The sequence below is a fragment of the Aquarana catesbeiana genome, linkage group LG02 (assembly GCF_042186555.1).
Source record: "Aquarana catesbeiana isolate 2022-GZ linkage group LG02, ASM4218655v1, whole genome shotgun sequence".
NCBI lineage: Eukaryota > Metazoa > Chordata > Amphibia > Anura > Ranidae > Aquarana > Aquarana catesbeiana.
In genome coordinates, this window is record NC_133325.1 from 290,255,293 (window position 1) to 290,327,381 (window position 72,089).

A 72,089-nucleotide genomic window follows, 5' to 3' on the forward strand; every position below is an offset into this window, starting at 1 on the left:
GTCAGTACTCAGAGCCGGTTCACACGGGGGCGACTTGTCAGGCAACCTAGCCGCCTGACAAGTCGCCTCCCGTTCTGTACAATGGAACCGTTCTAATCGGAGCGACGCAAGTCGCTCCGACTTAGAAGAAAGGTTCCTGTACTACTTTGGGGGCGACTTGCATAGACTTCTATACAGAAGTCGTCTTGCAAGTCGCCGCGGCAGTCGTGTGCAGGTCGCCTCGGTGAGGCGACCTGCAAGTCGTGCCGCTTCTAATGTGAACCGTCTCTAAGGCTAGGTTCACATTTTGTGTGGGTGGTTGCAGGTGCGGGGCAGCAGGTAAATTGTTACTGTTCCAACACCCGCAGTCATCCACAGCCAAACCGCGCTGCTCCCTTGCAGATATGTGGGGATGCCATTCATTCTTAATGGCACGCCTACACATCTAAAACTGCAGCGCATTTTCAGTTGTGGAAAATGCTTTTGCACCATGAGATTTCCCTCCAGCTACATTTTAAAAAAGGGGCAAGAACCTTTTTCCTGCATGAAACGCAGCACAGCAGCCAATTCAAACGAATGGGCTGCACAAATTTTGCAGCGCCGCATAGATAGGAACCTAGCCTTAGGTCTCATTCACCCCTGAGTGATTTGAAGCATGATTTGAAGTTTTACTAGAAGTGATTCAATAATCAACAATTTCCATTATATTCAATAGTAACACCTGATTACATTGCTGCTTGAAGCTCATCACTCAAAAAAGTACATGAGCTTTTGGGGCAAAGTTGCACATTTTGGCTCCTATACACTTCTATGGGAGTGCCTGAAAAAACAAGAGTTTTGAATAAAAACTATATAGTGTTTCCACTGGCTCATGTACTTGTAGCAAGATCCCAGGCCTCCTTCGGTCTAATGAGAACCTCCAGGGCCAGAGATAGCTGAAATCCTTCTGTATATAGTGGGTTGTGAAGCATGGTGGATGCAAGGTGATTAAAGTTATTGGGCGCCAGACACTTCTTGAATGCAAAAGAGAGTTTATTTCTCTTAACAAGCTTTTGGGGGAGAGAGGGTTAGGACCATCTTGAATTTAAACGCATTTTAGGGTGTGCCCCCAAATATGTTTTTGTATATTGTAATAGACCCTGACCAGGTGTTTTTGGGCTGGAGCATCCCTCCCACTCCTCATTACCTCTTATTTAGTGGCCACCAGTGCATAGGAGGAATCCCTTCAGTTCTCCCACATAGAGGAGTTTGGTTTCCATGGTTGAGACGCAGGATCTTTCATTCTATTACTAGGGTAGGACCCACTAATTTGGGGTACTTTGTCACAGTAAGTGGGCTTAGCACTGTCACGGAACGTCCCACACTCTGCTTCAATGCTTCCATCAGTATACTGCTTCCTAAGTTCTGGAACACAAGTCCAATGGATCTGGCTATAGGAACCCCCCAAGAACTAGACAACACCAGTCTTGGGGTACATCAGGACTAACCTTTTAGTTGAGATCTCACACAAATATATACAGCAGGATGACTAAAACCTAACCTAATTAACATGAGCTAATTATCTAATCCTTTATCCAGCCTAGGTGACTAAGAGACATGACCTTTTAGAACAGACGTGTGGTCACCGAGCTTCACACAGTAGTATTCTCACAATAGCAGAAGCTAATTACAATTAACAATACAAACAGTGATCCCCCCCCTCCTCAGCCTTGTCATCAACAAACTATAGTAGGAGTAGACTGTCCCATTTTAAGCAATCAAAGACATACCCTCCAAGTCATCATTTCCCATATGGCGTACACAGGGTCCCCAGAGCCTGTGTGTCCTGGGGGACAAGGACCTGAATCCAAAGTAATACCACCTCAAGGGTCCCCAGGCATACAGCTCACAAAGAGCACAGTTCCCCCAAATGCCAGGGCCCATAATCTGTCGGCAAGAGGCTTGCATTCAGTCCCCTCCAAAGCCTCTGTCCTGGCTAGGTCTGTCACATTTCTCCCCTTTCAGCAGAAGACTAACACAGGAGGAGACCCCAGACGGGTTGACGCTGAAGTTAGTACATAGTTCCAGCAACTCTAATGCCTGTACGCACACAGTACCCCAAACAAATAGTTTCAAACATTACTCACCCAGCCATCCTCTGCCTCTCTCATAGAACATACCCGCTGCTGAGGGGGAGTGCGGACTGGTCCTTCCCCTGGAGTCTCTTTCGCCACAGGAGAGAAGACAGGGTGGCCGGGCTCAGTCCATCATGCTGCTGGGCAACTGGGCCAACTGCCCAGCATGCCTGGGGTATACAGGAGGAGACTGAAGTCCCATCCACCTTTACAGGAAATCCATTGTTTGTTAGTGGAGGGCAGGGGCCAGCAGCGCTCTGTTCCGTTGCCAGCAGTTCAGCCGGGCGTAGGAGCTTTCCTACATCATCTGCTCCGGCTAACTGTTGGTGAGAGAGGCTGACTGCCCTAGCTCCCTGGAACTCTGCAGTTGTTGCCAGTGCTGGGCAGAGGTTAGTAGCACTCTGCCCGGTTGCCAGCACTTCTGCTGGTTTTCTGTCAGTGGAGACCACAGGCCCATCCACCGACACCAGATCAAGCTGCAGTTGTGAGGTGATGACTGCATTCTCTCCTTGGATCCTGATCTGCAGCTCGCGATAGACTGCCACCTCCTCACCCTGGGCCTCCACAATTGCTGCAGGTGTGGGGCAGAAGTCTTGGACCCTCTGTCCGGTTGCCAGCACTTCTGCTGGGGGTTTGCTAGGTGGTTCCTCCTCTACAGAAACGTCTATTAAATCCTGAGTCTCTGGAATTGCTAAATGTGTGAGGTTTTGGACACTCTGTTCAGATACCAGATCTTCAGCTGGAGAAGTTTGTTGTAACTCCATAGATGCTGCTGGCAGAAAATCACATGTCACAGCCCAACTAGCTCTTCTCTCAAGAAGGCCGAAGCCACTGTTGGTGCTGGGCAGAGCGCAGTGAACTTTGGCCCTGATAGCAGCTCTTCTGCTGGAGGCTCATCGGGTTGTTCTTCCTCAACAGAAAAGTCTATCAAATCCCCTGTCTCTGCAACTGATGTCTGGGGATAGAGGTTCACCATCTCCTGTCCATGGAACCCAGAAGATGCTATCAGTGCTGGGCAGAGGTTAGCAGAGCTCTGCCCTGTTGTCAACACTTCAGCTTTGGGGATGGCAATCTCCAGATTTTCCACTGCCGATTCTCTGGCATGCTGCTGAACGTGTTCTAGCAGTTTCCTGTATGCCCTTTCCAGATGCTGTTCCTTCCCTAGCAAATGGTCCAGATCAGGTTTGAGCTCTGAGACCCCTGCAAGACCGAGCATAGCCTCTCTGTATTCTCGCAGGTCCTCAAGGGTAGGTTCCCCTTCATTGCCAAACACAAAACTATCTGTAAGGCTCCCCCACAGCAAACCAGGGCCTCCAAAGTCATATCCCTCTGGAGAGCATTCTGTTGTCTCCCCTAAATAGCCCTGCTCTGCGTGCCATTGCAAAGCCTGATAATGATTGTCCAGCTCTATTTCCTGCTGGACCAGCCTGTCCAACTCAGTCACCCATTGCTCCTGGGGCCGCTCTCCCAGGAATGCCATCCGCAATGCCCGTTGGTCACTGGCCCGTTGCTCTTGGGTTGGAAAGCACTTGCCCTGTTTTATACCAGCGAGCTGGAGGGCTCCAAACCAGAGCTCCACCCGAATTTGCTGCATAAGCTCCAGGTATTCATCCTCAGACCACAGTCCTGGTGTATGCTGAAAGGACAATCCGCAGCAGCCCCGGGAACTCTGATGCCAGGTCCATATCTCCGCTGGGGTGACTGAAGTCTGCTATCTTGATCTTGGATTCAGGTGGAAGTTTGGATGTCCCAGACTGCAGGAAGCAGTAAGTGGGCTTAGCACTGTCACGGAACGTCCCACACTCCGCTTGAGTGCTTCCGTCAGTATACCGCTTCCTAAGTTCTGGAACACGAGTCCAATGGATCTGGCTATAGGAACCCCCAAGAACTAGACAACACCAGTCTTGGAGTACATCAGGACTAACCTTTTAGTTGAGATCTCACACAAATATATACAGCAGGATGACTAAAACCTAACCTAATTAACATGAGCTAATTATATAATCCTTTATCCAGCCTAGGTGACTAAGAGACATGACCTTTTAGAACAGACGTGTGGTCACCGAGCTTCACACAGTAGTATTCTCACAATAGCAGAAGCTAATTACAATTAACAATACAAACAGTGATCTCCCCCCCTCCTCAGCCTAGTCATCAACAAACTATAGTAGAAGTAGACTGTCCCATTTTAAGCAATCAAAGACATACCCTCCAAGTCACCATTTCCCATATGGCATACACAGGGTCCCCAGAGTCTGTGTGTCCTGGGGGACAAGGACCTGAATCCAAAGTAATACCACCTCAAGGGTCCCCAGGCATACAGCTCACAAAGAGCACCGTTCCCCCAAATGCCAGGGCCCATAATCTGTCGGCAAGAGGCTTGCATTCAGTCCCCTCCAAAAGCCTCTGTCCTGGCTAGGTCTGTCACAAGCACTATATGACCATATAGTGGACCAAACCCCGTATTTTTTTTGAATATGTTCAGGGGTTTTTAACTAGCTTTGCAGGAAATGTCATTCTTGAATGTGTGCACTGTAATCTGTTTTGTACTGTTTGTTGGTCTTATAGTAGCACCATCTTGAATTTAAACGCATTTTAGGGTATGCCCCCCAAATATGTTTTTGTATATTGTAATAGACCCTGACCAGGTTTTTTTGGGCTGGAGAACCCCTCCCCCTCCTCATTACCTCTTATTTAGTGGCCACCAGTGCATAGGAGGAATCCCTTCAGTTCTCCCACATAGAGGAGTTTGGCTCCCATGGTTGAGACGCAGGATCTTTCATTCTATTACTAGGGTAGGACCCACTAATTCGGGGGAACTTTGTTGCAGTAAGTGGGCTTAGCACTATATGACCATATAGTGTGACCAAACCCCGTATTTTTTTGAATATGTTCAGGGGTTTTTAACTAGCCTTGCAGGAAATGTCATTCTTGAATGTGTGCGCTGTAATCTGTTTTGTAGGGTCAGGGCCAGGACACCCTTAGGTAGTTGCAAGATTAATTGGCAGACTCCGAGGCTTCAATAGGAGGACAGCCATACAGGGAAAGGCATCCAGCAAGATGCCACATCTGCACGTGCAGGAATGCTGTCTCCTATGGCAACAGTCTTTAACAGTTCCTAACACCACATAACAGTTCCTTCACTTTCACTACCATCACTCCTTGTAGTTCTTCAGCACACTGAGCTCCCAGTCTCTCACTAGACCCACTAATTCACTGCCACTAAATCCCTTGAGCTGCTCCAAGCTTCACGGTGGTATCTTCCTCAAGCATCACCCCCACTTTTCTGCTGGGTCCCTAGCTTGGCACTCTAGATACCTCTCAAGCTTCACCCCCACTGGCCTGCTTGGTCCCTGGCTTTGACACACAAGGCTGCTCTGCAAGCGTCACCTCCGCTGGCTGGGTCCCTGACTTGATACCCACTGAAGTTTCCTGATTCCTCACCATCCCTGGTTGGTGAGAATACTGCTCCGGAACTTGCTTCAGTTACACACTGTGGTTCCTAGTAATTAGGAAGATAGTCCCCTTACTGGCGACAGCTTCCCCTCTACCTCTGACCACGACAGGTTCTCCGGCCGGCAGAACTGTCACTTTTTGTTGAACTGCAAGCCGCAGTCCCAACCCTGCGCTACTCTCTTGCTTCTGGATAGGCCCTCAGACAGGCTAGTAGCCAGATGTGCTTGGGATAGGCCCAATTTCCGGCCTAGCAGCAATACAACACACGTCCACCCAGACAGCTGTCCAGGTGGCACGGAACACAGATCACCTGACTCCAGCCGAAAATATAGGCTCTCAGAGCAGGCCAAGGGATTCAAGAAAACCCCTGCCCATTGGCTGAGATACCCCATATACCCATAACCTGACCTTGCGTTGCCCTTATCTAGTACCACCAAGTACCCAGCCACTTAGTGGTAGAAGAGAAAAGTGCAACAAGGCCAAACTTAGGGAGAAATCAATAGATCTCTAACAATCAACCAGGATAATTATTCCTGGCAAGTAAATTTGTGAGGAGCAACCCTGCCTAAACTCCAGGGTGCTACATACTATTTACATAGTAGACTTTAAGAACTGTGGCCCTAGCTACATATTCTTATGTAGCATGGGCAGTCACATTCCTGACAACCGCTTAGAAATTTCTGACAAGTAATCATGACAAGACACATAAAACCAGTTAACATTATTATTATTATTATAATAATACAGCATTTATATAGCGCCGACAGTTTGCGTAGTACTTTACAACAGTAGGGCAGGCAGTACAATTACAATTCAATTCAATACAGAAGGAATCAGAGGGCCCTGCTTGTTAACGCTTACAATCTAGGTGGGAGGGACAAGTGATACAAAGGGTAATAACTGTGGGGGATGAGCTGAGGAAGAAAATAAAGAAGAGTTGTTAGGTGGAGGCAGGGTATTCTTTTCCGAAGAGAAAAGTTTTCAGGTATCGCCTAAAAGTAGATAGTTTTGGAGATAGTCTGACAGATTGGGGTAGGGTATTCCAGAGGATGGGAGAGGCTCGGCAGAAGACATGGAGGTGAATATGGGAGGAAGTGATGAGGTAGCTAGAGAGCAGGAGGTCTTGGGAGGAACGAAGAGGACGATTAAGTTGGTATGTTGAGACTAGGCTAGTGATGTAGTTGGAGGCAGAGTTGTGGATGGCTTTGTAACTTATTGTTAGTATTTTTAATTTAATTCATTGGGCGAGTGGTAACCAGTGGAGGGATTGGCAGAGAGGGGTAGCAGACACTAAGCGGTTTGTAAGGTGGATGAGTCTGGCAGCAGCATTCATAATGTACTGAAGGGGGGAAGTCTATTTAAAGGTAAGCCAATGAGGAGGGAGTTGCAGTAGTCGAGGCAAGAGATAACCAGGGAGTGAATCAGGAGCTTTGTGGTTTCATTTGTTAGGAAGGGACGTAGTTTGGAAATGTTGCAGGGGTTGAGGCGGCAAGCTTTGGAAAGGGATTGGATGTGGGGCCGAAAGGAGAGTTCAGAGTCCAGGATAACACCTAGCACCCTGACATGTGGGGACGGGTGGATGGTTGTGCTATTGCTCTTGACAGAGAAGTCAGGGGAAGAGGCACGTGGGGGAGGAAATATTATAAGCTCGGTTTTGGACAAATTGAGTTTGAGGAAGTGGTGTGACATCCATACAGATATGTTGGTTAGTAAGTTAGTGATGCATGAGGAGACTGATGGAGTGAGTTGAGGGGTGGAGAGATAGATTTGCGTGTCGTCAGCATAGAATAACGCATTGCACTGAGATGCACAGAAACCCAGAATGCTTTCCTGTACAATTCCAGTGTGAACTGGCACTTAAAGTGTGACTAAATGCAAAACTTTTCTTTAGTTCTGGACAGAGTGGAAATGAATTAGAACACCTATTAGGTTCTAATTGCAGTCTATGTCCTCATTTACCCTCTCTATTTGTCCTGTTTACTATTATCATTGAAAGTGAAAGTAAAAGTAAATCACAAATTTTGGGTTGTCCCGAGACAAGCAATAGAGGGTAAATCTTCCAATAGGGACACTAGTGACCTGGGTGGGGGGCCCCAAGGGATTCTCTTAATTTTCACAGCTTTCTTCTCACTTGCTATTTGGCTGAGAGACAGGAAGTGAAAGAAAATCTCCCAAATAGGGTGCAGATGGAAAAAAAAACCCCACAGGGGTTATAACCCTCCCTTACCCTACTCAAAATAAAAAAATTGCCTACTTTAACCCCTTCCTCTCTGGCCTATTGTGATATGACAGACGGGTGGCAGCCCTATCATCCTGGTAGGACATCATATGACATCCTACCAGGATCGTGCCTCGCACACACCCCACAGACCACGCTTAGGCACGATCTGTCACCTGCTGTGTCCACTGGACACAGACAATGACAGATCACTATAACGGCCTGCTGCCGGCACCATGTGATCACCGTGGCCAATCACAGCAGATCACATGACAATTGTGCACAATGAATGGCTTTGTTTCAAACCATTCATTCTGTACTATTGTGATGAGCTCTGTGATTGGTCACAATGATCACATGGTAGACAGGGCCAATTTACAGCCCATCTGTACCATGTGATTAGCTGTGGCCAATCACAGCTAATCACAATAGTAAACAGTGAATTAATAGTTTTCATTCAGAAAAAATGGCTGCTTATAACTGTAAAGGTCACAGTAATAAGCAATCATAATGTGTAAAAAAAAATCCTGGTAACACTGAATTACTCGGGTTGTTGTATGTAAAAAATAAAATTTAAAAAAATTGTAAAAAGAAAGAAAATGTAACTTTTTTTTTTTTTTTTTACATACTGTCCCAAGTCACCTGTGTCCCTGACCACCGCCACACTAGGCATATGAAGACGATGTACTGCACTGGTGGCAATATGAAAAAGAAGTTTTTTAATTTCTTAATTTTCCGAAAAATTGTGACAAAAAAAATACAACTTCAAAAAACTCACCATGCCTCTTACTAAATGCCTTATGCCCCGTACACACGGTCGGATTTTCCGATGGACAATGTCCGATCGGAGCGTGTTGTCGGAAATTCTGACCGTGTGTGGGTTCCATCAGACATTTTCCATCGAATTTTCCGACACACAAAGTTTGAGAGCAGGCTATAAAATTTTCCGACAACAAAATCCAATCGCGTCAATTCCGACCGTGTGTGGCCTGTTCCGACGCACAAAGTGCCACGCATGCTCAGAAGAAGTTCTGAGACGGAACAGCTCGGTCGGGTAAACTTAGTGTTCGCAATGGATACAACACTTTCGTCACGGTGCAATGTTAAAAATGGTTTAATACAGCGCACTCTCTTCTTCTTTATAATGTGAGAAGAATGAAGTAGTTTTGCTGCTCATATTCACACAGACTTCTCACAAACTTATTTCTTTATTATTTATCGGGATTCCCTTAATATATTTTGATTTGTCACATCTGACAAAAATATTTTTTTTATTTTTTTTTTTTTTTTTAAAGGCAGTTTTTTTTTAGATTTTAGGTTTGTATTTTTTCCAAGGCTGATCTTTGTTTTATTTTATTTTTAGTTTTACTCCAGAATATTTTTGTGTGTTTTTTGTGTGTCAAGTTACCACAACACCATTATTATCTTGTATTATTTAATCTCAAGGAGATTGTTTGGTGTTGGTGTCCCTTGTTAATTTCACATAGTATTTTTGAAATGTACCTGAATCCTCACAAACAAACTGTCCTTTTTGAAGGAAAAAACACATAGGCAAGTATAATTGAAACCAAAAATCCTTTATTAAGGGCTCAGAACTAAACAAAGAGGGAGGCAACACTGGATAAACAGCAGAAATTAGCGAAGCCTTGGACCCCCAGGGCAGACATCAATTCTTGAACATCAAAATTGGTGGCCTGAGGAGTCCATATGTAAGGGAGTGCAGTCTGGTCCAGAAGTCCCAGAGATCCGGAAAGCAGCAGATGACATCTGTGTCCCCAGGCTGTGGTACCACAAGAGGCTGCATCTTTTGCCAGACCAGACTGAACCCAGGGTCATCACTTTCTGGTCTTCTTTCCACGCTTCCTTCCTGGCTGTGGCTCTGCTGTTGGAGATGTGGCAGGAGGAGTAGGACCTGGAGGAGGAGAAGAAGTAGAAGGACCTGGAGGAGGAGGAGGAGGACCATGTGTGAGGTCACAAATGTGTTTATCAGATGTTAGTTGGGCCCTCAACCCCTTATTGAGAGCTTCCAACATTAATGACTCACACATGAGTTCTTGGCCCTCCTCCATCCGCTGCATTTTACACGCAATTATGCCAGCAAAGTCCTCCTCCACAGTGTGTGGTGCTCCCAGGGCCTCTGTAGCCTTCCAAAAGAGGCCTATGGCAGCCTCCTCTAGGGTACTCCTCTTCCTGCCACTTTCTCTTTGCAGGTGTAGGGGAGAGACCTGCATATCAGGCAGCCTGCCCGGCCCGGCCACCTCCTGGCTGAAACTTCCCTGTGTATGAAAAAGGGACATGGTTTTAGTTTTTGCATCATCAATCACAATCATAAATTAGTACTCCAAACTAACATCTAGTTAACACCATTGATTGGACAACTTGAACTATTTAGAGGAATGCTATACCTGGCTCAAGCTGGGCTCCTCCACATGTTGCTGCCTGGAAGGCCCAGGTTGGGCGTCAGAAGCCTCAGCTGGGGGGGAAGGAAGCGTGGAAGAAAGACTGGAGAGTGATGGCCTGGGTTCAGTCTGGCCTGCCAGAAAATGCAGCCTGTCATAGTACCACATCCTGGGGACATAGATGTCATCTGCTGCTCCGGATCTCTGCGAATCCTGGACTTTCTTGCGCTCCCTTAGATATGTACTCCTCAGGCCGCCAATTAGGATCCTCAAATAGGTCATGTCTGCCGTGGGGATCACCTGCTTCACAATTTCCAACAATTGATCCAATGCTGCCTTCCTCTTTGTTTGGTTCTTATAATGTGGGTGGTTGATCTCCCACAGACAAGGCAGCTCCCTGAACATGTCAGTGAAGATTGCCATGAAGTCGGTATAGTTCAAGATATCCATTTTCACTGCAAGACACAACACAAGACAAACCCTAATGTCAGGCAAAACTCTCCTAATCTTGTTACAATATAGGCCTCAATGTAGAAGTAGTATAGGCCCAAGTTTGGCTCTTACCTTCGTTATCACGATCGGGCCCATCCGATACTCCTTCGTCCGCTCACAGATCGTACGTACTACGCATGCGTGTTACGCTTTATACACACTGCGCATGCGTGTAACTCCGCCCGCCCCTGACGTTCTTTCTAGTCTATTCCCCGCCCCTTTTCGTTCGGTGCAGTGGGTGAAGAGCACATAGCGGAGTCAGAGCAGGTGCGTGCTAATTATAGCAACGAGGAGGAGGAAAGCCCGGATCCGGAAACGTCCCGATCCAGAAGGAGACGATTTAAGGCATCAAATATGTCCTTTGGGGAGATGTTGGAGATGGTCGACATCCTGAAGAAGGCCAGCTATGACGGGAAGTATGGACCTTACCCCAACCCCAAAATCAGAAATGCCAAGATCATGGCGAAAGTGGTCAAGAGTCTGCACCGGAATTTCGGGGTACGACGATCGAAAGATCAGCTCAGGAAGCGGTGGTTGGACCTGAAATTAAGAGAGCCTGAGCAGTACAGAAAGATCCGGAGAGTGCTGCAAAAAAGTAAGTAGTTGTGCTGTGTTCCTATTCTTTTTGTCTTTATTACGTTCGTGCTGCTCCATATGCTTTTCTTAAGTGTTGTACAGTTTAAAATGGCAACTTTAATGTTCATGGGCCCATTATTCGTTCGTATCAAACATTTTTCTTTCGGCCTATAAAACACCATTGTTTAGGCCATATGCATTTGCCAACATTTTTTAGGGCCTACTTGTATGAAAAATATTTGGTTGTGTAGATGGGTTTGTGACTAGAATGAAATGCAAACTAGATTCTGTGTAAGGAGAGGACACTCAGCAGCTGTTTTCACATCTGGACACTGGAGCACTAGTGTGGGACACCAGAACACCCTTTTTATTAGGGGGCCCCACACAGGTACTCCAGTGTATACTATAGGGGGGTCTCCATCTGTGAAGCGTGTACAAAACAGGTAAAGTATTGAAGCTTGACAAAGGACAATAAAAATGCTACATCTTGGAACTCTGCCAAAATACACAATTGTACCCCACTTCCAAGCAATGTTTCATCTTTATAGTTCTGCCATCAAATATCTGTGTGCTAATTATACCATTTTTGTTTTACATGGGGGAGAAAAGACTCGGAGGACACCTCTCATCCGAGGAGACCACAGACCCCCCACCTCTGGAAGAAGGGGAAATACCCCCAACCCAAGCCGAGCAGGAGGAGGAAGAAGATGTGGTGGAAATTGGCACCACAACAGGTGAGTGTCTGCGACCACAGACTCAGGTAAGAGATGGATGCCGGCAAATTTTTGATACCTGTTTTTGTTTGGTTTCTCTCTTTTTAGGTGATCGTGATGTTGTGGATCGAGATCCTTTCACATCAGAAAGTGCCCAGATCCTGATCGGGGAGATCATGGGGTGTAATTTAGAATTGGAAAACCTCAAGAAAAAAATCAATGATGTTATTAAAAAAATAATAACATCATTGATGTTTTGGGGCGAATTTAAAACCCCTCAAAATCTCTTTGTTTTTTTGTGTGCTACAATCTTAAAAATGTTTTAGCGATGTTTAGAAAAGCCAAATTTGGAGGATGCACACAGTGTGCCAACATGTGCTATCTGCCATCACTGGAGATCAATGGACGCGTTTTGGGGGTGCAACCCGTTCCTCAATAATAAAGTAGCTGTGAGGAAGGGGTTGCTCCCCCAAAACACGTCCCTTGATTCCCCGTGATGGCAGCTAGCATATGTTGACATTCGTAAATTGGTGTGCATCTTCCAAATTTGGCTTTTCAAGGGGTGACTTCACCCCATCTGAACGCAATATCAAACACAGTTCCTAAATACTCATGTCTGATATTGCCTTCAAGTTTTACCATATGTGAACTTTGTAAGTTCAAGATCTTTGTCTTTCTTGTTGGTTTTACACATGCCTGTTTTACCTTAAATGGACATTTCTGTTTTTGATAATGCCACCCCAAAAATTGTTATACAACAAACATGTTGTTTTGTTTTAAAAATCTTTTCTAAATGCACATGTGATTGTGCAGGTATTAAAAAGATTGTTATCAAGAATGTGTGGATTATTGTCTCAACGCTACAACACTTTTGTGGTGATGTAATTGCTGCTTTCTGTGAAAATGGGGGTTATTTCCTAAGGGCAAATCCTCTTTGCACTACAAGTGCAGTTTCAGTGCAGTTTCAAGTGCACTTATAGTGCAAAGTGTCTACGCCTTTAGTAAATAACACCCAACAGTGCTTTGTATAAGGTTACACAATCACCCCATTTTCAGGACTCCCCACATTGCTGTCAGGGTCAGCTAAAACAAACACAAGCAGTAAATGTCACCAAAGATTAGCTTTTTTTTTTTTTTTTTTGATAAAGGCTTCACAAATTGTCTGGCATATTGATGGCCCCCTACCCGCAAAGAACTCAAGGTATCTTAACCGGACATCACGGGCACTCAGGGAGGGCAAGCCAGGACGGCCACTTTCAAGCGCCGTCAGGGTTGTTTCATGTAGAATTCCGGCCTCAGGCCCAACTGAGCCAGCATAGTTGGCAGAATGTTGGCGTAAAAAGTTATGTAGAACACAGCACGCCAGGATTATATGATTAAGTTTATACTCCGCCATATGGATGGGTGTCAGAAAAAGGCGGAACCGGCTGGCCATGATTCCAAATGTGTTCTCCACCACTCTTCGGGCTCTGGCAGCCGGTAATTAAAAACCCTCTGTTCCGGGGTGAGGGTCTTCATCGGGAATGGCCGCATAAGATGGTCCCCCAGCGCAAATGCTTCATCCGTAACGAAGACGAATGGGAGTCCTTCCACATTGTCTTCTGGAAGTGGCAAGCCCAAGCTGCCATTCTGGAGATGCCTGTAAAACTCCGTCTGGGCGATGACTCCACCATCGGACATCCGGCCATTCTTCCCCACGTCCACATACAGGAAGTCGTAATTAGCCAACACCACCGCCAACATCACAATACTATTGAACCCCTTGTAATTATAATAGTACGACCCCGAGTTGGGTGGTGGGACGATGTGGACGTGTTTCCCATCAATTGCCCCTCCGCAGTTAGGAAAGTCCCACCGCTGGGCAAAGTGGGAGGCCACAGTCTGCCATTCCTGTGGCGTGGAAGGAAACTGTTGAGGAAAAATTACTATTTTTGCACATAAACATGGCAAGCAGATTAGACACAAACATTCTTGGCCAACATCCAGATAACATTTATTAAGGGGAATTTTACAACACCAAAGTATAAGGTACACCTATCATATTCCCCCCCCCCTCTCATGGGCCATTTCTAACATTATAGGGGGGGGGATCTTGGACAGGTAACCCTCCCCACTTCATTGAGAGATGAATGCCTAAATAATGGGTATTACTTGGAACAGCCCCTCCTTAGTTACACTGTTGGCAGCCCACTGGACAGGTAAGAAGTGTCCTAATACAAAGATATAAATACACACTGTACACATTTGAGCACATTTGGACATTCTGCTATTACCTATCAAGATAATAATAGGATACAAAAACTTTAAACAGTACAATTTGAAAGTATTCAGGCAGGCCCTTGCACTACATGCTTTGGGGAATTCATCCATACATCTGACCACAAAAGAGGTGGGTATAGTGTGTATGGGTTTGGCAAAGTCAGCAGATAGATGATTGAGGATAGATAGAGAATTAGGATCAGCTGACTTAGCAGTTGGGGGGAGGGTTACTAAAAATGATTTGGGGACACCACAAAAAAAAGCCTCTGGCACTCTGCCTGAATTTAAAGCACAAATCACATTTCAAAACATTTTAGGGGGTGTTTGGGGTAAAGCACTACTATGGAGCTGATAAAATACATTGTTAAGTGACTACATGAGGTGAATATAGGGCAGGAGAGCATGCTGGGGAGGTAAGTGAAGGCAAATATGTATGAAGGACTAAAAAAATAATGACATAAAAATCCAGCATGCATGAGGACAAAGGGGATATTCACAGCATACTACAATCATGGTAATTAGGGAATGAGGAGAGAAATACAATATATTAGCAAACATTATATACAATCAAATGTGATATTAAAGGATAAAAATCTTACCTTCATATACTCCTTCTGCAGGACCTGGATGATGGCAGAACAGGTCTCCGGGATAATGATACCCAGAGCCTGGGGGGAGATGCCTGTCGAGAACTTCAAGTCCTGCAGGCTTCTCCCTGTCGCCAAGTACCGCAGGGTAGCGACGAGCCTCTGCTCCGCAGTGATCGCTTGCCTCATGCAGGTATCCTGCCTGCTGATATAGGGGGTCAGCAAAGCCAGCAGACGGTGAAATACGGGGTCCGTCATCCTGAGAAAGTTCCTGACATCATCAGGATTATTCTCACGGATCTCACGGAGCAAAGGCATATGAGAGAACTGGTCAAGTTGAAGCAACCAATTCTTGGTCCATGAACTCCTCCCCACCCTGTTCATGGACTGGACTTGTGTCAAGGTCAGGACCCCAATACCAAGCCCCCGCACAGCACGAACCCTACGAGGAGTACGTATACGCAACATGGCTAGAAAACGGTCAGCTGCTCAGAACGAAGTAACAGAACGCACTGAAGAACAGCAAGGCCTGTGAAGAGCGACCTGAAAAACAGTAACGAATGAACAAGAACACACTGACAAGTCAGTGGTACTCGCTGCATGCACTGAAGAGCAGATACAAACCCACAAGCACAAACTGAACCGCAGAAAACGATCTGAAAGCCACGAGTCTGAAAAAGCGCGAATCGTCTCTCACCAAACTTTTACTAACACGAGATTAGCAAAAGGAGCCCAAAGGGTGCCGCGCTTGGTTCTGAACTGGCCTTTTCTAGTCTCGTCGGACGTGGTTGACGTCACCGCGTTGTTGGCGACCGGAAATTCCGACAACTTTGTGCGACCGTGTGTACACAAAACAAGTTTGAGCCAACATCCGTCGGAAAAAATCCTAGGATTTTGTTGTCGGAATGTCCGATCAATGTGCGACCGTGTGTACGGGGCATTAGACTGTCTACTTTCCAAAAATGGGTAATTTAAGGGGATATTTGTACTGTCCTGGCATTTTCAGGCCTCTAGAAATTAGAAGGCCATCGGTACATTGGACTGATCGATTTTCAAATATACTGTACATACCATAGTTTGTGGACTCTATAACTTACCTACAGACTAAATAATATATACTGATTTGGGTTATTTTCACCAAAGTAATGTAGCAGAATACAATTTGGCCTAAATTTACGAAGAAAGATTATTTATTTGCAAAATGTTATAATAGAAAGGAAGAAAAATGCGTGTTTTGTTCCCCAAAATTGTAGTTTTTGTAGTTTATTTAGCAAAGAATTAAAAAAAAACAGTGGTGGTTAAATACCACTGAAAGAAAGCTCTATTTGGGTGAAAAAAATGATAAAAAATTTAGTTTGGGTAAAGTGTTGCCTGACCACGTAATTGGCATTCAAAGTGCAGCAGCGCTGAAAGCTGAAAATTGGCTTGGGCAGGAAGGAGGTAAAAGTGTCCGGTATTGAAGCGGTTAAAGAATAAATTCACAAATTGTTACATTTTCTCCCATCCCCACACCATAGTCCCCGTAATACAGTTAAACTATGCAAGGGTTTCCCTGGCTGGTTTACACTTCTGATGGCTGTGGTCTCCTGTCATGATAAAAATCTAGGGCTGCCTACTTCTGCACATTAATCCAATGGACATGAATAGAATGTGCCCGTACTGCAGGAGCAACAGCCAATTCAAGCCTATCAGTCTCCTTCAGAGCTCACACTTTCAAACAGTACATACTGATTGTGTCTGTATATTCATTCCTACATTCAATATATAAACACTCACACGTCTCTATCTTTCCTGAAGGGTAACACATTTTTTCCTGGCAGGGCACAGCAATGGAAGGAAGTGGAGTCAGGGTGGGATGGAGCCATCAAGGAACATCAAGCAGTTTCCTGCTTCTCCATAGATAGCTGAAGATGAGAGCCAAGTGGAAGGCTCCTGGGAGAAACTCTTTGATAAGACTTCTAAGGAAGTATTTTGTTACTATATGTTGGTTGTAAATGCTTTTGAATCCATGTTACATGATGTGTACCATAACAAAGATGATGTCTAGTAAGTAGGTTTACAACTTAACTGCTTTCTGTAATATAGCCCCTGGTATTTTTTGTTTGCATAATAAAAAAATTCAGTTCTTTTAAGCTAGCCACATCCTTTTCCATTTCCTCTACATGTGCACTGCACACCCTGCTGGGTACTAACGTTCATATTTAAAGTTTATCTTTAAAGAAACAAAATCCTAAAGCTTATTTGCAAAAGGTAGGTAAACCTTTGGTGTAATTACATATTAAGACCTAAATAATTTTTTATCTCTCATGTTTGAAACGGTTATAAATATAATATGCAAAATTTAGGCTGGTAGTAGACTTCTAGATCAAATTGTACACCAGAATATAAAAAATGCTTTGCAAACACCCTTAATCCTACCCTGTAGTTCTAGGTCACACGACCACATAGGTGTTATCTCAATGGCTTGGGCAGTAGGCAATAGAAGTCTACCCTGCCATAAATTGTACCCACAATCACGTAGTCTGATTGGTGGGTACGAGTGTTTAATTGACAGTAGCTCCTCCTTTTATTGCCATTCACGGGTGGGCAGACTGATCCTATCCACTGCCTAGCCATTTGGATCTGAAAAAAAGTAAGCCATAGGCTTGTGTTTTTGTGCATGTGCACAAGCAGGGGCAACGCTGCAGAAAATAGATGATCCTGCAGATTGTTTCTACTGCTAACACCAAGAGTAAGACACTGGCAGAATCAACAGGCAATTCTTATCAAAAATATATTTATTAAAAAGAAAAGAAAAGGCACATAATGATCTAAATAATATATTGTGGGGATTACATTATTTTTTTTGTTTACTGACACTTTTTTTTTTAAATTTCATTTTTTATTAAAGATTTTTACATTACAAATAAAGCACATTCAAGTGGTTGTATACCCTTTTTATTTTATTTTTACCTATGGGTAAGCCTATAATAAGGCTTACCTGTAGGTAAAATGAATATCTCCTAAACCTGTAAGGTTTAGGAGATATTCACTTTGCATGCAGCCGCTGACGTCAGCAGTGCATGCACTGTGAAGGCCCCGCTGAAGGTTCGGCAGACACTGCCGGACCTTGCCAGGAAGAAGACTCCCATGCGCATGCGCAGGAGTGACGTAATCATGGCTGCGGCCACTCACAGCACCGGAGCTGCGAACCTGGAAGAGACGCAGAGGGAACATGTCAGCTCCCTCGGCGTGGACTGGGATCAGATGCCGAGGTCTCGTTCTAAGGTGAGTATTTTTGGTTGAAAATGTATACTTTATTTTGCAAGAAAATATACAAAAAAACAAATACTTCAACAGGGTACATTCCACTCTGTACTGCGACGCAGCGCATAAATACACTACATAACAATACAGTTCCAAGCATACAAATAAATTACATTCAACCTGCGGTATGATGCCTGATGTGTTGCGCTGAGTAATGGTACCCCGAAACATCACATCATGCATGACGAAATGTCAAGTCCTATACTGTCAAATAGCATTCCAATGGGCAACGGGTGTGATTGGAGGAAGTGGGGTAGGGGAGGGAAAAAAGAGTTCACAGGCCTGAAGCTTTATTGAACTGCCAAAGGATACACGGGTGGGGAGGGGGGGGGGGATCTATAGACCTCCTCTTCCTCCTTAAAATCCATCAAGTGATAGTCTCTGAGCAGACTGTGGACCAGTCTGTGAAAGTCCTCGATGGACATCCTCTCCCGCTGGTGGATGAGGCGCTTTCTGGGGCACCATATAGCGTCCTTAAAGCAACACAGCACCCGCCAGGCACTGTCAATGTCCTCCTGTGAATGAGTTCCACAGAAGAGTCGGTTCAACACACCAAAGTGTGTGATTGCAGTCTGTGGTACAAAGTCTTTAAGTTCTGGTTCCAAGGCCTTCAACAGGTCCTGTGCAAAGGGGCACTCCCAGAAAACATGCAAAGCAGTTTCCTCCTGGATGATGCAAAAAGGGCAGTGCCTGTATCTGTACAGGTTTCTGGCATGCATGAATGTCCTGAGTGGCAATCCCCTTTGGATTGCCATCCATGCCAGATCTTTGTGCCTGTTGGTGAGTCTCTTTGAAGAAACATTTCTCCAGACCACTCTGCAAGTGGCTGAAGGGAGGCCTGGAACAGTCTCAACAATGTCAGATGCTCTAATCAATTTGTGGATAGTTTTTGGCTTTCACAAGTCGGCTTCACTCCATGGAGCCCCAGCTCCTTAATAAACTTGATAGTGTCCAAGTAGTACCAAGGGGTGTCCCAGTTGTAGGGGATGGAGCTGTCCCATTTGTCCCATCCAAGGGACCTTCAAAGAGGCAGGAGGAAGAAATGGGCCATGGAGCTACCACCAGAGTCTACAGTTCTGTCCACCAAAGTCCTGCGGATGCAGTTACAGGCAAAGAACACCCTCAGTAGAGTGGCGATGTCAGGCACGCCCTTACTGCCCTTGAGAGGTTCCTTGAACATAACTACCCGCTTCACTCTGTCCATTTTGGAGCTCCAGATGAAGTGAAACACTGCTCTGGTGATGGCCTTGCAGGTGTTAACCCGGGGGGGGGGCCAGGCCTGGGCGAGGTACTGCAACACAGGGAGAATTTCGCTGCGGGGTACCAGTGTTTTACCTTCGATGGTGAGTTCTCTGAGGCTCCAAAGTCCAATCTTTTGTCTCATCTTGGCCAGTCTCTCCTCCCGGGACTTCAGGGCTGCGCCCTCAGCTCCAAACCAGACCCCAAGAATTTTGATAAAGTCTGCTTGATAAAGGTTGACCTTTGCTCCTGAAGCTTGGCCGAAGTCCTCACAGGTCTGGGCGAGTGTGTCAATGGAACGCCGATCAGCACAGAACACTGTCACATCATCCATGTAGAGTGAGCACTTGACCTCCCGTCTGTCCGGTCCTGGTGCGGTGATCCCTCTGATCTTTGGGTTCCGTCTGATGCTTTGGGCGAAGAGCTCTATACAACAAACAAAAAGCAGAGGTGAGAGAGAGCAGCCTTTTCTGACCCCAGACCGAATTGGAAAGGAGTCAGTTTTCCAGCCATTTACCAACTTCAAACTAAGCTCGGTGAGAGCTAGAAGGAATCAAACAAGGAAAAGAAAACAAACAAGAAAGAAAGAAAAAAAAATACAGACATCTAGGTCGAATACAGATATGTTTCTAGATAAAGAACTGTGTAGAGCAAGCCATCTAAAAGGCTATAACAATTTTTCTAGAAATAGTACTAGAAATGTATAGCAAAATTATACAACACACACATATATATATACCATGGGGTAAGGGGGTAGTAAACTGGGTGGCATACAGAAATCAGCAAGGGAATGGCACGTGGGGGGGGGGAGCTAAATAAGGAAGGGGCGGGAATGAAAAGGTGTATGTAATTCAGACAGAGTCAATGAGGGGAACCATGCTCAGATTTGTCCCACAATTCCCAGACCCTGTCAAACCAATCAATAGCATCTTCTACTAATGCCGTCATGTGCTCCATTCTGCGGATTTGGGCGTTGACATTGAGGAGTTGTTCTTCAGAGGGAGGGGTGGAGGCCAGCCAACACATTGGAATAACTCTCTTAGCTGCTAATAAAATGTATGAAGCTAATTTGTTTGAGTTTTTCCCCAAATCTGGAAAGGCCAAGGAGGAGATGTAATGGGTCCAATGGGAGAGGGGACTCAAATAATCGTTGGAGCAGAGACATCACCATGGACCAAAAAGGTGTAATTAACTTATATTGCCAGAATATATGATAATGGGTACCTCTGGTCTTACCACATCTCCAGCAAAGAGGGGACAGGGAGGGATCATAACGATGCATGATCTCTGGTGTGCTATACCAGAAGAACAGTATTTTGAACGTTGTCTCTCTCTGTGCCACACATCGGGATATTTTGGAGGTGGAGGTCCAAATCCTGTCCCACTGAGGGAGAGAGATAGGTTTTTGTATAATTTGAGACCATTTTTGCTTGTAGGTATGGAGATCATCAGAAAGTGGGGATGATTTCTAAAGTATTTGATAGATAGCAGAAATTAATCGTATTTGATGGGGACCTTGGGAACAAATGAGTTTAGTTAAGGTTTAGGTAAGATAAGGAAAGGGGAGAGAGCTTATTTGGAGGTAAGAGTAGTGCAAATTTTTGGGGAGTTGATATTTAGACTGGAGGTTAGCGAAGGTTTGGAATTTACGGGTAGCTGGGTAAACAAAATGGCGAAGTTGAAACAGGCCAGCTTGTACCCAGGAGACCATACGGGAATGGTTTAGGCTGTCTGGGAGTAGTGGGTTGAAGAGTACATTAGATAATGGGGGGGCATGGCGAAGAGAGAGAGAATTTAGTGATACAAGTGCGCCAAATCCTTAATGTGAACAACATAGAACTTAAACATAAACTATGGAGTTTGGGGTCCTAAATCAGGGTGTGCGACTAGACAAGGGAACAGGGGTGTGTGGGAAACAATGAGCCCATCTCAATTTTCACCCATCTATTCGTTGCTTCTAAGCTGGACCAGGAAACCACTGCCCGAAGGTGGGAAGCCAAATAATATTTATAAACATCTGAGGCCCCCAGACCACCTCAATGCCTAGGGGAGAAAATAACAGAGCTTGCTACTCTATGAGCTTTGTCACTCCAGATAAAATTAAGGTATCAATGCTTGACTATTTTTTTTTTTTTTTTTTAATCAAAAAGGGTTTTTATTGCTCAAAAAACAAACAATACAAACAGACATGCATCACATTACACTTCTTCCGAATATTGGAATATCCAACACAGAATATAAATCAAACAGAGTATATGTGTGCGTACAAGAAAGAACGGAGCGCATGATTTATAATATTACTGTATCCATTGAAGTGTAAATTTATAGCATTTGACATCAACAATATTTAATTATATTGAATGAGCACACAGGTACAGCATTTGTAATTAACCCATACAGTACTTAAATCCTTTCAAGTCTCAACTGTAAGTATATTGTATTTAACATATCCTGACCTCGACAGTATCAGTGCCATCCTGTGCACTTTGTATTCTCTATGTAGGATAGTTACCATGTGGCCGTTTAACTTGTATTTACCCTAAAAGTAGTCTGTCTTTAATCAGTTGATGAGGGGCCAAACCTGGGACATCTAACCATGCCTGCCACAATAAATAAAATTTTTCTGGAACCTTCCTGTGTTGATATGTAAGTTTTTCTTTGATTGATAGTTTATTGACACTGTCTACCCATTGTCCCCTGGTGGGCACCCTTGGAGTGATCCACAATTGGGCAATTGGCTTTCGTGCTACATACAGTAACCTTAGGATCGCTGTACGAGCGGGTATGGGCAGTGACTCGTCATCTATTGCACCTTATAGGCAGACAACCGGGTCTCTCGCTATAGGTGTCATATATACTTCGGATATCGTGTCCAAAATCTCCCTCCAGTATCTGAAAAGTTTAGGACATTTCCAGATCATGTGGAGGAGATCACCGTGGTCACGCTCACATTTCAGGCAGAGTGGAGAGTCCCTGACTCCCCATTTGTGAAGCTGTAGGGGAGTCCTGTAAGCTCTATGTAATAGATATAAATGAGATAAATGAGAGTTTCTGGGAAGCCGACACTGACACCATAGGAGCATTGGAAAGGCACAGCCCCCAACTTTCCCCATCAATCTCTCCTATATCTGATTCCCACCCTTGTCTACAGGGTAATTTAGAGGGTCCTGTATCTGGGCAAGAAGGGTATTGTAACACCTGGAGATCATACCCTTCTTGACGTCTTCCATGAGGATATTTTGTATGATCGTATGGTCTGTTTGTTGAAGTGTGACAGTTTTTTCCTGTGATTGTATGGCGTGGCATAGCTGCAGATATTTGTAAAAATTATTGCGTGGGATCCCAAACTCTACTTGAAGCTCATTAAATGATTTGAGGGTATTGTCATGATATAGTTGTGAAATGTAATTTTTGCCTGCTTCTTCCCAGTTCTTAAATCCTTTAAGTTTCAATATTTCCCTAAATTGTCTGTTTCACCACAAGGGTGTATGGGTTAAGTAACCCTTTATATCCAATAGTTTTTTGATGTAGGACCACAATGTGTTCAGTAATTTAACTGTGGGGGCCTCGTTATCTAAATGCATGTAACCTGCCTCAAGCCCTGTCAATGCTGGTACGTTCCCACCTACTACTTCCAGTAGTCTACGAATAGGGTCAGTCAGGTCTATTAGTCCCCCGCCTCCCAGTTGTTGCAGGGATGCAAGGCAATAGGTCCTGGGATGAGGGACCACGAGCCCTCCTTCTTCTTTATTATATTGTAGTGTTGATAATCTTATGCTAGCTATTTTTTTGCGCCATATTAATTCTCTAAATTGGGACTCAGTTCTGTCAAACCATCTCCTAGGTGTCCACACTGGGGAATTATTAAATATATATAGTAATTGTGGTGCCCATACCATTTTGATAAGATTTATTCTACCAACTACGGACAAAGGCAGCTTACACCAGGCATTGCATTTTTCACGAAACCTATTTAGGAGGGGTACTAAATTAAGTGTAATATAGGTAGATGGGTCTGGGGTCACCTGAATGCCCAGATAGCGAAATGAGTTTACTATCTGTACTGCCGCCGCACAGGGCAGCAGTGGGACGTCTATGGGGTCAAGTGGCATCAACACTGACTTAATCTTTAATTAGGGTCATAACTGCTTGCAAAGTATCCTGTGTGTCACCCAAGTAAAGTAGGGTATCAGCCGCGTACAATGACACAGTATCTGTACCCGTGCCCCGCTGAAATCCTACAATACTAGCCTCTCCCTGAATTTTTGCTGCTAAAGGTTCCAGAGCCAGGGCAAACAGCAGGGGCGACAAAGGGCACCCCTGTCTGGTGCCCCTGAATAATGGGAAGGGTTCTGATAGTTCCCCGTTGATTCTTATCCTAGCAGTGGGCTCGGCATACAAAAGCCTGATCCATTGAATAAAAGTGTCTCCCAGTCCCATATACTGTAACGCCTTCCACAGGAAAGGCCACTCGACACTGTTGAAGGCCTTAGCTGTATCCAGCGAAAAGATCGCTCTATTACCTGTATTGTTTACTGGAATCTGCAGATTCAGAAATAGCCTTCTTATATTTTGGGCCGTGGATCTCATGGGGATGAACCCGGATTGGTCCCTGTGTACTATTTTGTGGATTACTTTGGCCAGTCTGTTTGCCAACATCCAGGCCAATAATTTAATGTCGTCAATAATGATATGGGTCTATATGAGCCAGGTGCGCCTGCATCCTTGCCTGGCTTCATTAGGACAATGATGATCGCCTCATTCATGGAACCAGGCAAAGACCCTTCCCTAAACGCCTCATTATAAACCTTCAATAGCGTGGGAAGTAAGGTACTGGCGTAACGTTTATATATTTCAGAATGAAGGCCATCCATGCCTGGTGATTTATTGTTTTTAGACTGGGATAAGGCAATGGTTAATTCCTCTTCCGTCAGAGGTGCGTTAAGCATATTCCTATCTTCTGCTGGTAAGCTGGGGAGCTCACATTTCCCTAAGAATTGTTCTATTTCCATTTCGGTGGGTCCTACCTTGGAAGTGTACAGATCAGCATAAAAAGCCCTGAAGACTTTTATTACGTCTGAGGTGGAGGATCTCAATACACCCTGAGCATCACAGATGGCCGAAATAAAGGATGAGGACTGTTGTGCACGCGCCATTACTGCTAGCATGTGCCCGGTCGCCTCTCCTTCTTCAAAATGCGATTGTTGCAGAAAAAAACATTTATTTTCCGCCAACTGCATTGCAAGTTGCCTAGACATTGACTGTACCCCTAGCCACACTCTCTTGGTGTCCTCTGTGGGGTTATTAGTGTAGTTGCCCTCCATTTCAGTGACCATTCCTCTCACCGTTGTTTCCCAGGCTTTTGTGTCTGTTTTGATACGGTTTATTGCCTTAATGAGCTGTCCCCTCAGAAAGGCCTTCGCTGCGTCCCACACTATCCCTAGTTTGGTGGTTCCAATATTATCCTGCAGGAAGAGCTTAAGCAAATCCCCTATCGGGTCCGGCTCATGAAACAGCGAGAGCCAGAAAGGGTTAAGTTTCCAAATCGGTCGCCTGACCCTATCTGGTAGTGAGATGGATACCCAAAATGAGGAGTGATCAGAAATATGTCTATCTGCGTATCCTGAGTCTGTGACCAGTTGTATCATTTTATCATTGCCTAGTTCCAAATCTATCCTGGATAATCCCCCATGTGAGGCTGAGTAGCATGAGTATTTTTTTACATGTAGATGCTTACACCGCCACACATCCACCAGTCCCAGTTCCCCAAGCACTTTGGCGAAGGGGGTATGACCCTCATCCCGACGCGTAACAGCAATGGGAATAGGTAATTTATCCTTAAAATGGTTTAAATAATTATTATAGCCCCCTACTGCCAGCAGGTGTACCTCCAGATATTGTGCCACAAATCCTGCCAAGTGCTTATGTACCTCTGATGAATACGGTGGCGGTACATATATACTGGCCAATATACAGGTTAATCCATGAATTGTACACAACATATCTGCCTGCTGGGTCTATAAGTTTTTTAGAGTAATGAAACTGAGTACCCATCCGTATTAATATGCTCACTCCCCTAGAGTATGCTGAGTAAGTGGCATGGAATTGATTGTCATATAAACGGGGCCTTAAACTAGGGGTTGGGTCTGCAGAGAAGTGGGTCTCCTGTAGGCATACTATACCAGCGTCCATTGATTTAATATGTCATTCTTTTTACCAGAGTGCCCAGCCTACGGACATTCCATGTCAGAATGGTTAATTTAACCGCCATAAAGATATATCTTAAGCAATGTCAGGATCAAAAAAGCCTTCAGAAAGGCCCTAGTGGTAAATACGATCATAACATAAGGAGAATAAACTTTAGCATGCATGCAATTATTACCAGGTACATAAAAGGTGATTCATACACAGTTCAGCTTCATGGATGGCATAGGACGAGGTTCTAACGGGTCAGAGTAGAGACATATATAACAGTAAACTTTGAAATTACAGTTGGTCATACCATATAAAATAACTTGAGGAGCCAACTGGGCTCTCAGCCAGATTGGCTGCATCACTAGCTGTTCCCACGCAACTGCTGTGGGGGGGGGAGGCAGTGGAAACTTCCGGTTAACCTTGAGGTTAGTTCTTGCAGGGGTTTCACATCCGCTGCGGGTGCAGAGCCTATGTGGGTAGTAGACAGTACGATTGTTCTCCCTCGGCCGCCTTGGCCATATATATGGTTAATTGAACAGTCTGCTGTATATAGAATATACAAAAAAGGAAAGGGGGGGATCCAGTGACCCGACCTTTAGGCCAACAGCAATGAGGGGAAGGCCAAACCGGGGCAACTTGTAAATAGCGTGGAAATAATTTCTCAGGCTGGAGCGCCGCGTTGCGGCCTATTAGCTTTAAGTGCCCTGTCCTACCGATCCAATCACTGCGCCGCCGAAGCAGGTCGGTCAAAAAAGTGGGTTTCCCCAAGTGCGACCACCCGAAATCGGGCAGGATACAGCATAGCATATGGCAAGTTGAATTCCCGCAATCTTTTCTTTACATCAGTGAACTTTGCACATTGCTTCTGCAGCTCAGCAGAAAAGTCGGGGAACAAGGATATCTTGGAGTTGTCTATAGCCAGCGTACCTCCCATGGTCCTGGCCTTAGATAGGATGGCATCTCTGTCCTTGTAGTTAAGTAACTTAAAGAGGAATGCACGAGGATGGTTGCCCAGAGGTAGCGGATGGGATGGGACCCTGTGCGCCCTTTCGACTGCGAAGAGTGGGGAAAAGGCTTCCTTGCCGAAGTTTTTACCCTCCGCTCGTTCAGGAATGCCCAAAGCTCGAATATTGTTTCGCCTCATGAGATTTTCCAAATCATGACATGCAGGCGGGCTGCATGTTGGTCAATTGAGATGACAATTATATTGTAGATCCCTCTGCATGTCATCTTCAATCGCACTCACCCTACCCTCTATGGCAGCCGTTCGTTCTCTCAGTTTTTGCATGTCCTGTCTCACAAATTAAATCTCAGCTTTGATCCCTTTCACTTCATTTGTTAGTGTAGAGATGGACAGATTGCAGGTAGTTACTGCTGAGAAAATGTCTTTCAGGGTGGGCTCAGCGTTATCTGGTGGTTGGGAGGTGGCTTGGGGTCCATTGACTAGATTCCTGGGTGTACTCACTGCGGTCCAGTCCAGAGAAAATCCGCTGGCATCCTCCAGTGGGGCTGTGTCATCTGTATCAGGCTGGCCCCCCTCCTCTTCACCAGGGTCAGATGGGGGAGACTGCAGCTCTTTGGAGGCTTTGCTGCCATACAAAAGTCTCTGGGCCGCCTCCTTGTACTTTTCCTTAGACGAGCGCTGTGGCAGGGCGCCATCTTGGGACTGGTCATCTTGCCCCTTTTTGGCTTGTTTCCCGACCGTCTGCTGAGCGATAGGGCAGGTCGCCAAGGCTATGGGAACGTTGCGGTCCGTTACGGGCTTGTCAAGGATGGAAGGTCTGGAGGATTATTGCTCGGATTTTCGGCGGAGCAGAGGAGAAGTGTGACCGTCTACATACGCTGCGTAGCCACTCCCCCCCTTGACTAGTTTTAATTGTGACATGGGGATAAGAACTGGTAGGGTCTCGAAAAGATACAGCAGTTTAGGCATGACAGTCATTTTCAGTACAAGATTGGGTTCCAACGCTTTAACATATCACTGACGTCTTTAAGCAGGGGGACATTGTTGGCCTGATACAGGGAAGCAGGGGCGTTGCTAGGTCTATAAAAGATCTGGGGCTAGAGCCCACAGCAGCGAAGTAACGAAAGGCATACGTTTGCCTGGACTCCTTGGGAGGGTGGAGCCCAGAACCATGGTCAGGTGTCTACAAATAGCCCAGCACACACCTGACCAGTAAGTATGCTGGTGAGTCTCAAAATCAGGACCCGGGACTGGGAATTTCATCCCACCCGGATCGCTACGAAATCCCCGGGCTCCAGGTCCCAAAGTGCACTTAAGTAAACAATGAGGAAACTGAAAAGCCAGTTTCCTCCCAAATAAGCAAATAAACTGGAGCCCCTCAACTTGCCTGGTTGAGAATCCTGCGTCCAAACACTGGTGGGGTACCACACCACCACAATATATATATGTATAAAAAAATTAAACAATATTTAAACAATATATCTCACTTCAGATTTTTTAATTTCTACTAATGGCTGGGGACATGGTACAGGACAGCCATCGCCTGCCACCAGATGCAGCATGTCCAATTTGTCCACTGCAATGTCGCAGTCCCGCTTTAAGTCGCTGATCACCACCATTACTAGTAGAAAAATTAAATAAATACAGATTCCATAAATCTATCTCATAGGTTGTATAACTTTTGCGCAAACCAATCAATATACACTTATTGCTATTTTTTTACCAAAAATATGAAGCAGATTACATATTCGCCTACATTGATGAAGAAATTTGATTTTTTATATATATCTTTTGAAAATGTATTATAGCAGAAAGTAAAAAATATTGTATTTTTTCAAAATTGTTGGTGTTGTTTTATTATAGCGCAAAAAATAAGAACTGCAGAGGTGATCAAATACCACCAAAAGAAAGCTCTATTTGTGGAACAAAAAGGACATACATTTTTATTTTTTGGGTATAATGTCGCATGACTGCGCAATTGTCAGTTAAAATCACGCAGTGCTGTACTGTAAAAAAATGGCCTGGTGATTAAGGGGGGTAAAACTGAAGTGGTTAACACGGGCTGTCTATAATGGGCTGTCTATAACATGGACTTCCTCTATACATCAGGAACTGTCCTTACCAAACAGGGAATAGAACAATGATAGTTACACTTGGTAGAGTGACAGAATACAATAAATGAAGGACAGAGGGGTTTGTTTATAAGACAGGGACTGTCCCTATTAATCAGGGAGATGTTATACACAGTAGTGGGTGAAGGAGAGGGACTGGTCTCCATGCCAGGGACTGTCTCTCTAACAGGGACCCTGTGTACAGTGACATGCTGTGTATACAGTGGGTGAGCAGTCCTTCACCATACAGCCAGTGTTGTCCCATGTCTTAGTGTAGCACACACACTGGCAGTAGACATGTACACACACACTGACAGCTGTAAATTCCCCCCCCCCCTCCTGAGCACTCTTTCATGGTTCATCCATCAGACAGCGCTATAGAACGCCCCCTGACATTCCAATGTTTTCCCGGCAATTCTCGTTATGGAGAGGGCAGAGGCTGGGGGCTCCCCCTCCTACTAGAATAACACTTACTGTGTGATCGGGACATCGCTGGTGTCGGCTGCTCTGTGCTGTGAAGAGTCAGGTGCCCATTAGAAATCCCCATGGAGGTGAAGTAGCAGACTCCAGCCTGGTTCTTTGGGATGCTGGGAGTGGGGCCACCCACTGACCTGTCCCAGATGCAGTGTCACTTGCCAGAAGATAGAGGAGGTGGGTGGATGTCCATAGTGGAATGAACTAAGCACCGACTTTGAATGTTGAGCAGGGAGTTGAGCAGGGAGTCACAGCTATGACGTCACTGGTTGCTAGATGCCAGGTGGCTCTAGCAACCAGTGACCAGTAGATAGAGTATCAGCTGGAGGCAGAGTGCACACCAGTGCTATGGCGGGGCTTGCTCACTCTGTTAGTTTCATTCCGGAACATTGTATTGTCCGGGAATAAAGGTATCCAGGACACATGGTCAACCAGTAAGAGACTCGGGGCTATGGGCCCCAGATTCGGGGCTTTAGCCCCAGAAGCCACCCCCTACCGAAGCCACTGCAGGGAAGTATAGCTTGGGGTGATTTGCATGCCTAAGTATTTGAGTCGAGAGGAGCACCAGTGTTATGGGTAAGAGTGTTGTAGTGACTTTAGTTCCTCAGGTGGGATATGGAGAGGCAGCGCCTCTGTTTGAGAGGTGTTGATTTAGTAACTGGATAAAGCACTGAATCTTGATAGTGGGGTGTGTAGAGATGGGAGGGATACATGTGGGTTGGTGAGAGTCAATAGGATGTCGTCCGCAAATATGGATAATTTATATTTCCAATGATGCATGGGTATACCTCGGATGTCAAGGTGGGACCAAATAGCCCCTGCTAGGGGTTCTAGACAAAGGATGAAAAGTAATGGGGAAAGAGGGCAACCCTGTCTGGTGCTGTTAGACATTGGGGAAAGTCTGAGACAAAAAAGATGCCATTTAGACCTGGGATGAGAGGTTAGATTAAAGGGTTTTTAGGGCAGATATAAAGAGGCCTTGGAATCCAAATTTGGTTAGGGTGGCGAACATGTAGGGATAGCTTAGTCTGTCAAACGCTTTCTGGGCGTCTAAGCTAATGATCATTGCAGGTCTACGTACTCTATTCAGCATGACTGTCATGTACCAGGCAGGAGGCTGAGGTGATGAGAGGGCTCCCCTTGTGGCTGAGTGCAGAGTACCCCTGTAGTTGGAGACAGAGGGTACTATGCCCAGAGATGCACGGGTTGCCTGCCAGTGAAGCTGTCTGATGGTCCCACAAGCGGACACCCAGGAGCAGAGAAGATGGTCACAGCCAATGATTCTCTGGGGGTACTGGCGGATCTTGACAGATGGAAAAGCAAAGACAACGTCAGAAGTCAGGCCGGGGTCAAACACAGGAAGGCAGTCAGAAGCAGAAGCAGGAAGTGTAGTTGTGATCAAGCCGGGGTCAAACACAGGAAGTCAATCTGGAACAAGAGCGAGGCAAGAGCAGGTCCGTACAACAAGCTGGGTTCAGAGCCAGGAGAGAAGCCAGAGCAGGTCAGGGTAAGCCAGATCGGTAACAGGTAATCAAACAGGAGCAAAGAACACAGGATACAGAGCTGACGATAATCCAGCGATTTATGACAGCAACTGGAGTCCTTATATAGGCTAGCAAACACTGGAACATCCCTTGGTCGAATGGGGGATGGAGAGCAGGGGTTAAACAATTGTATAGTTTGTCATAAAAGTCGCCAAAGACCCGGGTCATAGTCTGAGGGCAATGGGTAGGCGTACCATCCGACTGTTTCAAGTGGACAGGAAAGGAATGAAAGGGTCTAGGGTTCAGTCTGGAGACCAACAATCTATGAGGTTTATTGGAGAACTCATAAAATTTTTGTTTCATCCATAGAAGGGACTTCGCTATACCTGACATGTCCAAAGATTTTATATAATTTCTCAACAAGGTTACTGTCTTCAGTCGGGCCATTGTGGAAGAAAGAACCAGAGGGCGCTCAGCAGCTTGCAATTTAGCTAGTAAAGAGGAAAAAGGCTGTGTCTTTCTTCCTGCGGGAGCTCACAGAAAAACATTGCCCTCTGAAAAAGGCCTTATGGGCCTCCCATAGAGGGGATGGACTGGACACAGAACCTGCGTTGAGCTGGTTTTCCTTTGGTTTTTGGGTGATTCAGTAAGGACTCGTTGAGTCTCCAATGGCATGTCTTGGAGAATGCAGTGGAGAGGAAAGGGTCTAGGGTTAGGGGAGCATGATCTGACCAGGTAATTGGAGGAAGGAGGCTAGGGATTGCACTGGGAGAGGTAGCTCAGTTTGGAATAGAGATCTCCTATCTCTAGTAGAAGAAAGGATAGCATTGAAATTACCACCTACTACCGTAAAGAGCCTGTAGAAATGTTGCAACAGATCAAATGTTTCTAAAGGGTAAGCAAAAAGATCTAAAAAATCGAATGTTTCAATGAGAAATTTAAGCTGACCCGAATTGGGTGCATAAACATTCATAAGGGTAAGAGGACATGAAAATATATTGCAATATTATGTATCGACCATGTGGGTCCAAATGAGAGGAAGTGTTTGGAAGTGAATTTTAAGGAACCCCCGGCCCGGAGTCTTTTGAATCAACATCACGTCCGCCCTGGAGGTCCTGAATTCCTTCAAAGCTAGCCATCGTTTCTTGATGAAGTTCAATGCAAAGACCCTTTGCATTATAGGACAAAATCTTCAGAGCCATATTTGGGCTAAGCTAGTAAGCCAGAGTACCCTTAGTGCAGTGGGTGATACCCCTATGGTATGGGGACAGATTAATCACTTTATATCTAATAATACAGTATACTGTAACCTGAGAGGAAAAAGATACATAATAACAATGAAGTCCCAGGGATATCAATTAATTAAAAAAAAATAAAAATAATTTAACACTTTTTTCATCAACACTTGTTTTCTTTTTCTAGGGATTGGTATCCCTAGATATTGTTTGATATTTTGCACACTTACCCTTGGTCTCTATGTCCGTTCTATCATTGGATCAGGTCAGTCTTTATATGTTGTTTTATACATACAAACATACAATCCCAGTCTACTTTGCCAATCTAGCTACTATTGATACATACAATTATGTTAGTGTATATGTTTTCACATGCGCAACAGTACTATATCTCTATATCTACTCTGCCACTCCTGGGCATTCATTGACATGTGTATTTGTGTTACAGCTCATATTCACCTATTCATATACTGAGACATCTAGGGTCATATACTTCCACCCATGCCATGTCTGCTGCCCAATTGTCCCCTGGTTGTGGTCGGCCTCTCCCCCTCAGCTCCCATGCCATGCATCTGTCGCTGCTGCCCCTGGAGGAATCCAGCAATTGGTACTCTGGTGCATCTATTGGTGAGTATATTTTTTTTTACCCTTGACCTCTCTTACCAGTCGCCTCAAACATTCATCACTATGTCCCATATATATTTTTCTGCTTTTTTAGATACATCAAACATGCATCTACCCCTGAGGAAGCGAGATACAGTCTCACAGAAACGCGTCTGATCTTTTGATGCCTGTGCATACTGTATGACATTCATGCATTAATGTTAATTTTATCATGTGCAATCTTGTTGGCTTAGCAATTGTTTACATCACTCATGTATGTATACTATCTTTGAATAAATATTTTTACTGCATTTACTCTTGTTACTTAGTGGCTAAACTGTACTCACCTCATTTAAAGTCCCAGGGCTACTTCTTGTATATATTTGCTATTATTAGCGATGGAGGTGTGTCACTGGTGTCACCAGACCTTTTCATTTTGTTCAAGTGTGGCCATACATTAACCATGCTGATTTATTTTGCCTCTAAGTTCCCTGGAGATCATCCCCACTTCTTGGGCTATGCCCCTGTGAGCTGCTCTGCAAGAGCCTGGAGCTTGATATCCAGCAGTTCAGGGGTTAACAGTGCTTGGGAAGGTAAGGGGTGCTGTGAGGGGGGAGCTGGCTGTGAGCTATCCTCCGCCATCTTGGTGCGGACATAGTCTTCCGGGTCCCCTTGCAAAAATGAAACTGGGGATTGAGGCCTAGTTAGGCCTAGTTAGTGACAGTAGGCTGCAGCGCTGAAGGGGTCCGGCAGTATGGTCTTTGGTCTTCCATTTTGACCATGAGGTGCCTGGAGGTCTTAGGGGCTGATGTTGCTTACCCTTGTGGTGATCGGGAGCGGATGGTGCTGTACAGGGGCGATGGAGGGTGGCGCGGGTCGGGAGCTCACTGATCACACGTCCGCCATCATGAAGAGCCGTGCATGCGCCGTTTACTGACACTTTAATACGGTATTTGGCTAATAAAGCTAGTCTGACTGGAGCCACTGGCTACATTCTGATGGGTGGCTAGGGAGGATAGTTTGCTGTGTGCATGCAGTGAAGTAGATTTGATTGACACCTCCCCCCGCCTCTTCTATTTATTTGGTAGCAGGAAATGATTGGGGTTAAAAAATAACTACAAATAACTGGCAACATGCATGGGTGTTGGCAAATATAAAGACGATCTATATACCCATATTGTGTCTGGCCTCTTTACATCAGCAACTGTTACTTTCACTGAGTACACTGTGTTGCGCAAACTGTAAACCACATAAATATTGTCCTAATTCCACATATAATCATTTTAAAAAGAGAATCTACTATAAGCTATATACCAGTATGCTGGAAGCTGCAGTTGGAATTGCAACCTGTGTGCTTTGCCATCCCAGATGGCAAAGATAACTAGTGTTGAAATGAATTGTAAGTCTTGTTAACTTGCTGCACATTTTCACTGGCAAGTTGTACACTTGCAGAGCACTTGAAGCACAAGTTCTAGCTGACACTTTTCTAATTTGTAGCAAATTTGCGTGGCAAGTCTCTAGCGAGAGAAAGTTGCAGTGGTGAGTCTACAGCAAGAGCTCTGCAAGTCTACAGCATGAAAATTCAGCCACAGTGACCCCTGTGGTGGTATGAATATTGCACAACATAACTGAACCAGAACTTGCAGCAGACTTGCAGAATGTTTGCAAAGAAAGTTGATCTGGAGTCATGCAATGCAGACTTACTGCAATTGTGCAACAAACTTGTAAAGCCTGGCAAGTCTAGCAATAGCTTAGCAAGTCATTTTCAAACTTGCAGCACAATTGCTTGCTATCTGGGATCATTATACTGCATTTTCAAATAATAAAAAAGTGTTAAAGCAGTATTAAACCCAAAACCAAAAACATAATATATTTTGTAGGTTACCAATCGTTAGCTGTATTGGCTACAGAAGTTTTCTTTTTTTCCCTTTCTTTTCACCTGGTGATCTGGCCAGTTCCATCAGACGTGAAAATTATTTCAAGAATTCCTCTTTAGTACAAAGGTTGAGAAAGGCAATTGTAGACAGTGAGAATGCCATGGTTGTATAGTAGATGAGACTGCTGTGTCTTGATTTGTCCAACAATATGCAGGAGGAGCACCTAGTGACAGTAACCAATTGCAGGAAAGTAGTATCTTTAAACATGTATCTTGTAACTGTCTAAAGGATATGACAACTCTATGAGAAATTAGACTACAGGAACTATACTAAACTAGAATACCTTGTATTTCTTTGTGTTGTCATGAATATTAAAGGAGTTCTCCACAAGGTGTATAGGAATTTTGGTAAACACAATGGTAGCAAATGTTCAGACATGTCATTTTCTGGAGATTAAAGAAATTCGAGAGTATACATTATTAGAAAGCACTATTTAGGCCAAAACTTTTTTAAGTGGTTGTAAAAAGGTAACTTTTTTTTTTAACCACTTCAGCCCCGGAAGGATTTACCCACTTCCTGACCAGGCCATTTTTTTGCGATACGGCACTGCGTCACTCTGACAACTGCACAGTCATGTGACGCTATACTCAAACAAAATTTGATGTCCTTTTTTTCTTAATAAGCGTATATTGATTGGTTTGTGCAAAAATTATAGCATCTACGATATAGGGGATATATTTATGGCATTTTTAGAATTAATTTTTTTTTAAACTAGTAATGTCAGTGATGAGCGATTTTTAGCAGGACTGCGACATTGCGGCAGACAGATCGGACACTTTTGATACTTTTTTGGGACCATTGACATTTATACAGCAAGCAATCAGAGCTAAAAATAGCCACTGATTACTGTATAAATGTCACTGTCAGGGAAGGAGTTAAAACTAGGGGGCGATCAAGGGGTTAAGTGTGTCCTAGGGAGGTTTTTCTAACTGTGGGGGGAGTGTACTGACTGGGAGTAGAGAGAGATCGCTGTTCCTGATCACTAGGAACAGCAGATCTCTTTCTACTTCCGTGACAGAACGGGGATCTGTCTGTTTACATTGACAGATCCTCCTCTCTGAGGAGCGATCACGGTCGCCGTTCACACGCATCAGCTCTGGTGCAGCGCCCGCTATAGCTCTTAAAGTGCCCGCCATACAGCTATGGCGATTCGCGCAGCAGTGCCAACCTGCCGCCGTATAACCATTATACGGCGGCTGATCGGCAAGCAGTTAAAATAAAAGGTATTATACTTATTTGCTCTGTGCAAAGATTTTGTTAGCCCCAATCCTCCTCCTTTGGGGTCCTCCACTGGTGCTCCTGGCTCTCCCCCCCCCCTTTTCCTAGTGCACTCATAGCAAGTCGCTTGCTCTGGGGTCACTTGTGTGGGCTCGATTCTGAGCCTGGTTGTCTGTGTCCATTGACATACACAGCTAGGCTCAGTCCTGCCCCTGCTCTCTCATCACAGGCTGTGATTGGCAGCAGCAGAAGCCAATGGCTCCTGCTGCTGCCTCCATGTCCAGTAAGTAGAGAGAGAGGAGAGAGACACTGCTCTCTGGTACAGCTCTGGATTGAGTTCAGGTTCATGTAAGTATTTAGGGGGGCTGGGGGCAGCTGAACACAGAAAATGTATTTACCTTAAAAGAGTTGTAAAGGTAGAAGTTTTTTTTATCTTAATGCATTCTATGCATTAAGATAAAAAACCTTCTGTGTGTAGCAGCCCCCCCCCCAGCACCCCCCAAATACCTACCTGAGCTTCTTCTCTCTCCAGCGATGTCCACGATCCCCTCCAGTACACTCCTCCAGATTGGCCCTATTGGTTACCGCAGCTGTCAATCAAAGTCAGTCAGCCAATCAGGGGAGAGAGGGTCGGGGCCAGGTCGGGGCTCTGTGTCTGACTGGATACACAGAGCTCTGACTCAGCTTGGGTGACCCCTGTAGCAAGCTGCTGGCTCAGGGGCACTCAAAGGAGGGAGGGACTAGGAGAAGCAAAGAGAGACCCAAGAAGAGGAGGATCCAGGCTGCTGTGTGCAAAACCAACTGCACAGAGGAGGTAAGTATATTTGTTATTTAACCACTTGACCACTGGGCACTTAAACCCCTTTCCTAACCAGACCAATTTTCAGCTTTCGGTGCTCTCACATTTTGAATGACAATTACTCAGTCATGCAACACTGTACCTATATGAAATTTTTGTCCTTTTTTTTCACAAAAATAGAGCTCTCTTTTGGTGGTATTTAATCACCTCTGAGTTTTTTTTATTTTTTGCGCTATAAAAGAAAAAAGACCGAAAATTCTGTAAAAAAATGCATTTTTCTTTGTTATCGTTATAACATTTTACAAATTAGTAATTTTTCTTCCTAAATTTTGCCCAAAATTTATACTGCTACATTTCTTTGGTAAAAATAACCTAAATTAGTATATATTATTTGGTCTTTGTGAAAGTTATAGAGTCTACAAGCTATGGTGCCAATCTCTGAAAATTGATCACATCTGAAGTACTGACGGCCTATCTCATTTCTTGAGACCCTAACATGCCAGAAAAGTACAAATACCCCCCAAATGACCCCTTTTTGGAAAGTAGACATTCTAAGGTATTTAGTAAAAGGCGTGGCGAGTTTTTAGAAGTTGTAATTTTTTCCCACAATTCTTTACAAAATCAAGATTTTTTTTTCTTTTTTTTTTCACAAAATTTTTATATTAGCAGATTATTTCTCACACACAGCATATGCATAGCACAAATTACACCCCAAAACACATTCTACTACTCCTCCTGAGTATGACGATTCCACATGTGTGAGACTTTTACACAGCCTGGCCACATAGAAAGGCCCAACATGCAGGGAGTGCCATCAGGCGTTCTATGGGCATAAATGTCAAATCTGATTTGACTACCTATTACACCTTTATGAGGGACTCTAGTGGCATGGATGTGGCATGGATGAGAACTGATGTGGCATGGATGAGCAAGAATGGGGATGGATGATGCGTGGATGGGGATGGCTGAGTATGGATGGGATGACTGAGCGTGAATGAGTATGGCTAGGTACGGCTGAGTAAGGCTGGGTACGGCTGAGTACGGCCGGGTACGGCTGAGTACGGCTGAGTACAGCTGGGTAAGACTGGGTACGGATGGGATGGCTGGGTATGGCTGGGTATGGCTGAGTACGGCTGGGTATGGATTGGATGGCTGGGTATGGATGGGATGGCTGGGTAAGGCTGAGTATGGCTGAGTATTGCTGGGTATGGCTGAGTATGGATGGGGGTGGATGGGATGGCTGAGCATGGATGGATGGATGAGTATTGCTGAGTATGGATGGATGGATGAGCATGGATGAGTATTGCTGATTAGGGATGGATGGCTGAGCATGGATGAGTATTGCTGAGTATGGATGGCTGGCTGAGTATGGATGGATGGCTGAGCATGGATGGATGGATGAGTATTGCTGAGTATGGATGGATGGATGAGCATGGATGAGTATTGCTGATTAGGGATGGATGGCTGAGCATGGATGAGTATGGCTGAGTATGAATGGCTGGCTGAGTATGGATGGCTGGCTGAGTATGGATGGATGGATGGCTGGCTGAACATGGATGGATGGATGGCTGGCTGACCATGGATGGCTGGCTGAGCATGGATGGCTGGCTGAGTATGGATGGATGGATGGCTGGCTGAGTATGGATGGATGGATGGCTGGCTGAATGGCTGGAGTGGGCACAAATCAGCGCTGTGGGCACTACACATCCAGCCCACAGTGCTGCAGCAGCATCTGATCTCTCCCCTCTCTGTACCGATCTGTACAGAGAGGGGAGAGAGGAACCGGACGTGACACCGGTTTGTTTACAAGTTATCGCTCTGTCTTTTGACAGAGCGGTTATGTGGTAAACGGCCATTATCAGCGGCTGTGTACCGTGATCCGTGATGCGTCAGGGTCCTCGGGACCCGGCGGTCACGGACATTCCCTGGGAGGACATCAATGTACGCCCTCCCAGAGTTATCGAGCCGCGCTGTAGCAGTCATTCGGCTATAGTGCGGTTGTTAAGTAGTTAAAAAAAAAAAAAAACGAGCCTTTACAATCACTTTAATGCAGAGAATGCATTAAGGTAAAAAAAAATATTTTGCCTTTACAACTTCTTTAATGTTTTGGACAGAGCAAGAAAGGTATATAAACCCTGTCAGGTTTTTATTGCTGTGTGCAAAACCACTTGGGAAATTCACCCTACTTTATAAATGCATTGTGTAATATGGAGAGCCTGGGATCACCAATGGGCCGCAGCCGCAGAAGCTCAGAAAGAAAAGTCTCAGACAGTCCATACTTTATCAAAGCTGTGAACCACTCCACTCCACTGCACAGACAGGTGTTGACTTCTTCCTGCACATTTTCAAGCTTCCCTTGCAGGTGGGTTAACCTTTTTGGGACCAAAGTCCCTGTAATCAGGGTTTAGAGGCTCTTTCCTATCCTTTCCGAGCCTCTGAATTCCAGGTCCCAAATTAGGACTTACCAGTCTTGAGAGAGCTGCCAATCAGTCCTCTCCTTTCCAACTAAACTACCCCGGAAACCCTTCACCCTGCATGGGTAAGAACCTCCAAGTACTCAAAAATGTCTCTGATTTTCCACCTTAAAAGGGACCACAACCCAAATAAGGGGAACACAATATACTTCCCATCCAGGATACATCTCCGGCATCCTGTACAATTGATAAACCTCAGCTGAAGACTAATCCACCTTTTCATTGCCATAGCCCACCAATTCAGGGCAGTGTTTACACTTACGATATTCTCAGTGATTGTCTGAAAGGTCTCATGTTTGTCATGTCCATCCATAGAAAATATTGGCTATCCTACAGGCATGCATTGAGCTGGAGATGGGCTGTGACCATCTCTCCTTATAGCTGTCCTTGGCACAAATGTGTTGACCTGGAGGTGGAAAATGTAATGATTCTCTATGGCGGGGCTCAGCACATCTCAAAAACTGTTGGTAGAATTGCAAAATGTAAACACTGCCCAATCCTGGGCACAACCCAAATGTAGTTCTGGGAACTGAAGTTGCTGGAGTTTTAAACCTAAATAGCTCCACTCTGCATAACCAGGTATATAACCTGCTATGTACATTTACTATTACTATTACTGACATCAATAAACATTTAATAAACACTGATGTATCTGTTTTTTCTATTCACTACATGAAATCAACACCGAGAAACAAAGGTAATCATGTATTGATGGTTTATTAATACGTTTATTATTTATTGATGCATATTTTTTGTGAATACTATTCAATTATTGTTTAATGTGTGATAAGTAGTTCTTATGAGCGCTGTCAGTTCAATTTTCTTTTTATTCCATTGTCTTTATAGATAATTTACACAGCTGTTTTTTTGGGTGGTTTGGGGCCTTTTTACAGATATAGAGTCAGCACAGGATTATTGGTTTACAGTTAATTAACATAAATGTAATAATTCTGTTTTTTTCCTGCAGCGTGATCCAATGCATGTAGATTTTTATAGCTTTTCTCCTTTTGAAGAAAAATAATATCATTCTTTTCATGACCTAAACACAGAGTCTTAAGAGCTATGTAATTTTTTCAAATCTGCAATCGGTTATAAAAGCTGGCATCTTTCTCAGACTGACCTTTTTATTTTTACTGCTGTGAGCTTGTGCTAAATTTAGAAATTAGGCTATGATGTAATTCCTGCAGAATAACAAGCAGACTGCATTTCCCCACTTTGCCAGAAGATGGCCAAAGCACTGCTCTCTTCTCTTAATGAAAATGGTGCCTTGAATTATGAACACACCAAGAAACTGCATAGATAAGTGACAGAATAACATTTGAAATGTCTATAGTGCCTTGAAAAAGTATTCACACCCCTCGAAATGTTCCACATTTTGTCATGTTACAACCAAAAGCGTAAATTTATTTTATTGGGATTTTATGTGACAGACCAACACAAAGTGACACATAATTGTGAAGTGGAAGAAAAATTATAAATGTTTTTCAACATTGTTTACAAATAGATATGTGAAAAGTGTGGAGTGCATTTGTATTTGTATACTTTGTAGAACCACCTTTCCCTGCAATTACAGCTGCAAGTCTTTTTGGGGATGTCTGTACCAGCTTTGGACATCTAGAGAGTGACATTTTTGCCCATCTTTCTTTGCAAAATAGCTCAACCTCTGTCAGAATGGATGGAGAGCGTCTGTGAACAGCAATTTTCAAGCCTTGCCACAGATTCTCAATTGGATTTAGGTCTGGACTTTGATTGGGTAATTTCTAACACATGAATATGCTTTTATCTAAACCATTCAATTGAAGCTCTGGCTGTATGTTTAGGGTCGTTGTCCTGTTGGAAGGTGAACCCCAGTCTCAAGTCTTTTGCAGACTCTAACATGTTTTCTTCTAAGATTGCCCTGTATTTAGCTCCATCTATCTTCCCATCAACTCTGACCAGCTTCCCTGTCCCTGCTGAAGAAAAGTATCCCCACAACGTGATGCTGCCACCACCATGTGGGGATGGTGTGTTCAGGGTGATGTGCAGTGTTAGTTTTCCGCCACACATAGCGTTTTGCTTTTGGGCCAAAAAGTTCAATTTTGGTGTCTTCTGACCAGAGCACCTTCTTCCACATGTTTGCTGTGTCCCCCAAATGGCTTCTCGCAAACTGAAAATGGGACTTCTTATGGCTTTCTTTCAACAATGGCTTTCTTCTTGTCACTGTTCCATAAAGGCCAGATTTGTGGAGTGCACGACTAATAGTTGTCCTGTGGGCTTGTAAGAATTACAGAAATCAGGGCTTATTTTTCATTTAAGAATAAAAGTTTTGTTATAGAATAAAAATTGCAGGTAAAGTGCACAACAGTATTACATCCTTAACACTCTGAAATCCATAAAATGAATAAGAATCTCCTTGCGCACCCCTGTTTGTGTTAATAAAATAAAAATGAATCAAACCAGAAAATAATATATATAACCACAGATGTGCTGCTGCCAATAATCATTAAGTGTACCACACACTCCAAACTTTCACTATGTATAGTTGGGTACATTGCAGCTCCAAATTATCAGATTTTTCACTCTGAAATCCATATCTCCCTAATGCAAGCAACTAAATCTAAAGCCAAAACTAGGTAAGCGTTATAACACTTCTAAGGTAGTTATTGCTGTCTGTAGTTCTGGGAAAAGTTAACCCAGCGCCCAGGGCAAAGGTGCCAAACTGTGCCCCCCATTCATGATGTGAAAACTTAGGGGATCCTTCACCCAGTAGTCACTCGCTTGTCAAAATCACTGCCGTTGTCACTACTACTGTTAGCCTTGTAACAGAAGGAAGGCGCCCATTTCAAATTTTTTGCCCTTTCTTCGTTTATTTAGCACAAAATAAAAACCCCGTGGTGATTAAATACCACTAAAAGAAAGCTCTATTTTTGTGAAAAAAAGAAAACAATTTCATATGGGTACAGTGTTGCATGACGGCGCAATTGTCATTCAAAGTGTGACAGTGTTGAAAGCTGAAAATTGGCCTGGGCAGAAAGGGTGTAAGAGTGCCCGGTATTGAGGTGGTTAAAGCGGAACTTCACCCTTTTTTTGAGGGGGGGGGAGCGGGTACCTGCTCCCACTTCCAGTCAGATTGCTGTGGCACATCCCCTCCTTGCTAGCAGCCTTCTGGGGCATGTCACAAGTCCCAGAAGACTGTGGGATTCACAAAGTGCAGTGAAGCTTGTGCATGTGCAGTGGGCATTACATCAGAGTCACAGGGTGCATTGCAGAGTCACAGCCGGCTGCCCACAGTAAACCAGCCAGCATCAGGGGCCCAAAGACTGGCAAAGAGCTGGCTCGGATGAGGGCGGCACTAGACCCCTGGACAGGTGAGTGTCCTTTTATTAAAAGTCAGCAGCTACAATATTTGAACATATTTGATTTTTTTTTTTTAATATTTGAATATTTTTTTCAGACAGGGCAAAGAACCAATTTGAGCAGAAAACTGATGGCTGATGCCCTTCAAGGTACTATGCTTACAGAAGGACAAACCCACACCTCATCTCACACCTTCATACTGTCTTGCTTGCTCATGCATTTCCCCATGTGCCCTCCTTTATTTCTGCATTGGAAAAGGACCTTGATTGCATGCAGATATACAAAAGGTGTTCATTTTGACTAATAAGACCAGTGTTTCATCTGAAGATCAAGAGAAAAGCTAAACAAATTCTTGTCTATTGGTACTGCTACCCTGTTACATTCCACAGGATTTTTTCATTTGTATTGAGACTTTGCTGGAGATGTAGAAGTGAGCCGGGAACCATGTTGCATATGTGCTGGACCCTTCCCCTTACACAGAAAACTGGTGGTGACAAGAGCTTTATGGAATGAGACAACCAGCCCACATCCCTTTATGCATATACAGTAGATGCTTTTTCCTCTTAGGTGGGATTTTAAAGGGCGGAAGTCTCAAAAAAGTATAACAAAAAATGTAAAAAATTATCAACATTTTATTATATCACAAGTTTAAAAGTAAGACATGTGCTAAGGTGGGAATAATAAATAAAAAACAACAATGGATGCCAGAATTAACAAATAATGAAAAATACAACCAAGATATACACGACAGGTCGACAGAGCTACACAAAACCCCACAGAGGCTGTATCAGCAAGGAACCAATTGACAGTGCAGGCCCAACGCGTTTCGAGGCTTTATATAAGGATTGCGACCTCTTCTTCAGGGGCTGGAGGTAAGGTGTATATCTGTCTGCGGAACATTGTTACAAAAAAAGAGACAAAAAAAAAAAAAAAAAAAACACAATGAGGACTGTTATATGTCAAAAATCATGCATATATACAACTATTTACATAATCAGATTGTAATGTAGTTACAAAAAATATATCCTAACCATGCTATTACGGGGTCAACACCGTATGGCATCCACCTCAGACGGGGGGGAGGGGGAGAACGGTGAACCACCGGGGCCCAGATCCGAATACCAGCGACGCCGCCGCAAAACCAGGACCGCCAGCAAGTTAGGACCAGACACAGAGGGTGTCACGTCCGTCAGCTGTGTTGTAATTTCTCTTTGTCAGCTAAAGACCAAAAAGGAGAGGGGAGGGTTTATATAAGTGGGACACAGAGGTCCCAGAACAAGATTTTGCTATTTTGATATGGAAGGTTCCCCCTAGTGGGTTTGGGACGGGGGACTCTAGTAAGTATAGAGTTGTACATACCTATTGACGCAGAAGACTAGGGTTATCTAAGCCTTGACTCCTCGAGCGGGTATATAGCAACTGACAACACCCCAGGTGTGAGAGATACTATGAGTCAGCACCAGAAAACGGAAAAAAAAAAAAAAAAAAAATGTTACTCAAGTAAGTATTTTTCTCCTGTAAACACGCATCCACAGGGGTCCTGTGAACATACCTATTGGTGCATAATGAAGGGTTGATCCCTGTGCTGATTCGCACAAAGGTGTTGTCTATAGTGGCTGATAGATTTTAGATACCACACTCCAGGGGAAAATGGCAGAAGAGCGTCTATGTTCAGCGGCTAAAATGATACAAACAGAAAGAATATATATCCTAATAGTAAAAGAATAAAGGCTCTTAAGAGTATCAAAGAGCGTAAGTTGTAATCATATCTTACAGCTCCATAGGCCCTGCTGGTGCTCAGTGTGTATGTGCACACTGCAGCTCCATAATTAATTTCAAGTAAGTCTTAATTATGGGTGTAAAGAAAAAAGTTGTATTTTTTACCTTGAGCATATCATAGCAGCAGCATCTTCAGTTCTGTGTCCTCCCAGGGTATGAGCTGACAGTCTTCGTGTGGTTTTAAGTAGTGCTCCTAATTAGGAGCATATATGAAGCAGCTGACTCCACTGGGAGCAGCGTCATTGCTGACAGGAGGAGCCGCCCCCCGAGTCCCCAGCGCGCAGACCAGCCCCCCCTCCCCACGCACAGGTCCAATCCAGGAGCGGATTGTATCACACCCTGGGAGGAAGACAGGACCCGTGCTGGGAGGGGACTGACGTCCGCGTCAGGCACCCGCGGCGCGCAGATCGCCATGACAACGGGATAAACAAGTCCCTGTCATGAGCGATCGTATGTAAGGAGGCCGAGCATTGCCAGCTAAGAGTGGCAGCTTCGGCCCCCGTGCGCCGAGTGTCGGATCTGAGTGCCGGCATACGAGGTCGCACACGCAGCGGCGCTCCCAGACCCACATCCCCGATGGCACACACGCCCCCCCAGACCCCAGGACAAAGCGGAGTACCACAATGTTAACCCATGAATAGCCACACACGAAGGACAATGAAAGCAAAATGTCAATGCAGACATGACTTATGGCTGAGAGCATGTGTTGCAACAAGAAGGAGAGAAACGAGATTTTTAGCATAAGTGTAGCCTCCAGCCAGTTAATGATGGAAAAAAAAAAAAAAATACACTGATAGTAACATACAAATGGGATTATAGCTCACTTCTATCACGGTCCCCATCCGATTGCAAATTATTGTTGGCTCACATCTAACCAATTCCCAATGATTCTACAGGAAAAGGGGGGTATTTACATCGGGGGGTTCCCACTCAGACCCCCCCGAAGTAAAACCCTCTAAAAAAGGTCTGAAAGACGTGGTATCGTTGAGGCCTGGTGCCCTGGTGGCCTGAAGGCGAAAAATCCACTTTTGTTCTTTTTGCAGAAGGATTTTGTTCCAATCCTCCCCACGTAGCCCTGGATGGACGCGGTCAAGAATCAAAAAACAAAAACTTACACATTACTTTTGGTTCAGAGTCTTTCAAGCTTATAACACTCTTATGGACACATGCATCTCCTGCTATTGTTTTACTTTCGATGCTCCCAGGCTCTATCTCAGTTGCCAAAAAGGGCCTAATTATGATTTTTCCTTTTGCCCACCAGGAATGTAATTCCATGACACTGGAGAACAACTCTAAACTGGTCCATTTGCAATGTCTAGAAGAACTGACGGTATAAGATTGATGCAAATCGTGAGGACACCTCCACTGTGCGTACATCTTCCCCACCCAACATACCTTGCCTAACAGCACATTCAACACTCTCCTCCTTTGAATTGGCTACTACTGAAGAGGTTACAAAACTTTTCTCAGATGCCCACTTAACCAATTGTCCCCTGGATCCTGTTCCCTCACAACTACTACGGTCACCCTCTTCTTCTATCCTATGCTCCCTCACTCACATCTTCAATCTCTCCCTCTCTAGTGGCACCTTCCCCTCCCCTCTAAAACATGCACAGATCACTCCCATACTTAAAAAGCCCTCACTGGACCCCACCAACCTGAACAACCTAAGACCCATCCCATTTCTCCCATTCACCTCTAAACTTCTAGAACGCTTAGTCTACAACCGTCTTAGCTCCTACCTCAGTAAAAATAACCTTCTTGACCCTTTAAGGCTGAAGTCGGATCAAAGTCGGATCCAAGTAGTACAGGGAGTACGCTCTGAAGTCGGAGCGACTTCAGTAGTGTCTATTAAGACGCTCCCATGCACTGTAATGTGAATCTCTTTCTGGGGCGACTTGGGGCGACTTGAGGGCTTACAAGTCGGATCCCAAGTCGCGGTAGTGTGAACCGAGCCTTACAGTCTGGCTTTCGCTCACAGCACTCCACAGAAACTGCCTTACTAAAACTCACTAATGATTTACTAACTGCTAAAACCAACAGCCAGTACTCCATACTCCTACTACTTGACCTCTCTGCGGCCTTTGATACTGTTGACCACCCGCTCCTTCTCAATAAACTACATTCCCTTGGCCTCCGAGATTCTGCTCTATCCTGGTTCTCTGCCTATTTATCACAGCTCTCCTTCAGTGTCACCTACAACTCTGTCTCCTCCTCTCCATTGCCCCTTTCTGTGGGGGTCCCCCAAGGCTCTGTTCTTGGACCTCTTCTCTATCTACACCTCCTACCTTGGTCACTTGATCACCGCCCACGGCTTCCAATATCACTTATATGCTGATGACATCCAAATCTATCTGTCTACTCCTCACCTCACTCCTTCAGTCTCCTCTCGCGTTACTATCTTACTAACTGACATATCAGCATGGATGTCACACCACTTCCTCAAACTAAATCTCTCTAAAACTGAGCTATTAATATTCCCCCCTGCTCATGCCCCCCTCCCGACTTTTCCATTAAAATCAACAATGCAACCATCAGTCCCTCCCCTCACGCCAGGGTACTCGGCAGGGGCGTTGCTAGGGGGTGGCTATTTGGGCTATAGCCCTGAATCTGGGGCCCATAGCCCAGAGTCTCTTGCCACAGGGTCCCTGCCTAACCAGTGGGTTGTGGCTGCTGCGGCAGGCGGGCTGGCTGCATGAGAGAGGCGGATAAGAGCAAAGAAGCGAGCTCTTCACAGTCGGGCCTCTTCAATTTGGGAGCGAGGTGTGGCGAGCAGCAGAGAGATGACATAATCTCTCACTGTCCGCCAAAAATCAGCGTTCTTCCGCCCTCACAGCACGATCATTGTGGAGATCCACTTTGCAGCCAGACCCCCCTGCAATGTCGGAGGTGCGGCGGGGAGCAGCGAGATGACATCATCTCTCACTGCCCACAACGCAATACCGCTCTCCTGCTCTCACTAAATGGACCAGTGCTGTCAGCCTGCCACCAATGTGTCGACAATGCACATTTGGTGGCACTGGCTGGCATGGCAAGTGACAATCCACATCAGCTGGCAAATGACAACCCACATCTGGTGGCCGGTGACATGGCAAGTGACAATTTGCAAATGGTGGCAGGAGACGTGGCAAGTGACAAACCACATCTGCTGCCAGGTGAAAGTGGCAAGTGACAATCCACCTCTGGTGGCAGACGACATGGCAAGTGACAATCCACATCTAGTGGCAGGTGATGGTGGCAAGTAACACGCTGCATCTGGTGACAGGTGACGATGGCAAGTGACATGCTGCATCTGGTGGCAGGAGATGTGGCAAGTGACACGCCCAGGGCTCCCACTGATTTTGCAGTATGGTGAGTTGAACCACTTCATTATATTTTAGAATGTAACAATAGAAATAATGCACTTGAATCACCCTGACACCATATCAACCATCATGCCATGATGATTGATGCGCCAACACCAGCCATCGCCCGTGAAAAATTGCTTACCACTGGTCCCCCCCCCCCGGGGCATGCAAAAAGGTTGGTGACCGCTGCTATGGGCTCTAGCCCCAGATCTTTTGCAGACCTAGCAACTCCCCTGGTACTCAGTGTAATCCTAGACTCTGACTTGTCATTTCAGCCTCAAATCCAATCGTTGTCAAAAGTTTGTAGAATTCACCTCCGTAACATCTCTAAAATTCGCCCATTTTTAACAAATGAAACTACCAAGCTCCTCATTCACTCCCTTGTTATCTCTCGCCTTGACTATTGCAACTCCCTTCTCATTGGCCTGCCTCTCCATAGGCTATCCCCTCTTCAGTCTATCATGAATGCTGCTGCCAGACTTATCCACCTTACCAACCGCTCAGTGTCTGCCAACCCTCTCCTCCAATCCCTACACTGGCTCCCAATCACCCAGCGAATTAAATTCAAAATACTAACCACAACATACAAAGGCATTCACAACTCTGCCTCGAGCTACATCACCAATCTTGTCTCCAAATATCACCCAAATCGTCCTCTCCACTCTTCTCAAGACCTTCTACTATCAAGCTCTCTCGTCTCCTCCTCTCATACTCGTCTCCAGGATTTCTCCAGAGAAACTCCCATCCTCTGGAACTCGCTACCTCCACCTGTCCGGCTATCCCCTACTCTTGCTACATTCAGGCGGTCCCTGAAAACTTATCTCTTCAGGAAAGCCTATAAGGTCTCTAACTAATCTTTTACCACTTCCATCAGCTCATTCCCCACAGTTACAACCTTTTGTACCACCTGCCCCACCCTATTAGATTGTAAGCTCTTCTGAGCAGGGCCCTCTTAATCCTCTTGTATTGTATTGTATTATAACTGTATTGTCTCCCTTTTATATTGTAAAGCGCTGCGTAAACTGTTGGCGCTATAAAAATCCTGTATAATAATAATAATAAAATCACAGCAGGTAATCTACTTATATTGCCCTATCAACCATCTGGACCATTTTAATGAGTTTTCTGACCTTCCATGCCCTTATCTCCTGAATGATCTTATTGTGGATAATAGCAGGGGTTCTGCTCTCCTGGTCCAGTTACACACTCCTGTCTCCCCTTTCCCTGCCCTACAATGCCTTTATGCTTCCATCTCCTTGTCTCCTCTCTCTTATCTTATTTCTTATTTATTTCTTACTTCTATTTCCATGGCCATACTTTGGTACAAATGCCTCAGAATAGGCTTAGAACTTGGACATGTTTCGTGATTCTTTTTTTTTTCAATTAGGGGAAGGTCAACTTCAACAAACCCCTAATATTATGTATCTGTCCAGGGTTGCAAACGACATTTGAAATGCATCCTGTGACTCTGTGATGTAATGGGCAAAAAATCAACCTATTGTGGTAAAACTTTTGATATCCCGATGCATGACATTTTTTTCCTCTGTGCCATATTGCCAAATACACTATAAAGGAAGGAACTTTATTCTGTAAAAAAAAAAAAAAAACATACAGCAGTAACACAAATCTGATCTCAGTCCCATAAGGTGAAGTCCCACTGTCCACCAACCTTCACTTCTCATTTTATTTGTTTGAACTCATAGTAAATGCTGTCACAGAAGATGAATAAGTATAGTAAACTGAGAATTACATTTTTTGATAACTGTTTTTACAAAATCCTCCATGACAACAGATTCCTCTCTGTAATGTGTTAAATATAATTTAAAGACATTTTTGCATCCATTCCATGTTTTTTCAGTATACAAGGTCAAGGCAGGGCCTTATATACTTTCTACTGCTGATGGGTAGAAACAATACCCTCAATAATGATGTTGTAAAGGATTGTTAGAAAATAAATTACCAGTAAAATAATTTGTAGCTGCTGACTTTTAATAAACAGACACCCGCCTGTCCCACGGTCCAGCTATGCGGCTACCGGAAGCCTCGCTCCTCTTCCTCTCCTCTCCACGGCACTGGCATTGCAAGTGTGGGCACCCAGCTGTGACAGCTTGGGCTTCACAGCCGGGTGCTACTCCTTCTCAGTGGCTGGGCAATCTTCTGGGACCTGTGACGTGTCCCAGAAGATTGCAAGGAGGGAGGGGGAGAGGAGGAGTCGTCTAGGCGGTGAGAGCGGAAGTGGGAGCTGGGTACCTGTCAAAACTACGTACCCGCTCCCACCCAAAAAAATTTGCATGCCAAATGTAGCATGTAAGGGGGTGAGGAGTCACTTTTAGGTGGAACGCCGCTTTAACTTTTAATTTTCTGTAATAGTATGAAAAATAAATACTGAAGACAAAGAAACACCTGCGGCTACAGCAGTCTTCTGTAAAGTGAAATGAATACTAGAAAACAAAAGTCATGAATTAATGCTTTTCACCTGAAATGATGGGTGTTTTTTTTGTTGTTTTTGTTTTTGTTAAACAGTCAATGGAGAGCCGGCAATACTTCCTGAAGATCAAGCTTTTTATAAATGTGATATTGAACTGTTCTGCTGCTCAAGGAATATAAAGTTTCTCATTGCAATGGATTATAAGTCATCTGAAACCATTCATGTGTAGCACCAGCTGAAAGACTGAGTGGATAAGTGATGATGTCTCGGCTCTGCCAAAAAGAAAATCAGATAATGGCCGGCTAAAACCTAAAGTACTTGAACTATGCTTCAAAAGGAAAATGAATAATTACATTATCGTACAGACAAAAAGGATAATACATTTTACATGTGTGTCTATTTGTATCATTCTTGTCTGTGCACAATGTTACATAGTATCAAGGAATAGTAGTAGGGGTTTCTAGGATGATGTCATTGGAAAATAAAAAGATCACTATCATTTATTTGCAGAAGAACACTTGTTTAAGGGGGTAGGGTGGTGTTTTGGTTCCTTGAGTGACAACATGATTTATTTCATTTTTAAAGGGAAAGTCCACCCTAACACTAAAATGTCTACTTTTACAGATATCCACAATCCAAGACTAACCTATCTAGCCCTGTAAAGAAGAAATCGCTATACATACCTTTTCTGAAGCCGTTCTGGTCCAGTCCCACACTGAGCTGTCAGTGCCAGCTTCGCTGTGGAGGCGGGTGCAGAGGAGGCAGCCAACAACGGAAGACCCATAGTAACCCTATGGGTGTGGTCACTTTCCATTCATTTCACAGCGATTGTCAGCTGTGTCCTCTGCAGAGTTTCAGCCACTGGAGACCGGACTTGATCGGCTTCAAAAAAGGTATGTATAGCGAGTTTTGCTTTACAGGGGTTAGATAGGTTAGTCTTAGATCATGGATGCCTATAGATGTAACAATTTTAATATCAGGGTGGACTTCCCCTTTAAGATTTATTTTTTTATTGTGCATAATACAGAACATATTTATTGCCTTTACTAATGCTGTAATGCTGTTATGTTAAAAAAATATATTGGCATTATTACACATTTGGGGTGATTCGCTAAAACTGAATATGGTGCAGCTTCTCATAGTAACCAATCAGCTTCTAGGTTTTATTGTCAAAGCTTAAAGTGGTTGTAAAGTCAGAAGGTTTTTTTATTTTAATGCATTCTATGCATTAAGATAAAAAGCCTTCTGTGTGTAGCAGCCCTCCTCAGCCCCCCTAATACTTACCTGAGCCCCATCTATGTCCAGCGAAGTCCACGAGTGTCTCAGCCATCCGGGATTCTCCCTCCTGATTGGCTGAGCCACAGCAGCGTTGCCATTGGCTCCGCTGCTGTCAATCAAAGCTAGCCAATCAGGAGAGAGAGGGGATGGAGCCAAACCACCAAACCGCATCTCTGTGTCTGAATGGACACACGGAGCTGCAGCTTGGCTTGGGTGCCCCCATAGCAAGCTGCTTGCTATGGGCGCACTCAACAGGAGGGAGGGGCCAGGAGCACAGACGAGGCACCCGAGAAGAGGAGGATCTTGGCTGCTCTGCGCAAATCCACTGCAATAGAGCAGGTAAGTGTAACATGTTTGTTATTTTTACAGAAAAAAACGAGACTTTACAATCACTTTAATTGAAAAACTGAAGTTAGAAGCTGATTGGTTAATAGGCACAGCTGCACCAGATTCTGTGTGCACCAGTTTTAGTGAATCTCCCACATTATGTACTGGCCCACAGAAAAATACTCATGCTGACACACACTGAAAGGAAAATGATATGCATATGTGAAATAAGCATGCTCATAAACTCTTTTGTGGTGGATTTACTAGAGGCAAATAGATTTTGCGCTTTGCAGGTGCCTTTGCACTTATTTTCCCCAGAGCTTAGTAAATGTGGTAAAGCTCTGCTGAGTTCCATCGTCCAAACATGTGCAGGCAAAAATGCTGTTTTTTTTATTTTTTCTCTTGCACCTGATTATAGAAAGTGAAGCTTCAATACATTCCCATTTACTAAGGAAAATGAGTGCAACTGCACGTGCAATTTGCACAGTCTATTTATAGATACTTTATACTTTGAGTCCAGAATCTGAAAAAGTAGGCAGGTTAGGGCATTTTTGAGGATTAGTGACTGTAATGAAAACCAGACTGTCAGCAAAACAGCCGGGGCAACTACCATTTTCAAAACAAGGTCAGCAGCAGTAACCACTGTATTAGGGTTTCGGCACATGGGCACCCTGAGCCTGTGCAGCATAAGCTGGCATATTTCCTTCACATGGGATGCCTAGATGCTGTGTACAGCTACCCATAGGTATGAATTTCTGTGCATGGCTGTACTGGGTATCCATTGCCACTCACGCTAACACCTTATAATTTCCTATTCTTGGACTTGAGGCTCCTTTTTACACAAGCAGTAGAAGGAATAGGGTCTCTTTATCACATAAGCAATAGAAGGTTACATGTATTGTATATAAATCTCATATTAACTCAACCATCAACATACCTCCCAATTTTTTGAAATGGGAACAAGGGACACCTATTAGCAAAATTATGTAGGCATAGGACACGCCCCCTGTCATGTCCCCTTAAAGGAGAATTATACAAAAAAGAAGGATTAGTTAAACCCACAAGTGATTTTTTTTTTTTTTTACCACTACTATTCCTTTATACAGGCTTTTGACATTTCCAAATGCAGCAATATATAAATTGGATGAAAAGCTTAGAACTGATAAACACTTTTCGAAAAAAAAAATTGTGCATTTTATATACGACTATATAGATCAAACCAAAATTAGAAATGAGGGACAAATGAGGAGGAGAGAGGGACAGAGGGACTTTGTTCCAAATCAGGGACAGCCCCTCAAAATCAGGGACAATTGGGAGCTATGCCATCACTATCATATCACCTTTGGCCAGCTTTAGAAAGTTCATCAAAGTGTCGGTTTGATATGGATACGTTTGGGTATGTAGAAGAACCATTGATGTTATGGTTAAGAAGTTAAAGTGGTTGTAAACCTCAGACATGAAATATGAACAAAGCATATCCTTCTATAGTGTGTACTTGACTATATTAAGAGCACTAAGTGTCATTTCTGTCTTCTGATTTGCTCCTCTGCTATCAGCATGAATCACTTTTCATCATTTTTCCTGACACCAAGAGAAAGATGGTGACAGGAGAGGGAGCTCCAGCTGATTGACAGCCTCCGTTTTAAGCCTATGAGCTGTATGAAGAGGTTTGTGCCCTTTCCCTCCGATCAGCAATCAGAGCTCTCCTCACTGAGCTCTGCGGAGGGAAACTTCAGCTCTCTGACCCCTTTTTTTCTGAACTCTCAGGCAAGCTTTATAAATTCAGCACTTTGAACAGATGTAGAGGAAAGAAGACTGCAGATAAACAGGTACAACTTATACAGGAGGATTTGTTTCACATCTGTGTATCACCTGAGGCCAGTAACTTCACTGGGTATATGTGAGTTAAAACCACTTTAGAGTAAAGGTGTAATCAAGGTAATATAAGGGCTGTCACTGCTGGTCTTATCCTAAAAATACTAGATACTATACTGTTTTGAACAGAAACAAGTATGCATTTCAGGAAAGTCAGGGAAAAAGTTTTTTTTTTTTTTTTTTAAATCAATGACAGTATTGAAGCCAAATGCGTAGCATGACATTTAGGCAACTTAAACTTTTTCTAGGCTTACCGTAAGTGGCACACTGCTGTGTTCATTGCTGGCACAAAAAAATGCTTTGGGTTACAGAACCCCTGTAATACAAGATAACTAAATATTTATTGATTGTATTTAAAGTGTTACTAAACCCAGGACCCTGCATTCACTATATCTGGTCTCCCACAGTACACAGAACAATGGAATGCAATTATTTTAGTAAATATAAACTGCTAAATGGCTTTTCTCATTAGAAGTATATAGCAGCCATGTGACTTCTATCAGTGTCTGGTTAAAGCTTGCAGGAGGAGTTTTCATTAACCTCTGACTGTCCTATGAGGCTGCAGGACCTCTGACCCTCTGTCTGGACAATGCTGATTGGCCCTGTTCTGATCACACGCACTCTCCCAGAAAAAAAAAAACTCTCTAGCAATACACACCAAACTGAGCATGTGCACAGTACCCCCAAGGCTCTGTTCTATCAGAAGATGGATTGGGGACTGTGAAAGAAGGAGGATCAGAGAAGACAGGATCAAACAGCCTTTTTATGCAATGTGAAAGATTAACCCCTTAGGTTCCACAGTTAGTATGCATGATTTACTGCATCTACAGACTGATTTTACTCTTGTGGGTTTAGTAACACCTTAAGCATTCATAACTGTCTTGCAATATCCATGTTAAAGAATCACATTTCCAAAATGAGTGATAAATACTGAAAAATAAGGCTGGGAATAATGAAAGGAAAAAACAGCTCAAGGATATTTCCTGCTAGTATAACAGCCGGCTGTAGAAACGGTAAAATTAGTCAACTAATAAGTGACAAAGCATCAGCAGGAGGCTGAAAATAGTGCAGAGAACTTGGATGTTGTTCTTGTGACTCATAAGAACCACCTCTTCCTTCTCTGGGAAGAAATGTATTTCCCCTAAGTCCTTTATATAAGGACATCACAGAAGGCAAGGCAGAGTTAATTGTTTATTTATGTAGCGCCAGAATACTGCTCTACTGTTTTAAAGAATTTCTTTTGGGCACATCAGTCTCTGCTCAGCGGTCCCATGGGACGAAACAAGATCACTCTTGGATGCGTGGGAAAACATATAACAGTTGGCTTTTAACTAAACACTTGGGGCTGGGCAATGCACTTTCTAATGGTAGACTATGGACTGGAATGGAGTCTTTGGGCATCAAGCTTTCCAGTGGGAACGGCCAAAGGTACAATCTACTGTAGGGGTTTCAAACTCAATTTAATTGTGGGCCGCATCAGCACAATGGTTAGATGTAGGAACTCAACCCCCCCCCCCCCTCCACCGAACTGCATTGAATGGTGGGTGTGGCCAAATTGCACAGTGGGAGGATCTTAAGGGGGAAATAACTACCAGGAGTGCATTATGTGTGGAGCTCAGCGATGTGCTATGTACAGAGTACAGAGTTCAGGGGTGTGCACTTACAGAGTGCAGGGTTGAGAAGTGCGCTACATACAGAATGCAGCATTTAGGAGTGTGCTATGCACAGTGTGCTGGGTTCAGATCTCTTTCACAGGCTGTCCACATCTCACTTCAACCTTTTCTCGGCTCTGACCTATGCACCACTCTCTCCCATCCCTCACCTCTGCACACATCTCCCTCCATAGCCCTCATTTCTCCCACCCGCAAGCTTCCTTGAAACTCACCTACCCGGCTCAGCTCTAGCACGTTCTAGGCAGTGTAAGTGGCTCTGCCTCTCTCTCTCACTTGCAGAGAGATCAGCTGGAGGCATGATGAGCCATGTTTCAGCTGAAAAAAAGCCCTGGGTGCGAGGGCCACATGAAATGGCCTGACGAGGCGGATTGTGTTTGACACATGATCTACTGGGTAGCTGAGATTAGGCAATATAGTCTGTTTTATTTTCTAGCTATCTTGGCAATTCTATGGTAGCTTGGTGGTTTTAGCTTTCAACCACAACCACAACTAAATGACTAAAAAGTATTCCTAAGCAAAATCTTTTTGGATATAATAAACTTGTATTGCTATCCGTGTCCTAGCTGGAGATATTCATTCCTCTATTTGTATAGGTGGCCACTGCCATCATGAAAGAAAGTGAGGAAAATCCCAAATTTTACAGCTGTCCCCAAAAGAAGAGACAAAGGGAAATCTTTCAATGCAGATACCTGTTAACGGGTCAACTGCCTAAAAGGAGAAACTGAGAAATCACCTCCTAGTGGGGAATTTCCTCTAACATCATGTTACATCTCTGGGGCAGAAAGTGAAGGGAAATCTACCTAATGATACAAAGGCAGCAAAAAAAAAAAAAACAGATTTTAAAGCGGAGTTCCACCTAAAAGTGGAACTTCTGCTCATTTCTCTCCTCTCCCCCTCCGGTGCCACAATTGGCACAGGCATTGCCAGGGGGGGGCGTGGGGTGCGGGCCGCACCGGGTGACACCCGCCAGAGGGGTGACACCTGTGGGCAGCGGCACCGCTCGCTAACACTGCATGCCGCACAGTCCTCACCCCTACACAGCGATGCGCACAGCGGAGCGGACCGAAGCCGCCTCCCCCTCCTCTCTGTTTACGGAGGTGGAGGAGTCCGAGGGACACGTGCCGCTGTGCCTATCCCGCGCTGTTCTGAGGTCTGTAAAGTTTTTATCCAAATAGACATGTGCTGGGGGAACACTATGGGAGGGGGGTCTGCACTGATGGAGGGACGGTGGTCTGCACTTTGTGGGGTCTGCATTGATGGGGGGTCTGCACCATGGGGGGTCTGCACTGAGGGGGGATGTGTGCTGATGCAGGGGGGTGGTCTGCACTGAGGGGGGTCTGCATTGTGGGGGGGCCTGCACTGATGGAGGGGGGGTCTGTACTGAGGGGGGGTCTGTACTTAGTAAGGAGGATCTATACTGCGAGAGGGGGGTCTGTACTTAGTGGGGGGTCTATACTGAGAGGGGGGTCTGCAGTTAGTGGAGGGGGGTCTGTACTGAGGGGGGCTATAGTTGGTGGAGGGGGGGTGACACCAATTTTTTCCGCACCGGGTGACACCAACCCTAGTGACGCCACTGACAATTGGCACCTTTCAGGGGAAGGGGGGTGGATACCTGTCTTTCATAGGTATCCTGTTCCCACTCCACGGCCCACGATTCCACCGTGGGGCTCCCACCTCCTCCCTCCTCCTCTCCCTGGGTCCAAATGCGTGGCTCCTTGTAAGCCCCGTGGACTACGGATGCGCCCAGAGGTGACAGAGGGAATGGGCAAACATTGTGGGACCACCGCACGCAACGGTTTTTATTAATTCAAACTATGCGACACAAGCCCACTTTCCTATTCCCAAATGGTCCATTCTCATCATTCTGACCTGTCATGTGACCATGTCCTCGTGACAGTTACGTTACTCATCGTTTGACCAAGTTGTTTTCCATCTGAAGCAATATTTATAAATAATTTCTCTTATATATATAAAGGCCTGAAACTGCCTTCCAGTAGCCTATTTTCATCACGAGGCCTGGACCAAGTTTGCCTTCGGTTTCTTCTCGGACAACATTTTTGATGTCCATCGGTTGATATCCAGCTGGCCGCCCCTCCGGATACTCCTTCATCTCATCAGGGAGGTCGAGGAGTGAGATAGAGGTTCCATCGCTCCGGATATCATTCCTAGCCCAGGTTGGGCTTCATGCCTCATTGACTCCATGTCATATGACAGTGGAGTTCACATCATCTGGTAAGAGTATCCACCCTTCCTTACTTCTTGATGTTTTTACTTTGACGTCCCACACCATGATGTTGGTTTGCAGCTACGAAAGTTCTGTACCTTGATGTTGATTTACAGTCACGTATTCACATGTGGTATCATTGACTTTGTTCTCCTAAGACTCACATCATTTTCACTTGCTCATGCCGGTTTCCCCTATATATTTGAGTTTGGAACTATTCCTCTGCTGTATGTAGACTTTTCATATAGTGGTGGTACATTTTACTTTCCTTATGGTTTTTTGAACACATGTTTCACTGCCAAGCACATTATCCCCCTTCAACAAGTTTAACCACACTTTAATTTTTCACATTTTGTAGCGCTGCATTTTTCTCCCATTTACCATTCATTGTTTGACACAATGTTTGCAGCTGCTGGTTTATACACATTGTATTTGTTGTATTAGAGCGCAGTGTTTTTTTATATATTCCTCTCCCTGTCGCCGGGCCAGTAGGAGAGAGGAGCGAGACCTCGCGCATGAGCAGAAGGGTTCCTGGCGTGAAGCCGTAAGGCTACACTGCTGGGTTCCCTTACCCCAATGGCAGTGGCAGCACCCGACAGCCGATGGAAACATCAGCTGCGATGCCGACATTGCGGGACTCCAGGACTGGTAAATGTCCTATTATTAAAAGCCAGCGGCTGTAGTATGTGTAGCTGCTGGCTTTTAATTTTTTTTTTGGACGGAACACTGCTTTAACCCTATCCAAAAGTAAAAAGGTTTTGGCTATACATACACTTTAACGCTGAACTCCAAGCAGATATAAAAGGCACAAACTAATGCAGCTCTGTAATTTCTAATACATCATAAAGTGTATTTTTAAGCCCAAGCAATGTTATGACCTGGTATCGGCTTCTTGCTATAACCTGTACACCAGAGAATAAACTAGTGGAGACAGGCCACTCATTTGGGCACGAAAGCACTCCCAGGACACACACATCTACAGCCGCCTGCATGGCCTGTGGGCCCCAGCTGCTCACTGCAACTCTTCTTTGGCTGTTGGTAGAGAATATCTCTTCGGCTGTGCAGTTGCAAATCAGAATCCTCTTGGCCTCATCTCTTACCAGTTCCTTCTAAGGCCTCTTTACCAGGTGCGGGTATAGTTCTTGGCAGTGATGCAGCCAATCGCAGTCTGACTTTGACTTCTCCTCTCTCTAAGCTTTCCAACACCAGCTAGAAGGCATTGAATTGTGTGCCTGGGGAAGGAACACTTTCTTAGGCTAGGTTCACACCTATGCAAATTGGATGAGGATTTCTCTGCATCCAATTCGCATGACAGGAGATTGTGACCGTCTCTCTATGGAGCCGGTTCACATATCTCTGTTGCGGCTGCGAAGTGGCTTGCACGGCTGTGCGTCTTTGGCTCAGTTTCAGGGCCGAATTCAGGCAAAAATTCAGTCCTGATTCATCCCTGAAATGCAGAACAGGGATGCACCGAAACCCTGCTGTGAGCCGCATCCGTCGAGGTGTGAACCTAGCCTTAAAGGGGATACATGTATTTATAATTATGTAGCATATTTTGTCATTTTGGAGAATGGACTTAATTATTTTTGTAAATTTACATCAAGGCATCAAGGTAACTTACCACCTTCAGTTCATAAAGACAATTAAAGAGTATTTTTTTGTCTGTTTCCAAGTGAGGGGGTAATCCCCACAAAAGTAACCCAGACAGCGAAAAAAGGTTCCTCTTTATCCCCAAATTTTTTCGATTGGTGACTCATTGGGGAGAGGTAAAGTGATTGTAAAGTCTTGCTTTTTTTTCTATTAAAATAACAAACATGTTTTACTTACCTGCTCTGTGCAGTGTTTTTTTACAATGCAGCCTGGATCCTCCTCTTCTCGGGTCCCTGGCTGGAGCTCCTGGCCTCTCCCTCCTGCTGAGGGACCCCACAGCAAGCAGCTTGCTATGGGAGCACCCGATCCAAACTGCAGCTCTGTGTATCCATAAAGACATGGAGCCCCGGTTCGGCCCCGCCCCCTCTCTCTCCTCATTGATTAACCGAGTTTGACAGCAATGGGAGCCAATAGCGCTGCTGCTGTGTCTCAGCTAATCAGGGGGGTGAGTCCCAGACAACCGAGGCATTCGTGGACATCGCTGGATAGAGATGGGGCTCATGTACAGAAAGTATTAGGGGGGCTGCTGCACACAAAAGGCTTTTTATCTTAATGCATTAAGATAAAAAAAAAACCTTCTGACTTTACAACCCCTTTTACTAAGAATGGAGCTGCCAGAATCTGGAGCAGCTGGGCATTGCAACCAATCAGCTTAGAGCTTTCATTTTCATAGCTTAACTGAACAAGCTGAAGTTAGAAGATGATTGGCTGCTATTTAGGTTCCTACACAGGCTATATCACACTCCAGCAAAGTTGTCCAAAATTTACCCGGGCACATCGGCAGAATATTGGCGTTGCTCACAATCTCCAGCCAACTTTAGCCACATTTTTTGGGATTGTTAGGTAGCCAAGGAATTTTGATCCTACGTCGGGCGATGTGTGGCGGAGATTACCTCTGTGCCTGTGCCTTTGACGGTGGCGACATGCTTGATTGGCTTGGTGGAGGGCCTGGCACCCACTAGGGTGCGACACACTTTGCTTAGCTTTTTACTGTTCTATGTGTGTAAGGCACTGATCCTCTATTGGAAAAAAACCATGACGCCCTCACTATTGAACTGGAAAGGGCTTGTGAATAGGGTGATTCTGTTCTATAAAGCAACGTACCTGAGCAGGGGATGACCAAAAAAATTTGACAAAGTTTGGAAGATTTGGTTGGATAGCCCAAGTTCCGTAGCCTAAATGACTATAAAGATCCTACTGCTGGGGTGGAGGAAGTCTGGGTGGTGTTGGATATGGGTGCATATAGATATGTAATGTGTGTCCTAATACTTGGATTATTTAGGAACTGATTGCTATTTAAACATTTGTATGTAGGTTTGCTTGATGGCCTTATTGCCTTCAAGAACGGCAAAAAGACTCTATATTTTTGTTTATGATATGATGTTGGTATTCCTGTCCTCTTTTTAGGGGACTTGCACCCAGGAAAGTGGAGTTGTCCACAGAGTGGCGTGACTGGACTGGGTGGGTATTTTTGTGGGGGGGTTCTGTTTTTAAATTCTTTTTCTAGGAATTCCGCCTTGCGTGGTGTGGTTTTGGGTAGCACTTTTTGTGTCTTTTGTCTTTTGTACTTTGTACTACAAAAAAAAAAAAAAAAAAGAAGAAAATAAATAATACAGCGTAAAATGTAATGTATATCATCTGTGTATATATAATGGCACCAATGTGTCTTGATCACTAGTGAAAAGGTTAACATGTCCAGTACACAGTATTTTTCCGTGTACTGTAATGTATTATGTAATACAGTAATGTCTATATAACCTATTGACAATATCTTCTCAGCATGTTTCCAACGTCAGTATGTACACAACCCAGGAATAAATTAGTCTATAGCAGTGGTCTCCAAACTGCGGCCCTTTGCTGGCCTTTATCCAGCCCTTGAGGCACTGTTCCTCTCACTGATACGAGATACTATTATTCTTACTGACATCAATGATGGGGCACTAATCCTCTCACTGACACCAATGTTTGTGTACTATTCCTCCCACTGACACCAAGGTTTGGGTATTATTCCTCCCACTGACACCAACGATGGGTGACTATTCTTCCCACTGACATGAACTTACCGCCCCACTAAAGTCTGAAGGACAGTAAACTGGCCCTTTGTTTAGAAAGTTTGGAGAACCCTGGTCTATAGTACTGATGTCCACAGTTTACAGACATTATTAATAGAATAGTTAAGTAATGAGGAGAAATGCCCCAGCCTGTCACTTTGATTATAATGATATAGAAAATTAGGCTCAAATTAACCACTTAAGGACCAGCCACCACAGTTATACTACGGCAGGTTTGCTCCCCTGGGCAAATCGCCGTACCTTTACGTCGGCTGCTTTAAGAGCTGTAGGGGGCGCGCAATGCCGCACACGCGCCCACGGTGAAACGCTGGAGCCAATGCGCGTGCCGCCGGCCACCTGCGATCACTCCTGACAGAGACAGAATGGAGATCTGTCAATGTAAATAGACAGATCTCTGTTCTGTCAGGGGAGGCAGTCCCAGGCAGTCCCTTCCCCCAACAGTTAGAAATACTCCCTAGGTAACAGATTTAACCCCTTGATCACCCCCTAGTGTTAACCCCTTCCCTGCCAGTGACATTTATACAGTATCAGTGGCTCTTTTTTTTAGCTCCGATCGCTGTATAAATGTCATTGGTCCCAAAAAAGTGTCAAGTGTCCGATCTGTCTGCAATCCTGCTAAAAATCGCAGATCACCACCATTACTAGTAAAAGAAATAAAAATCCATAAATCTATTCCCCTCTTTTGTAGACTCTATAACTTTTGTGCAAACCAATCAATATACGCTTATTGTGATTTTATTTACCAAAAATAGTTTTTTTATATTATTTGGGGGGCTATTTATTATAGCAAAAAGTTAAAAATATTGCTTTTTTTCAAAATTTACATTTATGTTTACGTTTACATTTACGTTTCAAAATAAAAACCGCAGAGGTGATCAAATACTACCAAAACAAAAGCTCTATTTGTGGGAAAAAAAGGACATAAATTTTGTTGGAATACAGTGTTGCACGACTGCGCAATTGTCAGTTAAAGCGACACAGTGACGTATCGCAAAAAATGGCCTGGTCATTAAGTGGGCAAATCTTTCCGGTCCTTAAGTGATTAAAACAAAACCAAATAACCACCTTTGTATACTGCAATACTATGTAAATAATAAAGGTTATTACCCTGATCAAATCCCAATCCACCTTTTATTTATTAATGAGCCATAAAGATGAATGTCATATCTCTCCACAGTATGGTGACCCTATTTTTTGCTTTGGGCTTCTGTGTTCAGCTATAAAAGGCTGGACACCCAGTACAATGTAACCACTGATGTAGCCAGGGAAGCAGGATATATTTATAGGTAATCAGCTTAGGCAACGTTTGACCACTAGGTGGTGCTTCATTTTCACTTTGCAAGTTGCAATTGGCTTTGCATCGTTTGTCCAACTGAATTTGAATTTCTGCTCTTAAAAATGATTAAAAAAAAAAAAAAAAATGAATGAATGAATAAATAAATAAATAAATAACACTTCTACTTCATTACTACAACAACTTGAATCCTCTATTCTCAAACTGTAATTTTTAGTATAACTTGTTCAAATGGGAAATTTGAAATGGAATTTGCATCATAATTTGGCACTAGCCTATTCTATCTTGGGCACTCTGGTGTTCCCAAACTGTCCAAGAAAACCCTCTCTATAAGATAGCAGGCACCACAAGGAGTCTGTTGTTTTTTTTTTTTTCTACTTCCCTCCCTAATCCTCCTATGCACTTCTGCCTCCCTTAAAAATACTTTTGCAAGTTTGATTTTGACTTTAACTATGGGCGGCACAGGGAGTGTCACTTGTTGGCTCATAGCAGATTTTTGATGACTTCTGAAAGAGGATTAGGGTGGTGTAGGGACATGCGGAATCAATATATATTCCACGTGGTTTAGATACACAATATGCGTGGCACTCATGATTAATTAAGGAGACTAAATTGGTGTATGCTACATAGAGGGTTATCTGAATGCATTGAGAGAGAGTGTAGATTTTCACAAGAAACAATGTTAGGCTCCATGCACACTAGCATTTTTTAAGCTCCTAGAAGCTGTTATTAACAATTTTTTTTCTGCTCTTAGAAGCTAAATAGTGTTATCCTATGTGTCCATGCACATTACATTAGGCTATTAGTGTTTTTGGAGCTTCAGCGTCTAGAAGCAGAAAAAAAAAAAGTTTTTGTAGTTTTTTTTTGGAGCATTTTTCCAGCAGAAAAAAAAAAAAAACCCTAAACTTTCCTAAACGCTACTAAAACGCTCCTAACAGCTCTTTTGAGCTTTTTTCTTTTCTTCGTGTACTGTAAAAATCGAATAAAATGTTAATGATCCTAAATGCTTCTAAAAGCTACTAAAACGCTTACTACAAGCCGTCACATAAATGCTATTATTAGCATTTTTCATCCAGCGTTTTTTTCTTGTGTTTTTTGAGCTTATAAAAACACGTGCATGGAGCCTTAAAGGGATGTTTCAGTTGTTTTTTTTCTTAAAGTATGCAATAAAAAAGTTTCAAATGCTGTGAGGATTTTATTTTTGTCTAGCGAGTCTAAACTTTGTGTGTGTAGTACTTGCTATCACGCACACTTGCTGCTTCGCCTAATCCAGGCAAAGTACAAGTTTGCTTTAACCCCTTCGAGCCTGCAATCTTTTTCATAATGTTGTCCAGCATGATGCTCTGTGCTGGGGTTATTGTAAGGATAGAAGGATTCGATTAAAGAGGAACTGCAGTCTGCTCACATAATTTGTATTAAAAACATCTTTGCCATTCTAAAGCTTCCCTCCAACCACTTTGCATATAATTATTATATATACTGTGATTCTGTACTTGGCAAATATGCTGCATAAATCTCCCTCCACTGAGTCTGGCTGCAACCATTTTAACTGTGGACAGCTGAAGCTGCTGCCTGTTCACTTCCTGGATTTACACAGACACACACCTCCAGCTCTGCAGCTCTCATTGGCCCTCTTATGATTCACCCCCTCTCCCTTCCTGGCAAACTCTCACGAGCGTAAGAGAGAGAGCTGTGCATGATGTCATAAGCCTGGGCTTTTTACCAGACAAGAAACAGAAAGACTGTATAAGGTATTTACTGGCAGAAAAACTGAAAATTTATTATCAAATACTTGCTGTAATTTTCCTTTCCTAATGGACTCCATGGCAGTCTACGTGTGGGTTAACCCCATCTCCTCTCCCATGCTATAGGACCCCACTCCCAAAAAATTGAGCTCACAACCAGAGACTGCGTTCCGTACCTAGCCAACTTTTGACCAATGGGTGGGAACTCCGTTTGCCATAGAGTCCATCAGTAAAGGAAAATTACGGTAAGTATTTGATAATACATTTTCAGTTTTCCTGGCAGACTCCATGGCAGTCTACGTGTGGGAAATAACCCGCCAAACCACACGGGCGGGTATGCTGATCAAAAAGAAATTTAATATGCCCCGTCAACCGACAGGATTCTTAAACCAAAGTTCACAGATGATAGAGAAGCAGGTTCTATGCAATACTGTGACATAAAGGTATAAATGGAGGCCCATTAGTAAGTAAAGGGACACTTTTTGGTTGCCATGGACAATCTCAAGTTTTCAGGCAGAAAAAGCAGTATATATAATATAAAACTGCATGCAGGGCACTGGACAAAGCCTTAGGGACAAAAGGGATGTGAAATGATTTGATACAGTAATGTAATCTGTAAGATTACAGTGTACTGTATGTGTTTTGTTTTTTCACTTTTTGAATTTGGCGCCGTGCTCTGTCCCCATGCGTCACGACGCTCGCAGGGAGCGGAGCCCGGCACATAGTACATCAGGCGGATGTATCCTGGGGATAAGGCAAGTGACTTTCCCAGGATACTGTGATGCAATCCCGAGTCTGGCTCGGGGTTACCGCTTTTGGTAATGAAAATTCACCCCGAGCCACACTCGGGATTACCGCCAGGGAGGTTACGAAAAAAAATAAGAAAAATCCCTTTTCTTAATTTCTTTTTTTCAGCTGCTTAGGAGATGCCCCCTACTTATTCTTATGTGGTAGTGCAATAGTGCAATATATGTTTAAACTTTAATGTGCTATTATTATAGGCAGGGGATTAAATTGTGTTGCCAATTTAGAAAAGGCCAACAGAGGGTGCCAAAGAGATAGTGTAAATGAGTGTATTGTGTGGAACTGCATAGGAAAGGGAAAGGAATGATGGGAGCCTGCCTCTCTGAGCCAATGCAGCTTGCTGATAGAGTCAGCGGGCTGGGGCTTTAACCGACAGGTGGAGCTCCAAGGAAAGCAGAAGTTCAGGTGGGTAAATGTCCCTCCCTCACATTTTCGTTCCGTTTTCATCTGTTGCCAAAAATTGGAATTGATTTTCATTATAGTTTTCTTCAATTGACTTAATTCAGATCTTATTTGCGTTTAGTTTTCATCACTGAAAACATGCAGCTGATGAAAACTATGACAAAAATATATTCGTCGAAATAACACTGCTGATATGCTATCCTGCTTTCTGTGCCCACCCTTGGTGAAGGCCTCAACCTAGTTCCTGTAACCTGCTTAGGTACCACGGTGTTCCTGCACTTGGATCCTGCTCCATGGTCCTCAGTTCTCTGTTTCACACATCTGGCATCAATACAGATCTGGGACTATCTGCAGCTCCAGCATTTGTGCCACTCTGTGCCCTCACACTCTGTCATCACCTTTAGGAGTGTCAGGCAGGGGATGCAAGAGGAGCTTCCTCATCTACTTGATCCCTGCCAGGTAAAATTCTCCATTTTGAGAACCAAAAACTGACTATTCATGAGCTGATAGCTCTCAATCCAGGCTGTCACTGAGAGCTTAGAATCCCCAATGACATTTGAGAACCAATCAGAGTGGTTCCCAAATATTTGATCACTATGACATAATAACCACATGTATACTGGAGGATTTACTAATTTCAGTTTGTGAAGGAACAGTGTCATCTTTGGGCTGCAGCATGATCTGCCATGCCATCTTTTTAGACTGTAATCCATAGATACATTTGCATTAAAAAAAAGAGAAAAAAAAAACATAAAAACATATATAATAACAAAATATAAAACAGTTTTGTTAACATTTTTGTGCATTTGTTGGCCTATAATAAAAACAGAACAGGGTTTCTTTTTATTAAAACAGTGTACCAAATAAAAGCTAAAAATGTCCTTAAAAATATATATAAAACTTATTAAGGTATATAAATTAGCCATAAAGTTATTGTCAAGTTAAAGTGGTTCAAAAGGCTGAAGGTTTTTTTTTTTACCTTAATGCTTTCTTCACATTAAGGTAAAAAAAAAAACTTCTGTGTGCAGCGCGACCCCCACCCAGCCCCTCATACTTACCTGAGCCTGATCTCGATCCAGCACTGTTCACTAGAGCAGCAGCTCTCTCCCTCCTCATAAGCTCAGAGACAGCAGCAGGAGCCATTGGCCAGAATGCTGCATGTTTGTATGGCATTTCTTTCCAAGCGTGCCACTTTCACATTTGGGGGGAAATGCCATATACGCATACACAGGTAAATGCAGAAGCAATCTGCATTTACCCAAGCCTGACCGTGTATGCCATTCACTTGTATCGGTGGCTGTATGTGACATGTAGGGCTCCCAGGTAACAAGAAAGCACCGGGAATATTACACTTCAGCACACAGCAGCTGCTAGGTGTCCACGTGCAAGATAAAGATAACTGATGTCATGCTGCTGGGTCTGTCTCAGCATTGTCATCATATGTATAAAGCTACAATTAAAGCACACATAAGGTTTGATTTAGTAAAACTAGAGAGTGCAGCTCTGCATAGAAACCATCAGCTTTTAAGGACTTTTTGTCAAAGTTTAAAGGCGTTGTAAAGGCAGAAGTTTAAAAAAAGCCTTCTGTGTGTAGCAGCCACCCCAGTACCCCCTATTACCTATCTGAGCCCCCTCTCTGTCCAGCGATGTCCACAAATCCTCGACTGTCCAGGACTCTCCCTCCTGATTGGCTGAGACACAGCAGCAGAGCCATTGGCTCCCACGACTGTCAATCAAAATCAGTTAGCCAATCAGGGGAGAGAGGGGGCGGGGCCAAATGGAAGCTCTGTGTCTGGAAGCACACATGGAGCTGCAGCTCAGCTCGGGTGCCCCCATAGCAATTTGCTTGCTGTGAGGGCACTTGACAGGAGGGAGGGGCCAGGGGCAGCAAAGAGGCACCCGAGAAGAGAAGGATCCAGGCTGCTCTGTGCAATTCCACTGCAACAGAGCAGGTAAATATGACATGTTTATTATTATTTTTTTTTTTTTAACTAGACTTTACAAGCACTTTAATGAACAAACTAAAGTTAGAAGCTGATTGGCTACCATGCACAGCTGCACTCTCCAGTTTTAGTAAATCAACCCCACTGTGTAACTACAGAAACCTTAGGTAAATCCTAATAACGTAATTGTGAAAAAATATATATGACAACAATTTTCCTATTCAAACTGTAAAATAATCACAAGCAACAATGTATAATAACTGTGTATAATCACAAGCAACAATGTGTCTATGCATTCAAATATTTGTGAAAAATAAAGTCTCTCAAATAGTAACAAAAAAGTAACAAACAAATGTATTTATACACATATTTTTTTATGATCACACAAATGTGTTATTGCCTGGACACATTGGGGTTAATTTACTAAAGGCAAATACACTGTGCACTTTGCAAAGTTGCAGTTGCCATCTGCAAGTGCAGTTACTCCAGAGCTTAGTAAATGAGCATAAGCTCTGCTGACTTCCATCATTCAAGCAAAAATGCAGTTTTTTTTTTTATTATCCTTGTACGTGATTGGGTATTCTTTACAAAGTTACCTCATTTACTAAGCTCTGGGGCAACTGCACTTGCAGATTGCAACTACACTTTGCAAAGTGCACAATCTATTTGCCTTTAGTGTATTGCTGCTTGTGATTATATCATACACGTTTTCATACATTGTTGCTTGTGATTATACAAAGTTTTTGTACAGTTTGAAATGTGCTGGTGTTGATATACTGTATATGTTTTTCACAATTAATTTAACGGGATTGACTTAAAGGATAACTCCACTTTCCTGGGGAAAAAAAAAAAAATCAAATAAAGAAAAAATAATATAGCGTATACAATTGTGACACACGCTCGTATACCTCTATCAGCGTGTAAAGCCTGTCCCGTCCCAAAATTGACAGTTGAAGTCTGCAATTTGAATCAGGGTCTCAGGGCCTGGATTTGAACCCATAATCTCTGCTGTGTCAGGCAATGTCTCTTCTTGCTGAGCTACCTGGAATATTGTTATTGAATGTTAATAAAAATTACCTTTCTATTTCAATCTGCAGCTATGTCATTTTCTGAAAATGCAATGCAATATGGCTACCTGGAGTTGTTCCGTACATATAATGTGTACAGAACTCCCCCCAGAAAAATCATTTCCTGTTTGTATGATTGGCTCACAGATTTTCCCAGAAGTCTGCACTAAGATACAAGTCAGATATCAGGCATCCCCTGCAATAAAAATGTCACAGCGACGCATTTCAGAAACTTCTTTCTTCAGGGGTGTACAAGTGCATAGAGCTCTATGTGTGGTGTGTATGTTCTGCCATGGTGACTCTCATCACTATAGTCCTCGGAAGTGGAAGTCCATGCAAGGTGTATCAATAAATCATCCACGGTGACACGTAATCCAAACACCCCAAAGGAAGAGAGAATCGGAAAGTGCCTCCACCTAAGCATGCACTTCCGCTTACCAGATTAATATGATCCCTTATTACAGGAGATCAGGGAGCGCCTATGGCTTATAACCCAGCCTGGGGTCTCTGTGCCATGCACCGAACCTCTCAGCCTCTGCAGTAATTATCCTCATACGAGTTGACACGATCAGTGGGTCCAATTTAGTAGAGTAAAAACAGCAATAAGATAATCGAGTCGGCTGGCTCTCGATAGCAGCCCGTAACTTCCGCGACTGGTGTACACACGGTGACGTCAGCACGTCGCTCCACCCTATGATGGCTTATAACCCAGGCTGGGTTATAAGCCATAGGCGCTTCCTGGAGTTACCCTTTAAATAGGGCACTCAATATAAAGTGCAGAAAAACAATGGCATTGCCAGTAACTTTTGGGGGACCATTTTCAAGTATGTGTTCTTTGGTTTCTGATCTCTGACAGCAAAGGACTAGAATACTAATGAATGGAGGGGGGGGGGCAAACAGTACGGCTCTGGAGCACTTGCCCCAGCGCTTCTCCCGGGCTTCACCGGCAGCTTCCCCTGCTCTCCACGGGCATCGCGATGGCTTCCGTTTCCTCCCTCCTACTCGGCGGACAATTGGGACTCTTCTCTTTTCGGCCAATCGGAAAACGGGTCTCAAACACGCTTCTGCTTGGCCGGATTGAGGATCAGTGTTTCAATAGCGAATATTCATTTGCTGTTGTAACACCCGGGTGGGCTTGTAGCTCAATGCTCTGTACCACGAGCCCACCCTATTTTGAAGCCTATTAGAGGCTCTGGCTCTAATCAGGTGCTTAAAAAAAAAACACCTCCGCCGCTGTAATTCATGTGCCCGGTGTCCTGAAAGGGGACGGATGCCTGAAAAGGGGGTGGCAGCTGTGGACTGGATAGAGCATGGGGGTGGCGGCCGTGGATAGAGGGGGCGGCGCTCAGGCTTCCCTAATGGACAGGCTGCCACTGGAATCAAACATCACCCTAGATGAACGCTGGGATAAAAAGGAGAGCAGAGATATAATTACCCAATTCGCCGACCCTCTGAGCCGAGACTGGTTCTGCCTCGCCTGCCCACCCCCCCCACCCCCCCGCACGTTAGCGGTAAATGGACTGTTTCAGGCTTTACCATGCCCATAGGCTATCTCTGGACATGGGGAAACCAGGAACAGTCCACTGCTGGACACGGGGGGGGGCGCTGTTTTCTGGAGGATCGAAGGATCTGGTAAGTATAGCCTTTCTGTGCGTCTGTGAACAAAATGAGCAGTTGTGTGGGCACAGCAACACTACATCGGGAAACATTTTTCGTCCCCGGAGTTCTGCTTTAAATATCCTAAGTACTATTCAAATCAGTAGCATGAATAGGCAATGTGTACAATGTGATTGTAAGCTGTTAGCTGGCCATACATAGAGTGAATTCTAGCCAGTTGCTGATGAACTAGCTGAAATTCAAGCCATGGGTGGCCATATCAGCACCCTCCTGCCCAACATCCTTTGATTTGAAAATTGGAGCAGGACTGAAAATTGTCAGACGAACAGCAGCTGCATCCAGTCAGATGTAGCCACTGTTCAGGTATTCTGAAAGCTGTACTGTCCATTGATTTTTTCTTTATTCTCTGTATTATTATCTATTTGACTTTTCTGTACACAAATCCTTCTTCAAGAGGAATATCAAATATCTCCTGTAGCATGTTTTCAGTCTCTGACCCTCTCCTGAAACATATATTACTTGTAGCCTCCTGATATCTGTCCTCAGTCTCTGACCATTCCCTTTAGCATGTTCTCAGTCTCTGACCATCCCCTGTAACATGTCCTCAGTCTCTGACCATCCCCTGTAGCAAGTCCTTAGTCTCTCACCATCCCCTGTAGCATGCCTGCAGTCTCTATATCCCGTAGCATGTCCTCAGTCTCTAACCACCACCTGTAACATGTCCTAAGTCTCTGACTCTCTTCTGTAGCATGCTCTCAGTCTCTGACCATCTCCTGTAGCATGCCCTCAGTCTATGACCATCCCTGTAGCATGCCCTCAGTCTATGACCATCCCTGTAGCATGTCCTCAGTCTATGACCATCTCCTTTAGCATATCCTCAGTCTTTGACCATCTCCTGTAGCATGTCCTCAGTCTCTGGCCATCTCTTGTAGCATGTCCTCAGTCTCCAGCCACCCCTTGTACCATGTCCTCAGTCTCCGGCCACCCTTTGTACCATGTCAGTCTCCGGCCACCCCTTGTACTATGTCCTCAGTCTCCAACCACCTCTTGTACTATGTCCTCAGTCTCTGACCACCTCTTGTACTATGTCCTCAGTCTCTGACCACCTTTTGTACTATGTCCTCAGTCTCCGGCCACCCTTTGTACCATGTCAGTCTCCGGCCACCCCTTGTACTATGTCCTCAGTCTCCAACCACCTCTTGTACTATGTCCTCAGTCTCTGACCACCTCTTGTACTATGTCCTCAGTCTCTGACCACCTTTTGTACTATGTCCTCAGTCTCCGACCACCTCTTGTACTATGTCCTCAGTCTCTGACCACCATTTGTACTATGTCCTCAGTCTCTGACCACCTCTTGTACTATGTCCTCAGTCTCTGACCACCTCTTGTACTATGTCCTCAGTCTCTGACCACCTCTTGTACCATGTCCTCAGTCTCTGACCACCTTTTGTACTATGTCCTCAGTCTCTGACCACCTCTTGTACTATGTCCTCAGTCTCCAGCCACCTCTTGTACTATGTCCTCAGTCTCTGACCACCTCTTGTACTATGTCCTCAGTCTCTGACCACCTCTTGTACTATGTCCTCAGTCTCTGACCAACTCTTGTACTATGTCCTCAGTCTCTGACCACCTCTTGTACTATGTCCTCAGTCTCTGACCACCTCTTGTACTATGTCCTCAGTCTCCAGCCACCTCTTGTCCTATGTCCTCAGTCTATGACCACCTCTTGTCCTATGTCCTCAGTCTACGACCATCTCTTGAACTATGTCCTCAGTCTCCAGCCACCTCTTGTACTATGTCCTCGGTCTCCAGCCACCTCTTGTACTATGTCCTCAGTCTCCAGCCACCTCTTGTACTATGTCCTCAGTCTCCAGCCACCTCTTGTACTATGTCCTCAGTCTCCAGCCACCTCTTGTACTATGTCCTCAGTCTCCAGCCACCTCTTGTACTATGTCCTCAGTCTCCAGCCACCTCTTGTACTATGTCCTCAGTCTCTGACCACCTTTTGTACTATGTCCTCAGTCTCCAGCCACCTCTTGTACTATGTCCTCAGTCTCCAGCCACCTCTTGTACTATGTCCTCAGTCTCCAGCCACCTCTTGTACTATGTCCTCAGTCTCCAGCCACCTCTTGTACTATGTCCTCAGTCTCTGACCACCTCTTGTACTATGTCCTCAGTCTCTGACCACCTCTTGTACTATGTCCTCAGTCTCCAGCCACCTCTTGTCCTATGTCCTCAGTCTACGACCACCTCTTGTCCTATGTCCTCAGTCTACTACCATCTCTTGTACTATGTCTTCAGTCTACGACCACTTCTTGAACTATGTCCTCAGTCTCCAGCCACCTCTTGTACTATGTCCTCAGTCTCCAGCCACCTCTTGTACTATGTCCTCAGTC

At 44.4% G+C, this 72,089-nt stretch overlaps 1 long non-coding RNA gene across 1 annotated transcript; it reads left to right on the top strand.

Annotated features, from left to right (window-relative positions):
* The first annotated feature begins 16,949 nt into the window (after positions 1 to 16,949).
* On the top strand, positions 16,950 to 32,578 carry LOC141127753 (uncharacterized). The gene is made up of 3 exons (XR_012241591.1): positions 16,950 to 17,043; positions 32,250 to 32,428; positions 32,520 to 32,578. It is a non-coding gene; the product is annotated as an uncharacterized lncRNA (long non-coding RNA).
* Positions 32,579 to 72,089: the final 39,511 nt, after the last annotated feature.